A 72,089-nucleotide genomic window follows, 5' to 3' on the forward strand; every position below is an offset into this window, starting at 1 on the left:
AATTGATAAGTATGCACATTAAGACCTCAACAAAGAGATTGATACACATAATATTCATGTCAAAACATTAATTCCTTCCATATGTTATTCCTTCATATCTGACTTTGAAATGCGTAGAATGTTAAAATACCCTTAATGTGTGAATTGACTTTTGAACAAAAAATGTTGAGGTTTTAAACTTTTTTCACATTCAATTTTGGCCGATATTCAATTTATTTAAATATAATATTCAGCAATAAATATCTTTTAAACGCTGTATTAATAGTTTTGTTTAATATTTTGTTCAATAAACAAAACAAAACAAATTTATTAATATATATTTGTCTACATCCGTGATGTAGTGGTCAGCGCGCTTAGCTACCGTACTGGAGGTTCCGGGTTCGATCCACGGGGAGGGGGGTCAAATAAATATAAGTGATTTCTTTACTCTAATATTTATTCAGTATTACCCTGTACTGTTACCTGAAGCTAAGGGTTGATCACCTTCGAGATAACACTGCGTTTGTATGATGCAGTGCCCTATGCAACATCGGGTGCGGATAAGGATTTGAAAAAGAACATGCAGATAGTAATAAGGGCACACTGTTTAAAGTAGAATTAAAAATGAAACATATTTATAACCCAACTTTGTATTGTTTGAATCTTATTGGGAGGTATTACATAAACCCAAGAGGTTGGCGTGAATGACAACAGAGTGAACATATAAGTTGGCATACAAATATTCAACAGGCAAAATACATAAAACTAGAAGATAAGACAAAACGTGGTCTAGAGAGGCAAGGAATTGCCATCCATATATATTTTGATGTGGGTATAAAGGTGAAAATAAAATAGTTTCCTACAGCTGATAAAGTGTTGATGCAATGAGAACCATTGGCGCTGATTTGTTAAAGAAAGACATGCACATCTTATATTACTTAATATAGTTTTTGAAAGAAAAATCAATGGAGCTAAAACTGTAAATGAAGAGATTATTTGAATCGTTATGGGTAACTATTTTTAGAATTTCCATTCAACGGTTACAATTTGCAACATGGGTTTATTTCATAATATTAATATCCAATTTGTTGTGTTAGGGGACCATATGTAATATAGAGTGGATTTCTTTTAAACTTACTCAACTAACCATCATGCCGCTTTCAAGATACATTCCAATAATACAAAATCAACAATCTTTTTCAAAAACCATAATTTTGGATTTGACAACATTCGTTGGTGAAAAAACACTTACCTTGCACACGTTTGTCTTCTTTGCTATCAACAAGATGAACAGCATCGACAGCGTACAAAAGGCAACACACAGTCAAATTGTTCATTCTAGTTCCAACGTTTAAACCTTTCAGTTCTTCTATGCGATTATTTGTGCATATATCAAACAGCCGAGGCGGACATTACACACCTCGTGAGATGTTAAACCAGGATGAAAGCAGACATCATCGTTTAAACTTACTCAAGTTACTGATTTCATTTTGCCGATAGTAATTGGTATATAACTAGGCTTTACAATGGTTTCGTATGCATAGAATGAATCTGCAGGTTTTAGAAGATCTTTGGGTTATCCTCAATATGATTACCGTGTTTTATTTCAAATCGAGTGTGCTGCTATAAACTTATTTTGTAATATATGGGATTAATTATCAACGTATTGTTCTTGTGCTGTGCAATTTCAACGTAATGTTGATAGTTATATTAGTTTATTCCCATTATGTCGTCATATCGTCGCTCTCAAGTTCTTGCTGGTACATAGTCCTGACAGCGTAAGGATCTATAAAGAAAAACAATGTTTTATGAAGAAATATGTTACTTCCTGTACATTCAAATAGTATCGATCAAACTTTATGGAGCCTCGACTCGTATGTGTATTGTGCATACAAGTACTAGTACATAATGACAGGTAGAACAGTAAATTATTTACTAAATTAAGAGTAAACTTTATTATACCGATGAAAATGGTGACATTGTCATCGTTGGTGTAGTACGAACTTGAATCATATGAATAGCAAATAAGATACCCTATCTCTCTTCATCGGACTTGCCAAGATCGCAAAAGCTTGGCGGTTAAACTTCGCTTCTGTGTTAAGATATGACCCCTTACATTAATAAATTAATATGAAAAATCAGGTAGCATTCTTATTGAAATGTATTATGTAGAGAAATAAGGGATATATTATATGAAGGTTTAAACTTTAGATATTTTTATAAAACGAAAAACGTGCGTTCGCATACGTCATCAAATTTCCGTCATCTAACGTTTTATGACGTCATATGGTTTATAGAGCTGTAATAGTAGTAGTGTGGATTGTTTGTTTACCACTACACTACCATTTGTGTTATACAAATATGAAGGGAGGTTGGACCATAGACATCATCAAATAGAGCCGCCAATAATTTAGCAATACTAAAACAAGACCATCGTTCCTGTGACGTCATTCATTGCCAACTTACGAAAATAACGTTTTTCGAAGGCGGATTTTCGAAAAGAAAACGATGAATGAACAAATTGATTATATTGGCTGTTTTAAACACTTCACGAGTCTAATACAATCCTTTGTACAGAATGTGGCTGCGATCGCGGTATGTAAAAAAGAGAAAAGCAGGGAAAAGGAGAGGTAGAAATGTCGAGAAAAATACTACAGGAAGCAACAGAAAGAAAACCAAAAAGATACGAAGGAATAAACCTTCTGATGAGGGCATGTCTGATAATGACCCAACTCTAGTTTTTACTGACAAAGAAGATAGTGGACAGTGATCCAATTTTGTTTTTTTGAGAATCCAAATTACTTAATGTATACCAATGATAAACAAAAGTCCGAGTAGATACTGTTATTATGATTACTAGTAGTTACTGATAAAAATGCTATTACTGATTATTGTGATCTCAATATCGTCCCCGTATCATCCGACGTAATTAGGAGCCCAAAATATATTTTAACAATTGCTACTTTTTTGCCAAAACTGTTTTTGTAAAAATAGTAACTATTTAAATGAATAAAGGAATGTTCGACCTAAACTTTGACGTTTTATTTATTATTTTTTGTTTATATTTTACAAAATAGGGACGTCATTTGGCGACTTTACGTAGCAGCTGGCACGAGCCGAGAATAGCCAAACTGTTGCAGGTGCAGGCGACACAAGATTAGCCATCTCTTATTGCCTTCAGTACAGGCTTCTGGTTCCAGCAAAATGGCTTATATTTTTGACTTAAAGGTTTAAAAATGTAACTCTTACCATTAATTAGTAGTTTGGTACACATATGGCATTTTGTATGGAATTTAGCAGGCAGCTTTATTGACGTGAACTTGAGCTACATGAAAGCGCTACAATCGTCTTTACACAGATCTTTATGATTATTATCTCTTTACTCTTCCGTCAGACTGTCATCTCAGTTAGTCTGTGCTGTCATCGACGAGTTTTATGCATACTATATGAGTTATTATTGAAAAAATGAAGATTTGAATAAGTTTTCTTACGTATTCATACGTCATAATGAGTTCGGAAACGGCCGAATCAATTTATAATGGAAAGGTGAGCGCTTTAAATTTTATTTAAAAAAAAGACATGATACTATGTACTGCCGATTTAAAAATATCGCAAACTGTTAATTTACATAAAAGGAAGTTTAATCGGACAGTTTACAAAACGCGTTGGATTGCCGGTTGCTCTCATCTTGTTGGTATTGCGTGCTTTTTCTAACGATAAATATTATATTTGAACAAAAAAGAACTTTTCTAATGGTAAATATTATGTTTGAACAAAAAAAGAATCTAATTGACTTATTAACTGAGATAGCTGATAATCATCAGCAATGGGAAGGCGATACAAATTTGTCGGTGGAATCGTTTTATAATTGTTTGAAATATTTTAATTTAAATTTGTCTTAGAAAGTATTTTACGTAATATTTGAAAAAACCGTTAGCAAAAATCGCAAATCGACGTGGGTTACCGCAGCAATAAGATAAAAGAATTTCATAACTGGTCGAGTACTGATTTTCAATCGCAATTAGATAAAATATTATATCGTTGCATCGCAAAACAATTCTGCCCCTCGCTTGAGACGAAATGTTTAGTGGAAAAATCAACTTCATTTTTATGAATTGCTCAACAACAAGCTCTACGAAAGATATAAACTGAATTTTCCAAATGACCAATTTCAATCTTCGGAACAATCATTCAAAAATCAATCAACATGCCTGTACTCTTCTTGCGAATGGATGGATTTTAATGTATTTCAGCTTTGAGATTTTATTTTTTTATTTTTTTTTGCGTTAATATTTTTTTAAATCCCATCTTCTTTCCACAAAATTGATGCAAATAGCCGAACCCGTAAAAAATAGAGCTAAGATATTGATTACGTTTATTCCAACACATTTTCCAATTTTATGCTTTAAACGCAAAGCTACATGTATACTTTACACGAATGAAACTCTAATTTTGACGTAAACAAGTGAAGAAATTTTGGACTTTCTAGGTTCATAAGTATCTATTAATTGTTCCTAGAAGTGATAATACCGTGACTCAAACCTAGGTTTAATTATTTTGAGCTAAGTGCTGAATGGGAATTTTTGTACTTAATTAGTCATTCTATGCATGACATTATATTGGCGATGGCACTTATCGGTGGTGGTTGATATCTGAGAAACATTTGGTGGACATTTTCTTTATTTCAAGGTGATGGCTATACCTCAGAAAAGTTACATTTGTGCATATTTTTACAATACATTGTTTATCTGTATAATAGTTTCTGCGTGCTCACTGTACTCACTGTACTCACTGCACTGGGAATGGTATGAAGTGAAGAAATTATAGGTATAAGTACAGTGTATTCTTGTAATTATAGGTATATAATGTATCTGACAACGAGGAGGAGCAATGGAATCAACCAATCTCAACTGCTGCCACCGAGGACATCCTGCTCAAACGGAGAGAGATTGGGGAGCTCTCTATGTAGCAATGTGACACCCTTGCCCGTTGTTTCCGGCAGGTGTTGAAGAAGAGGAAGAAACAGACAAACTCGGAAAGGTTTGTCAAGAAGCCAGCAGCCAATTTGACCCTGCAAGCCTCGGTGGACTCGTCTAAATCAGAGTGCGACTAAGAAATAAATAAAAATTTAAGTTCATAAAGAACTTGCTCGTGGAACGAATTTTCGATGGAATTTTAGACAAATTCAAAAATTTTGCAATTACGATTATGGCGTTCTTCTCTATCTGCCCACGGCGTGTCGGTTAGTTTGTCATAGACGTTCAAATGAGGTTTAATCCGTCGGAACCTCATCCGAGTGCAATTCTACCGCGAACGACCAAGATGTCAAATCCAAACGGCTAGCGCGTTATCTTTCTTCTTCTTCTTAATGAGCCCTCTGACCTCCACTGCTGGATACAGGCTTCTTCCCCTTCTTTCCTCCGGTCGGTTGCTGCTTGCAGCCAGTTTTTACCCCCCACCATCTCTTTTGGGGTCTTGCGACACCTCATTTGTTCTCCCGAGGTCTCCATCGTAGAATTATTGGGAGGCGTGGATCTTTCCGCGGATCGCAGTGCGCACTTGAGCTTCTCCGCATTCGCTATAGTCTCTAGTGCATATGCATATGTGTTCACTGGCAGTATGCAGGATTCGTACACTTTTCTTTTTAGACAGGTCGGAATCTCCTTATTTTGCAGAATCTGTTTGAGTTTTTTCGTTTCAGTTTTTTTTTTTCAGTTTTATCTTTTGTCCAAGATATATGTACTCGTCTACTATTTGTAGGATTTCATTATTGACAGAGATGATCTGGTATTCGGGACTCGTGATTTTTGTTTTTGTGAAGTTCATATTTAGACTGATTTTACTAGAAGCCTCGTGCGATTCTTAATTTATCATTAGACTTAGTTGATCGATGCTTTCATTTATAGCTAATATATCATCAGCTGTCAAGCAGTCGAGGTGATTCAGATATGTGCCATCTATCTTCAGCCCCTCGCTATCCCAGTTGAGGGTTATAAATACATCTTCCAGGGCTAAAGTGAATAGCTTTGGTGAAATTGTGTCGCATGGTCGCACACCTTTTTGTATATTTATTTTTTTAAATTTTAGTGTTTTCATCAATTAAAACAGTCATAGTTACATTATCATACATACAATTTATTGATTGCATACATATCTAGAGTCTATTCTTGCATTTTGGAGTGCCTCGATGATTGCCCACTTTTCAACTGAATCAAACGCTCTTTGCTAACAAGAAAAGCTATTCACTTGTTGTTTTCTGTAATAGCATTTGTTTAATAATACTTTTATGGTTTCCCCCAGCTTAAGCATATCACTTGTTAAAAGATCTTCACTTGAAGCTTTGTTATGTTTCATTTGTTTTAGAGCATTTTTCTATTTCGTTTATTTCAACTTTTGGCAAATCTTTTGTTCTGTATGTATTTTTTGTTTTCCGACTTTCATATTTTTATTACTTCCCATCGTTCCTTTCATGAGCTCTCTATTATATCTTCTAATGCCTTTTCTTATCCCATTCCTGATAATTTAGTTCAAGAGTCTATACTGTTTTGAATCCCTATCGAGAGTTTTGCGTTCTTCGAGTAACTGGAGAGTGTCATTTGATATTAAAGTCACCGGTTATAATAACTAGCTTTGTTTTTTCAGATTTTTTAGCTTTGGCAATATCTTCGTAAAGTTGCTCCACTTCTTCATCTTCAGAGGCACTTGTAGGAGAATATGCTTGGATGATTTGTATAGTAAATATTCCATTTAGTTTAATTAAGACATATGCTATTCATTTTTTTTAGCGCGTTTAGCGAGTTATGCCAAGTCATAATTTTAATTCAGTGGTTGCCATAATCAGTAAGCGACCGGCTGCGCGAAGGGCCAGACGTGTCTCCGCACACACGAATTTTTTTTTTAGAATACATATTGGAGTTTGTTTTTTTGTGGATATTTATTGAAAAATGAGAACAATTTTTTAAGCCTCCACTCGTTTACCAGTGATTTTGGTTAAATGTTACGTGGATTTTAAGAAAATTAAGTTGCGGGCCGTCTTAATCGATTTCTCAGTAATGAATTTATACCCTTTTCTATTTTTTACTTTTAAAAAAATATTTAATATTTATTTTAATTTAATTTTTTTTTAATAAGACTTAATTTCTAATCACTTATCTATGGCAGGTCTCTCCAGTACGCCATTACTACGATAAATTTCCTACTGCACGGTTGACTATTTCAAAGTTGTTACAAACATGGACCCCAAGGATGTTCAAGTATTGTAAATGGTTTTTTTAAATATTTTATAGTCTTTCACTGGCTGAATTAAGTTTTTTTTATTAAGTAATGCTGTTTTGTTCGAAATATTCCATCTCAATGACATTGTCAAAAATGCATATTTTCTAAATCGATTATCGATGTTCGATCCTTGTAGATAGATGGATCATTCATTGTAAATGCTTTTTTATTCTCTTTCACTGTCTGAATTACTTTTTTTTTTAAATGCGTTTTTTTTCGAAATATTTCATATGAATGACATTTTGATGTTATTGTCACAACTTTATAGATTCTTTATGGATTCTTTTTAAAATGCACTTTATCTAACTTTATAATAGCCACAGATATGAAATACTATATTCTAATAAGAATAATAGTTTACTTTAACGAATTACGTTTTTTTTTTTAAATGCGTTTTTTTTCGAAATATTTCATATGAATGACATTTTGATGTTATTGTCACAACTTTATAGATTCTTTATGGATTCTTTTTAAAATGCACTTTATCTAACTTTATAATAGCCACAGATATGAAATACTATATTCTAATAAGAATAATAGTTTACTTTAACGAATTACGTTTTTTTTTTTAAATGCGTTTTTTTTCGAAATATTTCATATGAATGACATTTTGATGTTATTGTCACAACTTTATAGATTCTTCATGGATTCTTTTTCAAATGCACTTTATCTAACTTTATAATAGCCACAGATATGAAATACTATATTCTAATAAGTATTTCATATCTGTGGCTATTATTTGTCACATTTTCGTGTCATTTATAACCCTGAACATTTTGTTTTCCTAATGATGTCTTTACTTTGCTCATTCCTTTTTTGTCACTTATTCGTAACCACCGGTGCACAAACCGCACATCTGAATCGATGCAGTATCATCTTGGTCGTTATGGAATTACAATAAGTTTATGTAATCATGTTTTAACGATCAAGGTTCATAGTAAAAATAATTCTGACACTAAATTGATAATATTAATTTGAACAAAGCCACTGGTTTTTTTTACAAATTATTTTTAAAATGTTTACTCGATTTAATTGTACGCTTGCATATTTTGACATCTCTACGTAGATGAAGCTGGTATATGTGATGATATTGATTTGTAGATTTGATTTAATTTATGTATTGAATGTTAAATCAAACACTGATTTTTTGAGTCTACTAAGTTGTATTTTACTGTTAAAAGGTCAATTTTTGTGACAGTTGTTCCGCCTAGTTATGGCATATTCAAACGAATGTGAAGATTAAACGGACTGACGGTCCATATATAGCTATACACTTCTGGGTACTCGGGTAACAGTTTTAACATGTGCAGCAATCATTTACGGGAGGGAGACGACTATAGTTAACGGGGCATGTAGGTACGTATACTTGTATTCATTTTCAGGGAAAGGAACAATTCATAGACACGGTATTATGAGACCATTAATGTTTTTTTATAGCTTAAGACAAATGTTGATGATACTATAATACTATAGTGTCATTTGACTCCAATGCGTGACTCGAGTATTCAACGGGTAATGGGACATGCAGGTTCATATGTATAATTAATTCTATTTATTTCCTGGGAAGGGAAGAATCTATTGACGATGATGGCAATTGTGAGAGAATTAATGTTTTAAAGCTAAAGACTTTGTTGGTAATATTATAAAAGGTTATTTTTATTTGATTCCAATATGTGACTGAAGTATTATCAAGGATTTATAAAAACACAGATGTGTGTATTATTATTAACTATTTTTAAGAATTTGCATACGTAGATGTAAATGTGGTTAAAAATTCTTTGTTTCTCAATTATGCATCATGAAAGCTTTTACATAAAGAGAAATGATGTACAATGACAGTATATAACAGTGGTGAAGATATTAGGCTGATTGGTTCATTAATAATTTTAAAATTAGGATTATTTACATACTTATCGACAACCCACCAACCTTTTTGTACTTTTATTATTTCAGTTCTAGTGTGGTCATCAATTTAAGCAGGCATAGTTGCATTATCATGTATAAAATTGATCAATTGTACATATCCAGAGTCTATTCTTGCATTTCGGAGTGCCTCGATAATTCTCTACTGAATCAAACGCTGTTTGATAATCAATAAAAGCTATTCACTTGTTGTTTTCTCTATGAGCAGTCTTAATGTCTGGATGTGCTCGAGCCAGTTCGTTCTAGAGGTTGATGAGTATAACATTTTAGGGTTGAGTGATTTGTTATGATCTTTGTTGGCAACTTGTACAGATGAGAAAGCAAACCAACGGGTCGATAGTTTTCTAGATTGTCGCTGTCTCCTTTTTTAAATAAAACTTTTACCTCAGCCTTTTTGCCAGCCACTAGGTATCCTGCCTCGTTCCGGACATTTGTCCAATAGTACTTTTATGGCTTCTATTAACTCGTTACCTCGTCTTCACCTAGAGCTTTGTTATTTTTCATTTCTTTTAAAGCCGTTTTCTATTTCGTTTATTTCAACTTCTGGCAAATCTTCTGTTCTACTGTATTTTTTGTTTTTTGTTAATATGTGATGTGTAAAGTTTTGCATTAAGAATGTTTCCCTCTTCAGACAATTCCATTTCGATCTTTTATTTCAGTCATGTTGCAGTTTCCTCGAGATCATATTCGTTTCGAGACATTCATATTTTTATTACTTTCTATCGTTTCTTCTATGAGCTCTGTTTTATATCTTCTAATGTCTCTCCTTATCTCTTTTCTGATAGTTTTGTTCGAGAGTTTTTACTGGTTTGAATGGTAGTAAATATTCCATTTAGTTTAATTAAGACGAATATAACTCTATTATTTTTTTAGCGAGTTGCGCCAAGTCATAATTAGTGGAACGGTTAGTCGGATTGATTTAGGTAAATTATTAGTTGTATCTTTAATTCAGTGGTTACCATAATCAGTAAGCGGCCGGTTGCGCGAGGGGCCAGACGTGTCTCGGCCCAAAATATTTTTTTTATTTAGAATACATTTAATATTTTTTCGAATATTTATTGAAAAAAATTTATCAATATTTTGAAACTCCTAACCTTCATTTTATTAAGCCTCCACTCGTTTACCAGTGATTTTGGTTAAATGGTAAGTACCATTATAACCAAGGTATTTTTGACCAAGTGGTTTAAAAAGAAAATTAAATTGCGGGCTATCGAATGTCCCGCCTTTTTAAATTTCTCATTAATGAATTTATACCCTTTTCTGTTTTTTTTTTTTTTTTGATTAAAAATTCAATACGACTTAATTTCTAATCATTTATCTATGGTAGTCTCTCCAGTACGCCATTACTACGATAAATTTCCTACTGGACGGTCTACTTTTTTAAAGTTGCTACTAACATGGACCCCAAGGATGTTCAAGTATTGTAAATGTTTTTTTTTTATATTTTATAGTCTTTCACTGGCTGAATTAAGTTTTTTTTTATTAATTAATGCGGTTTTGTTCGAAATATTCCATCTCAATGACATTGTCAAAAATGCATATTTTCTAAATCGATTATCGATGTTCGATCCTTGTAGATAGATGGATCATTCATTGTGAATGCTTTTTTATTCTCTCTCACTGTCTGAATTACGTTTTTTTTTAATGCGTTTTTTTTCGAAATATTTCATATGAATGACATTTTGATGTTATTGTCACAACTTGATAGATTCTTTATGGATTCTTTTTAAAATGCACTTTATCTAACTTTATAATAGCCACAGATATGAAATACTATATTCTAATAAGAATAATAGAATATGTCTCGCGAAATGTCACATTTTCGTGTCATTTATAACCCTGAACATTTTGTTTTCCTAATGATGTCTTTACTTTGCTCATTCCTTTTTGTCACTTATTCGTAACCACCGGTGCATAAACCGCACATCTGAATCGATGCAGTATCATCTTGGTCGTTATGGAATTACAATAAGTTTATGTAATCATGTTTTAACGATCAAGGTTCATAGTAAAAATAATTCTGACACTAAATTGATAATATTAATTTGAACAAAGCCACTGGTTTTTTTTACAAATTATTTTTAAAATGTTTACTCGAGTTAATTGTACGCTTGCATATTTTGACATCTCTACGTAGATGAAGCTGGTATATGTGATGATATTGATTTGTAGATTTGATTTAATTTATGTGTTGAATGTTAAATCAAACACTGATTTTTTGAGTCTACTCAGTTGTATTTTACTGTTAAAAGTTCAATATTTGTGACAGTTGTTCCGCCTAGTTATGGCATATTCAAACGAATGTGAAGATTAAACGGACTGACGGTCCATATATAGCTATACACTTCTGGGTACTCGGGTAATAGTTTTAACATGTGCAGTAATCATTTACGGGAGGGAGACGACTATAGTTAACGGGGCATGTAGGTACGTATACTTGTATTCATTTTCAGGGAAAGGAACAATTCATAGACACGGTATTGAGACCATTAATGTTTTTTTATAGCTTAAGACAAATGTTGATGATACTATAATACTATAGTGTCATTTGACTCCAATGCGTGACTCGAGTGTTCAACTGGTAATGGGACATGCAGGTTCATATGTATAATTAATCCTATTTATTTCCTGGAAAAGGAAGAATCTATTGACGATGATGGCAATTGTGAGAGAATTAATGTTTTAAAGCTAAAGACTTAGTTGGTAATATTATAAAAGGTTATTTTTATTTGATTCCAATATGTGACTGAAGTATTATCAGGGATTTATATAAACACAGATGTGTGTATTATTATTAACTATTTTTAAGAATTTGCATATGTAGATGTAAATGTGGTTAAAAATTCTTTGTTTCTCAATTATGCATCATGAAAGCTTTTACATAAAGAGAAATGATGTACAATGACAGTATATAACAGTGGTGAAGATATTAGGCTGATTTGTTCATTAATAATTTTAAAATTAGGATTATTTACACACTTATCGACAACCCACCAACCTTTTTGTACTTTTATTATTTCAGTTCTAGTGTCGTCATCAATTTAAGCAGGCATAGTTGCATTATCATGTATAAAATTGATCAATTGTACATATCCAGAGTCTATTCTTGCATTTCGGAGTGCCTCGATAATTCTCTACTGAATCAAACGCTGTTTGATAATCAATAAAAGCTATTCACTTGTTGTTTTCTCTATGAGCAGTCTTAATGTCTGGATGTGCTCGAGCCAGCTCGTTCTACAGGTCGATGAGTATAACATTTTAGGGTTGAGCGTTTTGTTATGATCTTTGTTAGCAACTTGTACAGATGAGAAAGCAAACCAACGGGTCGACAATTTTCTAGATTGTCGCTGTATCCTTTTTTAAATAAAACTTTTACCTCAGCATTTTGCCAGCCACTAGGTATCCTGCCTCGTTCCGGACATTTGTCCGATAGTACTTTTATGGCTTCTATTAACTTCTTATTAGCTATTGGCTTCTATTTACCCCGTCTTCACCTAGAGCTTTGTTATTTTTCATTTAGTAAATATTGCATTTAGTTTAATTAAGACGAATATAACTCTATTAATTTTTTAGCGAGTTGCGCCAAGTCATAATTAGTGGAACGGTAAGTCGGATTGATTTAGGTAAATTATTAGTTGTAACTTTAATTCAGTGGTTACCATAGTCAGTAAGCGACCGGTTGCGCGAGGGGCCAGACGTGTTTCGGCCCAAAATTTTTTTTTTAGAATACCTTTGATATTTTTTTGGATATTTATTGAAAAAAAATTATCAATATTTTAAAACTCCTAACCTTCATTTTATTAAGCCTCCACTCGTTTACCAGTGATTTTGGTTAAATGGTACTTGGTTTTAAAGAAAATTAAGTTGCGGGCTATCGAATATCCCGCCTTTATAATTATCTCATTAATGAATTTATACCCTTTTTTATATTAAAAATTCAATGCGACTTCATTTCTAATCACTAATCTATGGTAGGTCTCTCCAGTACGCCATTATTACGAGAAATTTCCGACTGGACTGTCGACATATTGACATGGACATTTTTTCAAATATAGTCTTTCACTATCTGAATTAAGTTTTTTTTATAATGCGTTTTGTTTCGAAATATTTCATATGAATGACGTTTTGATGTTATTGTCAAAACTTCATAGATTCTTTTCAAAATGCACTTTTTCTAACTTTATAAATAGCCACAGATATGAAATACTATATTCTAATAAGAATAATAGATTTTGACTCGCGTTTTGTCACATTTTCGTGTCATTTATAACCCTGACCATTTTGTTTTCCTAATGATGTCTTTTCTTTGTTCATTCCTTTTATGTCACTTATTCGTAACCACCGGTGCATAAAACGCACATCTAAATTGATGCAGTATCATCTTGGTCGTTATGTAATTTCAATAAGTTTATGTAATCATGTTTTAACGATCAAGGTTCGTAGTAAAAATAATTCTGACACTAAATCGGTAATATTAATTTAAACAAAGTCACTGTTTTTTTATTACAAGTTATTTTAAAAATTTGATCTTGAGTTAAATTGTATGTTTGCATTTTTTGACATCTCTTGATAATACTCAAGTCGCGTATTGGAGTCAAATAACAAAAACCTCTTATAATATAACCTAATAATTTTCTTTAGCTTTAAAACATTAATTCTCTCACAATTGCCATGTCAATAGATTCTTCCTTTCCCAGGAAATAAATAGAATTAATTATACATATGTACCTACATGTCACATTACCCGTTGAACACTCGAGTCACGCATTGGAGTCAAATGACACTATAATATTATAGTATCATCGACATTTGTCTTAAGCTATAAAAACATTAATGGTCTCACAATACCTTGTCGATGAATTGTTCCTTTCCCTGAAAATGAATACAAGTATACGTACCTACGTGCCCCGTTAACTATTGTCTCCATCCCGTAAATGATTACTGCACGTGTTAAAACTATTAAACCTAGAAGCGTATAGCTATATAAAGTTCATTTAATCTTCACATTCGTTTGAAAATGCCATATCTAGGCGAAACAATTGATTTTTTCATGTGCCTTTTTTTTCTTAACAATAAAATACAACTTAGTAGACTCAAAACAACGAGTGTTTGATTTAACATTAAATACATAAATTATATTATGATATACTAACTAACCAGCCTATGAGAGGTCGCAAGCCCTGTAAATACCCAGACCTCCATATTCTTTCGTCAACTTTGTGCGAAATTTAAGAAATATTGGTATCTATCAAGTAAAACTTAAATTAAAAACGCCATATTCTTCTTCATCTATGTCGATATGTAAAAAAATGTAACAATAACTCCCGAGTGGAGAAAACTCAGATTTATACACCAATATTTGATTTTAAAATGATGCGGAATTTCAGAAACGGTAGTGCTTATCGAGTAAAAGTTAAATCGAAAGCTTTCTTAAAACTTAATTTAAATTCTTCTCCATCTATTGTATATTGAGATATCTATATGTCCTCAATAGGTGAGTTGTTTCCAGGAAGGTGTCGTCCCTTTGCCTGAGGGCTCTAGACTTCGACCCCGACAATGCGGCGCTGCACTGCGGGCTGGGCAACGCGTACTACGGGGAGGGGCTCACGGACCCGGCCATCGCCGCGTACCGGCGCGCCATCGAGCTGCAGCCCGACTTCCCGGACGCGCACTGCAACCTCGGCAACGCGCTCAGGCGGAAGGGGCAGTTCGGGGAGGCGGAGGACTGCTACAACGCGGCGCTGCGCCTGTGCCCCGCGCACCCCGGCTCGCTCCACATGCTCGCCACCACCAAGCGCGAGCAGGGCCTCCTCGGGCAGGCCGCGCGCCTCTACCTCGAGGCGCTGCGCGTGATGCCCGCGCCTTCCTCCGCCGTCGCGCACAACGGCCTGGCCCTCGTGCTGCAGCGGCAAGGTCGGTCAACCGAACTGAACTACTTTCCGACACCGATACACACTCCATACTCTACACTAATCTTTCCCGAACGTACCTACCCTAACGGGTCACCTTAGGCAAATTGCAAATTATTGTACATTTGCATATTGCATATTCGCAATATGGGTGTGATATCACCCGAGGGTGGCACGGAGGAGTGCTTCCGGACCGATCAGCGGTCAGGAGGCAGGGTGCTTCCTCTTTCGGCCTTCCTTATCCGAACGAGACCTCGCCTATACGAGGAGTAGATCAGTTTTTATCTCTCTCGTGTCAGTTCTCTCTTTGCTTTTTTATCCATCGGTGCTAATAAGGAATCACTTGTCCGCGAGAGAGTTTCACATAAAGCCACAACAAATCAAATAGGGGTCGCGGTATTAAAATGAATTTTCTCCCTCGTTTTCTTTGCGCAAGTGAGTGCCGTGAGTCCCGAGGGGATGCCGTATCCTCGGATAGTTACGTTCATCTTTCGACAGGTTCTTAGTTCGATTCGTAAACTAAATTAAAATTAAAATTTCTAACATATATATTACATTGTATTGACGTAGTGTTATTTTTAACAGTAAACTTGTTAAATATTAGACTTATTAATGTTGTTAAAATCCGATTTTTCATTTGTTTTTGAAATTCTGTTGATGCTGTTTTTGCAATTAGTCACTTTAACCTGAATCTGTTAAGTAAAATGTCGCCCATTTCACGGTGATACCTCAGATTCTGTAAATACAAAGGTTAAAAATGAATTTTGAGTGTATTTTGTTACAGAATCTGATTTATGTTTATTGTTTTATAAGTAATTTAAGAGAATTTTCACAGCGTGAAATATCTACAAAAACTCATACATCACACATTTTGCAAACAACCCGAACACTTTTTTATTGCGATATTTATTTCTCAACATTTTGTATTTCGTATATTTCTATCGATCGTTATTTTCTACCCGGATATAAAATGGAGTATTTTTTTGGGCGTTTAAAAAGTAATATGTATTTTTCCTCTTCTTCGTCCAAAGTCGTCGGTCCTCGACCATATTTATCCCGATCAATTTAAAAGCATTATGCGCAATAGAATCATAACCGAATATCTCCAAACTCAAAATTGTCAGAGTAAAAGTTCTTTAAAAGAAAACCCCTAAGATTTGATGTACTTCAATTTGGACTTAATTTTATACCGCTTTGTAAGAAGCAATCTGTACAATTACTCTCCACTTGCAGGGAAGTTGGCCGAAGCCCTGGCCCATTTGGTGGAAGCGACCAAAATTCAGCCGTTGTTCCCGGATGCCTTTGTCAATGCGGGCAATATTCTGAAGGAGATGGGAAACGCAACCCAAGCATTCGATTGCTACACGACCGCCATCTTAATGAAGCCGACGCTTGCGGACGCTCACTGCAACCTCGCCAGCGTCCACAAGGGCTGGGGGAATATGCCCGAAGCCATCCGATCCTACCGGACCGCTCTCGAGCTGAAGCCCGACTTCCCCGACGCCTATTGCGATCTCGCCTACTGCTTGCAATATGTCGGCGACTGGAGCGACTACGACGCCCGCATGGGGAAGGTCGTCAGCATCGTGACCGAGCAGCTGCAGATGGGCAGCCTGCCGTCCGTCCACCCCCACCCCTCCGTGGTGTATCCCCTGCCCGACGAGTTGAGGAAGCTGATTGCGGTTCGGCACGCCAGCCTGTGCGAGAGAAAGGTGCGCATGCTGAACAAGCCCCCGTACGAGTTCAGCCGCGAGCTCGAGGGCAGGATCCGCATCGGCTACGTCAGCGCCTGCTTCCGAGACTGCTCCACATCCCATCTCATGCAATCCATCCCCGGCATGCACGACCGATCCAAGTTTGAGATTTTCTGTTACGCTCTATTGCCCGACGATGGAACCAGTTTCAGGGCTAAAGTTGTCCGAGAGTGCGATAATTTCGTGGACCTCTCCGCGATCCCGTGCGACGGCAAGGCCGCCGATATGATCCACAACGACAAAATCCACATTTTGGTGAACCTGAACGGCCATACCGGAGGAGCGCGCAACGGCATCTTCGCGCTGCGTCCGGCACCGATCCAGGTGATGTGGCTGGGCTACCCGGGGACGAGCGGGGCCGACTATATGGACTACATCATCACGGACGCCGTAACCAGCCCCCTAGAGATGGCCGACCAGTACTCGGAGAAGCTGGCCTACATGCCGTACACCTTCTTCGTGGGCGACCACGAGCGCATGTTCCCGCACCTGCGCGAGAGGCTGCTCATAGCCGATAACGGTGACACCGTAGCCGTCATCAACGGGGCCGACCTCTCTCCTCTGGTGAAGAATAACGCTTCCGTGAAGGAAGTGCACCGAGAGTACCGAGCGGATAAGACTACGGTGCACATCTCCCACAAGGTGCTAACTCTCGATCCACCCACCATATCTGCCATGCTTCATATGGTCGCGCATAGGGAGACTCGGGTAATTACTTCTTATCTCGTTTCAACACACAATTACCGTTAAATCGACCTATTAAATAAAAAATAACCCATTTGTTTCGCAGACTTCGGTCAACGGAGTGCGGGTGCAGAATGGGCTGGCCATCAAGCAAATCGACAACAAGGCGGCCCGTGGCGAGCAGGTCCCGCAGCATATTCAGTTTACCGGCCGGAATCAGTACCATCTGCCAGGCTCCAGCGTCGTGTTCTGCAACTTCGGCCGGCTGTGCTTCATCGATCCGAACACGCTGGCCATGTGGGTGCACATCCTGCTCCGCGTGCCCCGTTCGGTGCTCTGGCTAATACGCTATTCGTCCTGCGGTGAAATCAACGTTCGGCGCTCCGCCCAGGAACTGGGTAACTTCCTATCGACGCTCGCATAATACTATAATAATAGGGAAACGCCGCTCGGTGTTAAAGTTCGCGTTTCCTTCTCAGGACTCCACCCCGATCGCATAATATTCTCGGATTGGGCATCCAAGGAGGAGCACGTGCGGCGCGGGCAGCTGGCCGACATCTGCCTCGAGACTCCGCTGTGCAACGGCCGCGTTTCCAGCATGGACCTGCTCTGGGCCGGCACCCCAGTCGTCGCCCTGGCCGGAGAGACCCACGCTTCCAGGTACCCACTGCCTACTACCTACCTGACACTCTCGTTACATAGTTATGTTTGCGACACGACTCACTGAGATGTTTGCGAATGTGTTATTAGGGTTGTCGCCTCGCAGCTGTATGCTCTCGGCTGCCCGGAACTGATCGCCACGGACCACTGGCACTATCGGAACATCGCTCTCAAGTTGGGAAACGATAAAGAATAGTGAGTGACAATTATTTACGTATGTGGACTCCAGCGGGTCCTCGCACTATTGGAACACTAAGTCGGTTTTTGATTTCAGCTTGAAGGCGGTTCGAGCCAAGGTCTGGACCCAGAGAGTGCCGAGTCCGCTGTTTGACTGCGAGAAGTACACGCAGGAACTGGAGGAGCTGTACTCCACCATGTGGGACCGGTACGCGAAGAAGAAGAAGCCCGACCACCTCACCAATACTGTCGGCTTTTATTCTTATGAAGCAAATTTTCGTATATTTCTTTACAAATATTGAGAGTTAATTTTTTTTTCATATGACAATATAAAATGTGCCCATATTTATATTGCCCATTGCCGGAATCCCATTGCCGTTGTTGTGGACGCTTCAGTCCCAAATTGTTTGGTAAAGGAATTCCTCATTGTGAACCCAAGTGCCAATGAAGCCGCGAGCATTTACAGCTTCTTCCATAATTCAGTGTAACGATTGTCCTATTTCTGTGTATAAACCGGTTTGAATTTATTTTAGATTGTCTTTATTTTTTATCTAATAAAAAAATGTGAAAATTTAATGTTGTTTTATTTCAAATTTTCCATTATAAACCCACCCTACGCATACATCTCGCCTCACTTTTAATATCATCACAATACTTGTTGAGGCATAATTATTTAGTTTTGTGCCGGAACATATCTCTCGTGTTGAGGGGGTCTTACTGTACATATATAATGAAAAATGCTCTTAATTTTTTTTCATTTAGGAGATAGTAACATCCAGATATTTCAACATTCATAGAAGAAGTTTATTGAGATGGGAATAAGTCTTATAACCTGTCATTAGTTATTACTTATACTTAAATGATTGAATAATTTCACATGCACGAAAAGGAAACTGTCCATGGCGAAAATTGTATTTACATTAATAAACTCAAAAGTCGTACATTTTTTGTTAATATTTAAAAGACGTATCTTATTGCATTCATCCGTGCCATGTTAATGATTTTCAATTATCACTGCCATGAAAAACGCTAAAATGACAGGAATAGATAATATTATCAAGATATTTGATTTGATTGATAATATCAAGGTCGGCAATAGTACATTTGGATATATTAAGGATTTCAAGATGAAGGCAAGGAATGAACCTTTTCCTTAGCTGGATTTACACTTTTAGATAAGAAATCTGCAAATAAGTTCAACACTATTACTAGGCTTATCATTCGAGTACATTAGAGAAGGAAAGTGTGGTTGCGAAAACAGGTTACCGATAGCAGGAGACAATTTTAAGAGCTCTCAATGTGCGAAATTCACTAGTGAATTTGATATCTTGTATTGTTTCTAATTTTTAATAATTTGAATTAATTCACTAGTACACCATTTTGGGTAACTGCTCAGTCTACGCACAGAAATAGGATACGCACATACATATTAATAGATTCTTGCAACACTAAATAAAAAATGTATATTGCTTGATTGATGTCATATTTTTCGATAACCCTCCGATCCCTCGAATACAGAAAGTTCCGAGTCATGGTAAAATCAGCTTTTTGAAAGTTTGGATATAAAGAGGAATCGTTGGAATTAGTGACTACTACTATGGTTACACTGAGTTACGCCCAGGAATAATGACGTGCCAATTATAATACGCTCGGCTTCATTAGGATTAGTTGCATCGAGATTGTCCCAATTTAAATTTGGAAGGTTGTAGTCACCCGCAAGTAGGAATGTGGCATTTGGTGACTTGTCGTAAATTGCTTTCACATCGTCGCAGTGTTGTTTGTGAACATCAGTATCAGAATTTGGTGGGATATATGTACTACCAATGATGACTGTATCAATGAAGTATTCCCATATTTATTTGGATGAATAATTCTTCAATGTTTTTGTGTTTAGTTTTTAATGATTGTACTTGGTATATTGTGTCGATACATATAAGTACTCCTCCGCCTCTGATCATTTTACTAGTAAATTTGTTCCTTACTCGGATGAACTTATGTCTGGTGTGAGCCAAGTTTCAGTTAGAATCGTCACACCATAATCGAGTGTAGGACAAGTAGATACTAGTGAATGTAGTTACCTGAAGCGGAGGGCTGATCACCTTTCCTTCGTGTGTTAACGATCAGGATTACACTGCGTTTATATAATGCAGCGCCCTATGCACCATTGGGGTGCGGATAACGGTTTGATGATTTCGATAACAAGTCATACTATTGACTTAATGGTAACTAAAATATAGTATAATAAGACCTATAGGTAAAGGAGAAAACGCGTTCCTGTCAACAGAACGCCCGGAAACACTTTCTTCGTCGGCAATTTGTCTATTAGATAGAGTTCCCAGATTTATAAACGCCGCAAAACTGCAGTCTTTTGCTTTTTTAAGATTATCTGTATATTGAGAAATATTAAACAATAGCAATTCCGAGAAGAAAATTTTGTAACATTGTTATTACCGCCGAAATAAGAATTACTAAGGGTGGGTCTAATTCGGTGAGTAGATACTGTATTTCGAGTGCAATAACTTGACTAGCTCCACAAATTTCAATGAAATGTATTCGCAGATAGGGGATGTAACAATATCTTTTGGAAAACCTCGTATTCAGAAACTTAGTCATCTCACTGTTACAATTTGACAAATAATAAAAATACTTGTATTATTTTATTATTCTATAAGCTTTGATATAACAAAGGAACGACATTTGGAGTTGTGAAGTTTCTCTCTAAACTAACGTTACTTCGCCATGCTGTTTTTTCAACTCATTTACCTTCTGACCCTAAAATGCACCCTGTGCAGTGGTGCATAAAGGAATATATTTTATTAAATTCTTACACATGATAACACATATTCGATCATGATAACACTGCGTTTATAAGACACAGTGCCCTATGCACCATTGGGGTGCGGATAAGGGTTTTATTATTATTTAAATTCTTACACACATCTAAAAAGGACACAAAAAATACACTATTTAATATGATTTATTATGTCATTCACTGGAATGAAATATCATTATTAAAAGTGTCAACACAACTAAAGATGTTACTAAACTCAAGTTGAGATAACTATAATACAGATATAGAATCAGCTAACGAACACTCGACATTTCAAATGCTATTGTATCAAACAACGGGTGAACTGGCAAACATGGTCTAGAAGCCACCTGGCGCAGAAGTGGACCTGCTCGGGCAGACACGAATCCAGGACTCTAGCAAATATGCTATGGTATGGTGACAAATTTTCAGTATTTAAGGTTTATTTTTCACACTTCTTAAGTGCATAAATTTGTAGCCTATATCTTAGGTCAAACCTCAGAATAAAATGAATAGTTTTCATTTTAGGTTTGTGTCTCCTCCGAAGTCCCCCTCGGGTGTCTTTATTAAGGGTCTCGGACTGTATTTTTTTTAGTTTTCACCAAATTATTAGAGTTAAAAGGAAACTGTCCATGGCAAAAATGATAACGATTCAATTATCTACATTGGATTTACATTAATAAACTCAAAAGTGAATCGCACATTTTTTGTTAATACTTAAAGACGTATCTTATTGCATTCATCCGTGCCATGTTAATGATTAGTTGTTATTCATTGATATTATTATCAATTCAATGCAATCCTCCATAGGCTTTTTCGTAGGTTCAAAGGGTGAGTATAGAGCGCGGGAGGTTGGCCAGTCGGTGCGGGTAGTTTCCTTATAGGGCCGGGGTCCCCAGTAGGGTTACTTACTTTCCTGCCGCTGTCACTCTGGCTATTAGAACATGCTGATGGATTGTACACGCTGATTTACATGTCCCCTAAAGGTGGGGTCGTAACGTAATACGTTATGATGTGAGCAGTGACCTAAGAATGTAGCAGGAGACTATAGCTATTATCGGTGGGACATTTTCCTATAAATTTTGGATAAAAGTCCTCGAAAGTTTGGATAAAAAAAGGAATCGTTGGAATTTGTGACTACTTCTAGAGGAGGATGATATGCATCGACGGGGACCGATGATTCTATACATTTATTTACCTTTAATGATGGTAAGCTAGAGAATAATAAGTCAAGAGTCCTGTTATTAACATTCAGTACATTGTTACACTGTTAACTTAATAATAACTAAAATATAGTATAAGACCTATAGGTAAAGGAGAATACCATTCATGCATAAATAATTTTAGATAAATATCATTATTATCATCAATCGATTTTTTTTTTGAGAAATATGTATCGATTCATCCAGACTTATGTATACAGTGAAACCTCTACCTATTGAAATAAACTATGAATGTGGGATTAAGAAGTCCATAAACAAGGAGATACCATATTTCCAATCTGTATAACATGTATGAACACGAGTTTTAGACGTAAATAAAGGTATTATTTTCTTTAAATACAATGCTTAACAAAATAAAAAATATATAAAGTTTACTGCACTGTAAATAATGCAATAAATTTTAACTTTAATCACCCTGAAGTTCTTTGAACGACCCACAATCAAAATAGCAAATAAATTTTGTTCGTTTTTAATGCATTTTTTTTTAAATTCTAAATATTTGGAAATTTTTACTGACAATCCACTCTACAGAATTTATAATAATTTCTAAAATGCGCCAAATAGGTAGGTACTGTTTTCATTTTGTCCATTTCTATATGGCAATCTATTTGTCTATGGTCCCCAATCTGATCGGTCGTTCTAGATAGATTATATAGTTTGTCTTTGGTCGTTCTAGTACTGACAGATCTCGCCGTCCGCACTGTAGCGCTGTTCTCGCCGTCTGCCTCGATTTCGAACTGGAAAATGGACTCGCTATTCAGTGGAGACTATAACTTCGGCTTCGAGGAGCCTCTATTTGAGGTCGGTATTTTCCCTACTCGATAACAGTTTATAAATTAGTTAGTCTGTGGATAACAGTATAGCGGTCCTTATGCCAATTATGCATCTCCGCCGTCGTGTCACATTCTCGTGTCGCAGTTCTTTCCGATTTGTAATCTCCGTACTAATGTACGAGTACGTGTATCTTAATGGAAACAAAATAGCCAGGCTCGACAGATTATTAGACATATCTATTAGAACTTTTCTAAAAAAAATCTAGTTAGGTTTTGTCAAAATGGGAACACGTCACCGCGAATGACGCGAGCGGCCACTTTACAGATCCGCATTTGGTGAATCGCAAATTACAGAAATTATTTCAGCTTCGAATGAAATTTTCGTATGCAATTTGTAGGTAATTTTATATAATTTACAATGCGCGTATAAAATTAGGTTAAACATTGACATACAAAGTGATCCAGCGAAGGAATTATTTTCTAGAAACACACATTTTATTGTTGGCATTTTGCTAAATTCTTACTTAAACCTCGACTCGACCATTAAATTATATTCGCATTAAATCGATGGCGACTTAATTTCCTCTCAAATTAAGTTGATTAATAGTTAAGAGAAAATCGAAAATCCTGTCAGATGCTTTTTGGACAGTAGTATGTTAGGAATTTCTTTTGATTGTGCAAGAATAATTTTCAATTCGTGTATTTTTGTTCTTATTTTCACTGATATTTAGAATTGAAATATCATCTATATTTTACAATTGTAATTGCAACAATGGTACTGCACAGTGTTTATAAATAATCAAAAACATTTTTCTTTTGAATTATTAATTTTGAAATTGCGGTATTTGTAGCATAGTTAAGCCAAAAGTCAAAGCCGAAGTATCGTGTGTCGGATATCGGATAGTGAATGAAAAGGAGATTTTATGATGCCCGCGGTATCTTCATTATTCCGTTACCTGTATCGTTTTGACTACGGTAATCTGTAAAAGTAATATGGGAACAGGGGGGTGGTATTATATCAGAAGGATAGTGGAAGTTCTAGTCCCGTAATATTGTCGACAAGTTGACCAGCGAGATGGAGAGATAGAGAATTAACTATGATTCCACTAACGGTATATACAATAAAATACTACAGTCTGTAATATTAAAATATAAAGTTCGATTTTATTATATTTTCCAGTTTCCATTTGCCCCGAACCCGTCGGGCAGACTTCCTTTGCACGAGTACATTTAGAGGTGGTAGAATATTTTAGACTAACACTTTCATTTCACAGGGGAGACTATCCTCATACTATCCCAAATATCTTTACATTTTTTTAAATATTCATTTTTTGAAGCAATGTTTTTTAGCAAGCGTGTGTTTACTAACAAAACTAACTAACTAACCGGCATAGGCAGAAGGAATAGAGCACCGCACCGATCTGTCTTTGAGAACAATTTTCGCCTCTTCCACACTCACGCATCTCCTCGTACATACCTGCCGATTATTCTGACTCGACCTGACTGCGCTCGACTATTCAAAACACTCTATTGTGCTAAGTTTCTTCGGCTTTCCTCCACTTCTACGTATATGCTTATAACATCAGTCTAGAACAGAAATACATACTGACAATGTTATGTTATTATCAACATTTATAGCATTCACTTTGCGGTCAGTCATTTTTACAAAATGTCAGTAATGTTAGTATATAATTTAGTTTTATATTCAATATAAAACCGCTCACCGAGATTTTAGTCGTTTTATTTCTGTAGTCTTATTACAAAATCTATAAAACGTTTCATTAAAACGAAAACAAAATACTTACCGCCTTATAGGTAATTCGATGGAGATAATTTTTATCTCCGACACACTGACCCTCACCACTCTCATATGCGTGTCGAGTGTGGCTCCGCATGGTATTTATTACTCGAATGTCGACTCTGGCTCGACTTTATGCGGTGCAAATTCTAAACTAATGTAAATAAACAAAATAACAATGTTCCGATAAAAAAACTAGAGCGAGACCCTTTCTAAATCTATCAATTACTATTATTACAAAATAGTTTACAAAATAAAAATAATAATAAAGAGTGCTGAGGTTTGAGGGAACACTTATGCCAAAATTCAGACCTATTTGAAAGAAAAATAGAGGTTTTACTGACTTTCCTGGACTGTGGACTGAATCCGAGTCTCTCTGTGAGCCACCGTGCGGTCCGACCACTGTCTGGAAAGTCGATATGGAGAGCTAGCCGAGACGGGGAGATGCCAGGTGCCCTGTCCTGTACTCGGAGAGGGCGCCGACGCTGGACGCCGTGACGGAGGTTAGTAGGCCAACGTGGAATTGAAACTTTTACAAAAATATTTATTTTTAACACGACTTTTCTTCTTTTTATAGATCCTGAGGATGTCTGCCGCCGCCTGGTGCTTTTGGAATTTTTTTTAATGTTCATTCCAGTATCGCCTTTGTTGTCGTCCCCACTTCACAATATATTTTCTCTTGCACATGCTCCGGATAACAGTGTTTCTTATGCGGTCTCGCAACGTGTTTCCGGTTATAGATATGTAGAAGAGTTTTCATCTCGGAGGTTCCCAGTGGAGATTTGGTTATAGAAGTAATTTTCTATTCTCGTGCATTTGTTCCTCCACGCTGATTTCTGAGGCATCCGGACATAGCTGCAGCCTTATTTGTTTTAGAGTCTCACCATAAAGATCACCGTCGCTACTAACGTCAACTCCGAGGCAATCCCATCACCCGTTCGATGGTTCTGTTATTCACGACAAGTTTGCATCTTACTGGACCCTTTGCTATGGTGATGCTTTTTGTTTTGTCGGTAGATATCATCATTTTGTACTTTTTCTTGAAAAGCGTTCTTTGGAGGATTATGACGGCATCATCGGCGTAGCGGACGTTGCTGATTCTTTTCCCGCCCAGTCGGTAGCCCGGGTTCGTGTCGGCAACCTCTTCGATCGATTCATCCGTGACCAAATTGAAAAGAAACGGCCCGAGCCTATCTTATACGATTCCGACTGCAGTCGAAACTGAACTTGCGAGTTCGCGATCCACTTTGATCCCAGTGTAGCTGTCGGTGTTCAGATCTTTAATTAGTTAAATTAGTTAATAACGATATTAGAATTAGAACAATATTTTAACGACGTCTTTCGATCTGACTGTCGAATGCTTTCGATCTACAAAGCAGAGGTGAGCTGTTTTATTTGACTCTATTGTTTTTTCAACTAACTTTATGTGTCTAACAACAAAGATGGCGTTTTAAGTTAATTAAAAAACTAACGCTTCCCCGCAGTGGTTGGCAGAGAGAATAGAACGCCACACCACTCTGTCTTTGCAAACATTCTTCGCCTCTTCCAATTTCATGCATCTCCTCATACATACCCGCCGATTGTTTCGACTCCTAACCTGACCACCCTCAAGTATTTGGCATACCTGATTGTGCCAAGTTTTTCTCGGTCTTCCTCTGCTCCTTTTTCCAATTACATTCGCCTCATAAATTTGTTTTGTCGTTCTTTCCTCACTCATTCGTTCTACATGTTCAAACCATCTCAATACACCTTTCTTGATTTTATCGATAATGCTTGTCTCAGCTTTGCATTCCTTCCTCATTTCACTGTTCGAACATCTATCATACATCGTTTTGTCGCACATTTTTCTGAGAGATCGCATTTGGATTGCATTCAGTCTACTTTCATCCTTCTTTTGCCAACTCCATGTTTCACTTCCACACATTAGGGTCGGAACCTGGACTCCGTTGTTTACTGCCAGTTTAGCTTTCGCTGATAGGTTTTTATTCGCTATAACTGATTACAAACTGCATTTTAAGTTGATCTGTTTTTTTCACCTTTTTGTAATACGGACAGTTATACTTGCTCGCCATTCTGTCGGTATACTTCATGTTTTAAATATCTTTCATTTAAGGCGGTATATTTGTGTACGAAGTTTACCTCTTCCATATTTTATCAGCATTTTCTATTCCTCAGTCCTCTGACTACCCATTTCATTTTGAATTTGATCTCTTCCGTACTGTTGTCACGTATGAAGTAATCCTGATGTTTTTCTGCCGTTCTGAAATAGTCTTCCCACTGTATAATAGCAACTTTTGTGGTTTGAGTGTAATCATTTATGGGTTTTTTACATTACCTCAACATCTTCCAGACCTCCTTTTGGGCTCCGTACAGGTCGAACTCCATTTCTTTTGTGAATCTCATCCGGTAGTCTCGCTCGATTATATTTATATCCGAGTTAATCTATGCGATTATCCTTAAGCGATACCAATGCCAATATTGATGGTCTCTTAATTCTAGTACAAGGCCAATACTGCCACAAAATGTTATAATCAGTAAATGTTATATCAATATTATGTTCATTACATAAATAAAATACTGGAAAACCTCTTTATTACGCACTAAGTGGGGGGAGGGTGTTTGTTAAAGCCGACGGTCCGTTATATAAAAACTGGTTGAATATAAATAAAAAACCATTTTTTAAAACATAATCACTGTGTTTAGATACCTACGAATAATCCACACAAAATGCAAAAAAATTATATCTATTGTCTTTGGATTCTCGTCGTAAAGTGACGTTGCTATTTGATATCGACGCTCTTGCTTTTGGCAATCAAGTTTGAGACATAATTTTTGATTATCATGAGCACTAAAAAATGTTTACATGCGGCGACACTTCAATTTAAGCACGTTTAATATTAATGAGACATTATTTTTTTTACATTTGACCGGATTTTCATCCATTATATTCGTCCGTTTTACAATACTTTATTATGTTTAAAAATTTGATCCGGCCCTTGACTCGGTTGATAAGTCTGTTTTCTCTCTCACGGACTCGACTCGAGATCGCAAGTAGGAAGTGCGCTATTCGGTGGAGGGTAAAACGTGATTACTAACATGTAGAGTCGGTCGCATGCCGCATGCTGGTGCATATGATCTGGGAATCTGGTAGGACTGATGGACGAGACGTTGTACTAGTGATATTAAAATGATCACGGTCGGTTAAGGGTGCTGCGTCATGGGGTGTTTTCTTTGTTCATACAGCTTTTACTATAATATGTATAATTTTGAAGGAGCTGTCGCCCGTTGTAGAAGAACCTCGGTCACCGCAGAACGGAGAAAACAACCCCGTTATTGACCCGAGTGGAAAACAATCATCGACATGTGAAGCCCGAGGGCAAACGCTGGAGGGCGAGAGCCTACCCCCGAACGCGAATGTTTACGAGGTCAGTATATTATATTTGTTGTTATTATACAATTTTGGTATTATAAAAATGTGTGCGATACGGACTGAACTGATGAATTCCTTTTCACACTCTAGATGAACGAGAAGTCTCTCTCGAAGGGGGTTTCATTCTGCCTCTGGTGCGGCGTGAGTGTCTCCGGGGGTGGAGTGGCGGCAATCGATCCCGACGACAGCGGATTCTGTTGTGGCAAGTGTGAAGGACGGACTGTGGCCCACCACACGGTGGGTACAAATTGAACGTCTCTAGTATTATCATCATGTCTCTAGGCCTGAGAGCTGTTCTCCTTCCGTACTTCCGTACGGTAGCGGTCTCTGGCGATCAGCGGGGAACAACTCCCGTGCCTTACCATTTACTGAATGATTCCTAGAGTACATACGAGTGAAGGTCTTTTCTAGGGCCACTAAACTTATTCATCCCTTTAGATTGACCTAACGACGTCTCTATCGCTAGTGCCTATGCACGATGTTGACGAAGAACTAAAAATCAAAAAACATGACCCTCTGAACATGCTGACGAGGTTCGAGCAGTGTTCGACAACTTGAAACAGTGCTCGAACACTTAAGTTTTTCATTTTAAAAAAATGACTAAAAAAAAAAGACATACTCAATCAGAAATTAAGACTCTTAAATACCCGGAACAGTGCAGGAGTGCATCTCCTAGCAAAGAGAGTAGTAATCGGACAGGCGCCGTGGCCTAGTTGGGTAGACGCTCGACTGCGAAATTGGCATCGCAAGTTGAATTCCCACTAATTGCAAAATGAATTCAAGAAAGATGTATTTTCAATTGGTCTGGGTGTTTGTGATGTATTTTTCACATTTAGCTTCCCTATCCTTTCGTTCCTACCTGCAGACATGACTCTAATAGAGGCTTTGCTAGTTATTTAAAAAAAAAAAAAAAAGTAGTTGATAACGGGGACCTGCTGTCACTGTGATGCGTACATGCTACTTTAATTTACCAGGAGATACCGCTTGCCAAAGGATCGCCTGCGGCTGGAGGATCAAGTGGAATGAAATCCTTGACAGGAGAGCTCCTCCCACCGATCCATCCGTCAGAATCGTTTGAGGTAATTTTTTTTCCTTTTGAATGTTTTTAAAAATATATATTGTCAATACTTTGTGGCACATTTAAACAAGTTTGTTTTTAACTACTTTTATTTTTGGTACTTTTTTCTGTACCCGAGTCGCAGATTGACTGCGACCCGACACGGCGGCTCCGGAGTTTATATTTCGCCCTTTGTATTTTTATTGCAGTCATTCGTCGTCGGGCGGGCTGAGTCGGTTACTATTACACATCACACTGTACTGACCGGACCCCTGACGAGGTCTCTTCCTTCGTCTCTTTCAAACACCGTGACTGTGGATTTGTCAACATTCATTTGCACATATTATGCACCTTTGACACCGGTTCGACACTGCCAGCATACAAGAAGCAACAGACAGTCAAATCGATCAATTTAACTCCTTATATAGATTATATACATACACACAGTAACATTACTCATCCCCGTTTTTCACATCTAGAGACGCTAAACCGAGATAAGACTGAAAATTAACCACTTACCGTTATAGATACTTTACTCAGATAATAGACCTTCTGTAGTTTCGTTCTATCGACTCGACTCGGTCGCGAACAACATAAACATATACACTGTAATACATATTGTAACAATACACACACATACACACACACCACACACACCACACAAACACACACAAACACACACACACACACACACACACACACACACACACACACACACATATATACACGCACACACAATTAAAACAGATGAATGTAACGATCTTCAAAGTCCCTCCGGAGAGCAGCTTGCCAGTTGAGAGCAGTTGCGGATGGCTACAGATGACTGCAGATGCAACTCCGACACCGCAGCGGCCGGGTGCTCTACACGGGCGCAGCCCTCCCGAGTTGCCCTTCCGTTTTCTGCTTTCGTCATCGGTAGGGCAGATGACTGATTCAGTATGAGCGCTGCTGCCGTTACTACCAATATAAGTATTACCAAATTATCGATTTATTAACCTATTCTATTTTATTCTTTTTTACTATTGACCGTTTCAAGTTAACGCCGATTAAAGTTCAGTAGCGGGTTTGGTCGGCCATTATTTTATTTTTTTATGCAATTTTACTGTAATATGTATAATTTTGAAGGAGCTGTCGCCCGTTGGAGAAGAACCTCGGTCACCGCAGAACGGAAAAAACAACCCTTTTACTGACCCGAGTGGAAAGCAATCATCGACACGTGAAGCCCAAGGGCAAACACTGGAGGGCGAGAGCGTCACCCCAATCGCGAATGTTTACGAGGTCAGTATATTACATTTTTTGTTATTTTAAATTTTCTCGCGAGATGTGTGCGACACAGACCGATCTGATGAATTCCTTTTTACACTCTAGATGAACCAGAAGTCTCCTTCAGGGGGGGTCTCGTTCTGCCTCTGGTGCGGCGTAAGTGTCTCTGAGGGGGGAGTGGCAGCAATCGATCCCGACGACAGCGGGATCCATTGTGGCGAGTGCGAAGGAGGGACTGTGGCCCACTACACGGTGGGTACAAATAGAACGTCTCTAGTGTTATCATCATGTCTCTCCGCCCGAGAGCTGTTCCCCTTCCGTACTTCCGTACTGCCTGCCCGTGAATACAGAAGGCGACGGTAGCGGTCTCTGGCGGTCAGCTGGGAACAACTCCCGTGCCTTATTATTTAATGAAACCGCAATACTTTCTCGAAATACCATTTCCGATTCCTAGAATACATCATTTCTCTAGAATACGTGCGAGGGAAGGTCCTTTCTAGGGTCACTAAACTTATTCACAAACATTCTCTTGATCTTGAAGCTCGTCAGCATGTTCATAGCCTCCGAACAGGTTCAACCAGGGTTTTATTTTGAAAATAAAAACATTTTCGACATTCAAATAACATTTCTGACATAGTTATGACTCCGACTCGGGGTGTATTGTAAGTTCAGTCAGAAATAAAACTGCCAAACATCCGGAACAGTGCTCATCTCCTAGCCATGAGAGTAGTAATCGAAATAGGTTATTAGGACCTGCTGTTACTGTGATATGTGACACGTCTGCTTTCATTTATCAGGAAATACCGCTTGCCAACTCTCAACCACCCTCGCCGGGATCACCAGAGGGAATGCAATCTGGATGGCAGAACTCGGGGGGACAGGAAAGCTCCCCTAACTGACGGATCCCTCGAAACGTTCGGAACCTTTCAAGGTTATTTTGCTTTAATTTTTTTTTGATACTTTTTTCCGACCGATTTCGACAAGCACCTTGTACTAAACTCAAAACTGAGAGTATCCGTAGTTAGGTGAATTAATTAATTGAGTGAGCTTTGATGTGACAGGGGGTTATTACTTCTAATATTCAATAGGGAAAACATTTCAAAAAGGAGTATCGCTTAAATTCAGTTATCAGTAATGTTTCAATTTTGTTTTAAGGCTTTTTTAAATTTTCATGAATTATGGTAACTGCAGTTTTTTTTTAAAATCTTTTTTATTAGAATGCTTTTTTTATAACAGTTTCAAAATTAACCCATTGCATCACTAATGAAGATGACATAATTTGTTCATACAACACACTATGTAGTTTTGACACATTTTTTTATTACAATAACATTAAGACTATATTATACACAAAATAAAAATGGTTAAAATACATAAAAGTGGTGAAAAACAAAGTTTGAGTTTCATTATTTTTATTCACTCCCTGGGAATTGAATTGAGCCCGGGACGTCAGGTCCCTACACTGTGGAAGCGGACATCGTGTAGAGTATATTTAAGCTGTCTGTATTCCCGACACGATTTGCTCATTATATCGCTGGGTACTTTGGTGTTTCAGGACCCGAACGAGTAACTCGGCAGAATGGCAGAACGACTAATGGCTCACCCTCGACTTCGCAATACATATGTTATCTCGTTACTTATTATTAATTTACACCTCAAATTGAATTGTGTCAATTGAACCATACCGTGTTCTATTATTTTCCTTTATTATTGTTATTAAAATAAATTGTTTATTGAAAATTCCCGTGTTTTTATTAGTTCTTTCCGTATCTTTTGACAACACGTTTGCGGAAGAAGGGTCAAAGTCAAACATGAGAGGAATGGATAATAAAATGCTGCTCATCGAATAAAGACACTGCGAGCAGTAATGCAGTAATTATAGTCTAATATTACTTTTAGTTTACAAACCACCTGCATGTAGTGTATATAGTATGGTATATACCTGCGGATGGACTTGCGCAGTGATATCTCCTAATTTCGTTATTGTACAGACTTCAAAGTGAAACGATAGAGGAGATGAGGATAGCGGAAAAAGAGTAATACATCTTTGTCTGTGTTGAGATGCCAATGGAGAATAGAGCATAAACCTTATTTCTTTTTGCTTTTGGCGGGAATCGAACCTGTGATTATTTTGCAGTCGAGCGTCTACCCGACTAAATGTGTACAATTACATAGAAAAAAGGTGGAAAAGAAAGGATAGAGAAGGAAGGTACGAGAAATAAAAGCCATAGTAATAGTCAGATTAATCGGAAATATAAATATAATTCTTTTAACATTATGACAGTAAAGCGATACAAAACCGCGCTACATGTACAGTATCTCCTCACCGAATTAGACCCACTTACTTTTTTACACATTTTCTCGAATAAATTAAAGGCAATAAATAGAAAACCAAAAAAAAACATTTACAGATTGTCCTATCTTCATAAATACTTTATTTAGACTCATTTAACGTTTGCAGGATTTTTTTACAACTAATATTTAGTATTTCCGCCTTTTGATAATATGACTGCCTCTATTCTAGCTGGCATACTGAAAATGCATTGCAGGAAATTTTTATTTTCACATCACTCATTTTACAACTTGTTTTAACACATTCCACACATTCTCAATAGGGTGAGGTCAGGAAAATTCCCAGACCAGGGGAGTAATCTTATGTTTTTATTGAATCGTGTTTTTTATGGACTGTGCCCGATGACAAGGTGCTTTTCATCCTACATGAAAGTGTATGGACCTTCTTTTGGTTCAAGTGATAGTAAAATGGAAAAAATACCACTTCCATTACGTTTTTATATGAATTTTGATGCATTTTTCTTTTTAAAAAAATAATGGTCCAGTCACTTTATTGGTAATGCATGACCATATCATTATTGCAGGTGAATATTTTACTACTTTTACAACGCAATCCACATCATATTTCTCTAATGGTCTTCTTCTAACAAATTGTCGGCTTCCGTGACAGCCTCCAGGCGACCCTCATCACTGAAAATCACCTATTCAATTTCAATTATCTGCGCTGACGTTTAACTTTTTTTTTTAAATGCAGTAAAAATAAGTATCCATGAACATTTTTTTTTTTTCAAGTAAAACGTCAGCGCAGATAATTGAAATAGAATTTTATTTCCTTAGGTGATTTTCAGCTATACTTTTAATTCATATTAAATTGGCCACACCTTCGTGTGGTCCCAGATATATAAATGCCCTCTTCATCCAAACTAATTTTTTTTAATTACTGGAGCACTACGACTTAGCTCTTTGGATCATTTTTCGATCCATTTTAGGCAATTTTATATATATACAGTGGTGCCTCGCATAACGAACGCCTCGCACAGCGAACGCTGCACACAACGAACTTCCTTTTCGTTCATTTCACGATTCATACAACGAACTTCGCTTCACACAACGAACTTCCAAACACTTCTGGCCCAACAACAGGACAATGCTCAAAGGGAAGCGTCATCTGATAACGAGGAGCAACAATCAAACAATCAACCAATTCCAACTGCTGACATCAAGAACATCCTGGTCAAATGGAAAGCAGTTCAGGAGTTTACCAATGCCCACTATCCGGATTCCGCTGAAGCAAACAGGATCAACGACATGTACTCCGATACTCTTGTCCGTTATTTCAGGCAGATGTTGAAGAAAAGAAAGAAACAAACGACTTTGGACAGGTTTTTCACTGCACCATCGGCCAAAAAGCGGAAAATGGATGAAGATGTGCAAGATTCGATTATTTCTTAAAATTAAAAAATGTGTGTTTTTTTCATTATGTTTTTAGATGTATCTAAATAAAAATAATAACAAAAAATTTATCTTTTTTTATGTCATCTTACCATATTTTATGCTACAGAACGAATTTTTTTTTTTTTAACATGTATTGTTATGGGAAAACGCGTTTCACATAACGAACTTTTCGCATAACGAACTTGCTCCTGGAACGAATTAAGTTCGTTGTGTGAGGCACCACTGTATATATAAAACAATATCTGATAACAATTTCCGTTTGAATCTCGAAGAAAATGCCAATTGTTTCGGCCAAAATCTGTGTAATTTTCAGAATAATTTATGTCTTAAAATAGTATTCATAAATGTACGCGAGAAGAACAAAGAGACATAGTTCATCGACTTTTAACTTATTAACTTGTAACTCCTTTAAAATAGTATATAAGGGGTGGCGGACAAATTTTTGTGTGCTTCATGTCTCTAGCGAGATAGCGAGTGTTTTTGCCTAGAATTTTTACTCATGAATTACATGAAATTATAGTAACTTTAAACATAAAGAGTAAATCCACTCACAAGTGGGCATAGGCTATGAAACTTATAAAGTTGAAGCCTGAGTAGGGACATGATAAACGGTGTTGCATAAGCCGTAGCTAGATTTCAGAGTCACTTGGACGATAGGTAATTCAAAAATTTTTGTGTGCTCAGATTAAATAATATTCAAAACGTGTATACGCCGCGCTCGCGCTGTTTTTATATTGGTGTCGCTTTGTTCTTCTCGCCCCTTGTGTTTTGTAATTTTCGATATATTGGTGTAATTTCGTTATTTTCACACTTATAACTTTGTAATTTTTAATTAATAAATAATTGTCTTCATTTGCGCTTTTCCGTCTTCCTAATCAAAAGTGTTCCAGTACCGTTAGCAGTAACACCAATATTGATTGATTCCAACTAGGAACGCAAGATTGTTTGCATCAGGAACGCAAAAAATGAAAGGAGAAAAGTTTCTGGTCTCGATTATAGATTTCAACCAGGAGCACAGAAATTAAAGGAGTGAAAGGTTTCTTGGACGTAATGACGTAATACTTGTAGTGAAATTTCCCGCCGTTCGTCTGAATCAGTGTTTGTCAAACTTTTTTAACTTCGTGACATACTCGCAAATGGGTTCCGGGCAACAACAAATAAAAATGTCTTTATAAAAAAACATTATTATTATAAAATAAATCAAAGGGTGTGCAAAAATTAATTTTTGGAAAGATATGGTCCTAGACGTACGGCAACTGTTCATCAAGGAAGTACTGATTCACTTCTGGAATAAAATGGAAAAGGTAAGAAAGAACGCAACAAATTATTGGAACCCGGGCAGCATTAAATAAAAACTATATTGGCCCACCCGTTAAAAAAAGTTTTGCGCAAAAACTTTTTCATTCCTTGCGCCAAAGATATTTAATTTGCTGCCCGAAACCATTAAGATTTCCAGGAGTGATCAGGTCTTTAAGAACAGTGTCCGTCGATGGTTGCTTCGCATTGGAAGGGACAAGTTAGAAAGTGATTTAGTCCAGGTGTAATTATTTTATTGTAAAACTTTTATGCTGTAAATTATTATTGTATCTCCCGTATGTAATGTATATAATGTAAAAATAAAAAAATAAAACAAATAATATTAAAAATAAATAGTAAAAAAATATATAATTTTTTTATTAACATGTTAGTATTCGGCTCAACACAGGCCATGCCTAAAGAGCAGTAATACGTATAGTAAATGTGTATATGAAATAAAAATGTATCTATGAATGTATCTATGTATTTATGAAATAAATCAAATAAATAAATAAAAATAAAAAAACAAACTGCTATTTACTCATACATGCCATCTCTAATTGCTCTTGTTTTTTTTTCATTTCCACGAGCGCTGTAAAGGGCAATAAAAGTTTAATTTGAATTGAAATTAATCGAAGATATTGACTCCAAAGCAATATACAAAATGCTGACAAGTCTATCTAAGAAAAGTAGGCTGTGGTCCACAGGGCCGTTTTTATAATAGATCTAATAAATTTCCTTCCGTTATTGTCAGATGTGTACCGTCGAATTTTGCAAATATATATTTTTAAATGTTTTATCACAGGTAAAAACGTTAATCATAGGTATATGAAAATCGTATGTGATCCAATGCAACTATGTTAAATTTTAAAGAAATCGCTAAATTGGTTTAGGACATTTAAGATTCTGAACAATGGAAATTCTTCTTTCATAAAGAAAATCTTGACATGAAATTTTCTACCAAAAGCACATGAATCGAAAGAGTAATTTACAACATTTTGAGTGCGTCCAAATACTTGTTCACAAAATCTGGATTATCTCCAATTACAGGAGTTATTTTCATATTATTTTTTGACATCTCATCAAAGATGAAGAAGAATATGGAAGTCTGGGCATTTACGGGGCTTACGACCGTCATAGGCTGGTTTAAGTGATCACTTTACACACGTGTAACATTCACCAATTCTACCCATCTTCATCTTTGATGAGATGTCAAAAAATAATATGAAAATAACTCCTGTAATTGGAGATAATCCAGATTTTGTGAACAAGTATTTGGACACACTCAAAATGTTGTAAATGAATTATCTGGTCAAATTATAAGCTTAATAATAAAAATGAAAATGGTATTTTCTGGCGTTTCTCATGTGTGTGATTATAATCCAGGATTCGGATCTCACATACTAACATAAGAGTTTCTGCTTAAAAAAAAAAAAAAAAAAAGCTTCTTTACATCTCACCAATAGATTCACCTCTAGTGAAGTTCTAGTGATTCATAAACAAGGTTTCTAAATTGGTTCATATATATAGAACTTCCAAAAATTTGAGTAGTGTGGTTGTCAATAATGGGTAGAATTGGTGAATGTTACACGTGTGTAAAGTGATCACTTAAACCAGCCTATGACGGTCGTAAGCCCCGTAAATGCCCAGACTTCCATATTCTTCTTCATCTTTGATGAGATGTCAAAAAATAATACGAAAGAGTTTCTTGGGCGTAACTTATTTTCCTGTGAGATTTTCTCCTGATCCCCATTGTCATATTGGAATCTTAAGTTGGTAACTAGTTTGTAGCTAGTTGTTAGCTAATTAGTAGCTAGTTGGTAGCTACTACACTATTTTAATAAAAATACAATAAGGTTCTGAAAAGCGGAAATAAATATTTAACGTGCCTGCTTAGCTCATTTCTAAGTGTCTCAAAATATAACAAACAAATTTCGTATTTCTTTTGCGTAGTTGAAAATCTTGATTTATAGGTTTTCTACCAGGAGTTCATAGTTTGAAGGAGTGATGTTTTTCAAAAGTCACATTTTATTTCCCGCGAGATTTGCTTGTCATGTAGATGCTAAACAGTATTGAATAATGTGAGAAGTACCTTCTTTAGAAAAACAGCTGAAAGTATGGTGTATTTTTTACCCTGATCCCCGTCTATCGTTTTACCAGGCTCACAGAAATCGACCGAGTAATTTTTCATACCCTAGCTCAGGGATGGCGACCCTTTTTGAGCCTGAGTCGAAAAAAAATCCAATAAAATAATATGTCGCATGCCACATGTCATGGATATATATATGGAAATTCATCAAATGTTTGCGTGACTTCAGATTTTTAATATAAAAAAGCATTACGAAATAAATAATTAAGTACTTGTTTATGGCATAATAAAAGAAATAATTCAAAAAGAAATAATACAAATTTACACTGTTTTTAATGCAGGAAAAAAATCTCCTCATGGAACTAGCACCGTGCGGGAAGTATTTAACAATGCTATCTATTTATCCATGAATTTCATCATATCTTTTGTTTCCGTCGTTTTTTGATGAACACATGATTTTTTAAATACTTTTTCCATATATTTTTTTAAGTTTTCGTAAATCACTTTTTATTTTTTCTCTTTAGTCGCGTGCCATGCAAAACCGTCTCGCGTTCCATAAAACGTCTCACGTGCAATAAATATATAAATAAATAAATATCTGCTCTATGGCAATTCTACCAGGCGCTCAAAAATAGGTAGAGTAAATTCATAAATTATTTAGTATAACTATGTAAATAATTAATATCCGTCTTGGTTATCTATGGCTGAATTTGACATTTCGCTTACTCCTTTCAAGAACGTCATAAATCAAAAAACTTGATTTTTCAGGAGAGCGTTTTTAAAGTTTAAAAATATAATACAATGCAATAAAAATAATTATCGAGCCATTTATTGAACTTTTTACTGTGCAAGAGATCTTTTTAGGTAAAACCTGATGGTTTTTTCTCCATTGGAAAAATATTTATTATATTCAAAAAAATAATTAAACCATACCTTTTCTTCAAAATGCAAAAACAACACTTTTTGCCATGTAGCGGGTAAATATTAAGTTAAAATTATGCCTCTTTTGCTGGGATATAGTAAATTTTCTGGGTATTCCGAAAACACGCACAACTGAAAATTGACGATTTTTGATTTATGACGTTCTTGAAAGGAGTGAGCGATTTGTATAATATCTAACCTAAAATCGCAGCAGATTTTTTTGAAAACTTTTTTGCTGTTTGAATCGTAAAAGACAAATCGTAACTGGATATTACAAATTGTTGAAAACGCGGATAAGAATTATATTTGTAAACTAACAAAAATCTTAATAACTAGTATTGCTTGTAATAATTTTTTTTATCGATTTTATGCATCGACCGCAAAAACATTTATGGAATTTTTACTCTAGGAAAAAAGCGTTTCTTCAGCTTCAATCAATCGATTACAAATGAAAATATCGATCTAATTAATAACAATTATCATGCATGGTTGGTTGGTTCCAAAATAAATTTTCGCACAGGCAAGTAACTATTCTGTGGATCTCCTCCCGGGAATACATAACTCAAAGGAGTGAACATTCAGAGACATTTAGTAACAAGATTATTTTACCGCCTTTCTTGGGTCTCTATAAATCGGGGATACCATTTTAAATGTATCGAATATTTATAGCGTATTTTTACGATTCTTGTGACGTTGCTATAAATATATTAAAATAATGTTCTCATTTATAATTTTCAGTTTAAAAAAAACGATGGGCCGATTTTACAACTTCCCGCGCTGTCATTGTAACATCATTCATCGTTCCTTACGAAGCGCGATTATCAAAAAAAAACCTTTACATAACTCCTTGAATTATGATTGATGTTGGTTTTACTCGAGAAAAATCAGATAATTTGCAAGGAGTTGATGGAATCTGAGAGCATTTTCACAAAATAACCCCAAAATTTTGAGTTCGGAATTTGGCAGAGTTGAACCATAAAGGTAAGATATTTTACAATAAGAGCATTTAGCGTTTTCATCAGTTAACTGCATATTTAAACCAAACGTAATGTGACAAAACACTGAGAAAAATTTCTTTTCGTATTTGAGCAATAAGTAGGGATGTCTATTGGTTATAATGTGGCTTGCCAGATTCCCGAAATGCTCAACCAGGACACCGGAATGCCCCCACCGTACACTACAGTGAAATAAATGACTTAGTAATTATCTGAAATAATCCTTCACAGTTAATTGTTTAAACATTTTTTTGTCTTCTATAATCAAATTGAATTTTTACTGGAACGTGAAGTAAACCGGCCAGGACATTGGGATTTTGTCTGAAAATCGTGACTGTCCCGTCAAACCGATACGTCTGGCAAGCATAGTTATAATTTATTACCAAATACCATCTAGCGTATGTATCAATTATGCTAGCAGTGTGGGATACATGTGAAATTATTACTTTAACATACCACACAATCTAATTTTCAACTATTGGTGAAAAATGTTTTGTTCACTTCTATTACAGGTGAGTTTTGGTATTTATTTTACAAATCATTATTTATCACTGAGTTTTGAATTTATAAAACGTCCAAAATTGTGTCTAAAATGACACATTTAACATTACACCCAATTTTTTATTGTTTGTTGGTATTTTGGTTTTCTAAATTGCAGATCAGCTGTAGAGAAGTGTGGAGATAATTCCATGGATCACGTGCAAGCGAAGTAGACTGGTGATATTTATATTTTGAAAACTCGAGTCACCGCGGGGCATAAAATTAGGAAGAGGGCTCACACAACAGTTTGCATTAGTAATGAAGCGCAGGAAAATATAGATTTCCGCAAATGTGAAGGTTGCCCAGCATCCCGAGGCCAGTTACATTGAAGAACATTAATATATTCTCTTGATGTTTACTTAACAATCTTAATTTTGAAAGCAGGCATTAAACTCATTTCCTCCAACGGTCACAAGCATTGGGTGCAGACCACATTACTGTGTTGTTTTGCAAACAAGAAGAATTGTTTATTGATTTGCCATTTAATTTGTACAACCCCATTCAAATTAATGTATTGATTGTTGAATCAAACACAGATTTTTTGAGTCTACTAAGTTGTATTTTATTGTTAGAAAACACATAAAAATTAATATTGTGACAATTGTTTCGCCTAGTTATGGCATTTTCAAATGAATGTGAGGATTGAATGGAAACAATTGTCACAATATTAATTTCTATGTGTTTTTGAACAGTAAAATACAACTTAGTAGACTAAAAATCTGTGTTTGATTTAACAATTCATTCCTAAATTAAAAAATGATTGTATTATTTTTTTAAATATATTAATATTTACGTAAGTATTTATTATGATTGATTGTTGAACCATTCTGCTCTCTATGTGGAGCATATGGAGTCCACAAACTGTCTCCAGGCTTTTCTGTTGGTCGCCAGCTCCCTTGCATCCTCCCAAGTCAGGTCCGCGTCCCGATGTTCAGACGAGAACTGTCGACGAATTGTCAGCATTAGTCGTCCTGGGCAGCGAGAACCTGATGCCTTGAATTAATTATCTTTAAGAAGTCATTGTCATCAAACTTTACATAATCTTAGGGAATTCCTACTGTGGCATTCCGCAGACAACAAACTGGTTGGCTGCATGAATATATTGTTTTGGTTTGGTTAAAATGTTTTTATTTATTGATTCGACACTCTCTTTGTAGTAATATCTATTCATTTTCAATTTAAGTTTTACTTGGTAAACACCACTATTTTTAAAAATCTATTTAGACAAGGCGCTCACTCCTTTCAAGAACGTCATAAATCAAAAATCGACAATTTTCAGTTGTGCATGTTTTCGGAATGCCCAGAAAATGTATTATATCCCAGCAAAAGCGGCATATTTTTAACTTAACATTTACCCGCTACAGGGCAGAAAGTGTTATTTTTGCATTTTGAAGAAAAAGTATTGTTTAATTATTTTTTTTAAATATACTAAATATTTTTCAAATGGAGAAAAAACCTTCAGGTTTTACCTAAAAAGATCTGTTGCACAGTAAAAAGTTCAATAAGTGGCTTGATATTTATTTTTAATACAATGTATTATATTATTAAACTTAAAAAACGTTCTCCTGAAAAATCAAGTTTTTTTAATTATGACATTCTTGAAAGGAGTGAGCGAAGTGTTTTGAAGCATTCCGTGTCATTTTCAAATACCGTATGTGAAGGTAAGTTTAAATTTTAATGTTTTCATTGGAACATTGAAGAATGAAGAGAGGGTAGAAGGTGTTTCTTGTTTTTTTTTTAAAATATAAGACAAAAGGCGTACGCTTGAATCATTGTCATATTTTTAACTGTGGGTTTATTATTATTTATATTTTTCAGGATTTTGATGTTATTATAACAAGGCTTAGCGTCACATTCAGTGTTTGAAAATGATTCTAAATGCATCAAAACATGTGTCACAATAGATTTTAAGAAATAGTGGTATTTACCAAGTAGAATTTAAATTAAAAATGAAATTGCGTAGCTCTAGTAAATTGCGCTTCTCGTAATTAGGTATTTTGTAAGGTATAAGAAACTATCACTTATCAATTTGTAAAATTAAAAAGTTTGTTATAAACAAGTTGCAGGCTGTAAAAACTAACAAAATTTTATTTTAAATTGGCAAGTTCTCGCTTAAAAATCAATAGGAAGAGTTTAAAATAATAATAAATAAAAAAATTACATTATAAATATTTTCAGACACCCAAATTTCATTTAGTACTCATACCCATAGAGATTAGATGTATGTCCAGCGCTGATGAAATTGGTAAATAAATGTTTTTCATTAACCATTTATCTTTTAATACATTAACCTATTTCATGCAACAACAAAAAATAGTTCAATTAAAATTTTTGGAACATCCATAAGCCAATGTTCTCAGTAAATATTTAACAAAATGTTCCTAATCGTATTTGATATATTTAATTTGTGTCTTAACTATGTCTTCCTTATTTCAGGAGGCTGTATGGGTGCCGAAAACTTATTTACCCCATCTATAAACTGTTACTGGATGGTGGAGATTGGAAGTCACGCTAAATTCATTACAGCAATAGACAAGGAAAAAACATCTGGAGTGGATTTTCCGGAAGATGTCGGAAACACTCGGTAAAAAGTAAAAAAATCAGTGGTGCAAATAGTTAGCTGGTAAAATATATTTTTATGACCTGAAGCATGTAGATAAATTATCCGTATACAATATAGTATGCATTTTTTACGACAATGTTGTATCATGCTGTAAAGACTTCCTTACTTTTACTGTATGAAATCTATGTTGACATCGACATGACAAAACTGTGGAACAACCAGACTGCTCCCTGTGGCATTATCTACGCCATGGTAAGATGACTGCTTACAGGATTACACCTCAGGAGTTACACTTGTATGGCTTGACTCTGGGCAATGTCTGTACATGACGGATTCCTCAGTTCTTTAGAAACGTTTCGCATGGCAGTGAGGATAGCCTGAAACGACTGGTTGTGATTGGTAGCCTGGAGAAGAAGAGAGAAAGAAGAAGATCCCCTATTCGATGGACCGATCGAGTTAAGACAGCAGCCTCAGTGGTTGGAGCGCTACGTGTAGCGCAGTCAAGGGATAACTGGAAAAGAGTAAGGCCAGGATTTCTTCCAGCCCAGTTCCCTAGCAGAAAAATGGGCGAAAGTTTGCGATGGCAATTATTTTGATAAATGTATTCTTTCCCTTTGATAAAATTCGAAAAAAAATGTTAAATTTAGCAACAACAAAAAACATCAGTTTCATATGCATACACCAAGTACCATCAATGATATACTGATTGTTTAAAAAGTTATAAATAAATAAACGAAAAATATACAAAAAAAGTTTTATTTTCTCTTCCTTTATACAGTTATTTATTGACTAACACATCTGGTAAGCAGTAACACAACTACTCTGTCGTTCACAATGTTTATGTACATAGGCATAGTAAAATACATAGAAAAGGTAGATAACAAAGCAAAAATATCAAAGAGATTGTCGAATTTATCTGTAATACGTAGGTTATGAGTAATATCTATGGTAAGAAAAAAGCTCAAAAAGAAAATCACAAGTTATATGAAAAATGTGCACTCTGTAGTCATTCTTGACCAGTGGTTGCTGAAAAGTAAGCGATTTTCATTTCCAATTTTTTATAGGTAAATGTTTATTGATCTATGTTTTCTCATTTATAACTCTACCATCACACCATTTCCTGAAAGAATAGAGAGGATGGAATGCCACACTCCTGTCCTGATACACTCCTAGCTTTCTTCGCATCCATACATCTAATCATACCTGCCCTCCCATTACGTAAGCTTTGATTTTAGGTTCTGATAGATCTGATTGTGCCAAGTCTTATCAGTGCTTTGGCCATCCTCGTTCTGTTCTCCCATTCACATTTGCGCATTATACTTTTTCAGTCATTCTCTCGTTATCCATTTGCTCCACATTTCTATACCACCTTATAGAACTTTTCCTAATCTTTTTAATTATTCCTAGTTCAGCCTTACATTCCTTTCACATTTATGAATTTTTAAAATGATTTAAAGTTAAATACAATGAAACCCCTATTTTAGGTTTTTTGTGGACTGAAAAAGAACATTTTTAATTATTTTAATTTTCTGTGAAATCATGTAGATAAGTTTTTTTTTCATATAAAAACCTAAATAGGAATATATAAATTGTGGATATTAAAAAAAACATTTGAAATTTATTCTTTTTTGGAAAAATAGTAATGACTTAACGAATAAAACAAACATAAAATGTAAAAACTGCATTTAAAATATAATCGCGAATAATGTCCAAAAAGAAAGAATCGTTACGATGACAGGATATTTTCAATGTAAACGACAGGATATTTTCAATGTAAACTGGGGGGAAAAAAAAAACATAATGTACGAAAATATACCAGAACTGAAATAATTACTTGCAAGTGGCGGGAAAATGTTAAATCTGGAAACATAAAATCCGGGTTTCACTGTATATTGAAATATTTCATTCATTCAGCGGCTATCGCCGCAGAGATCAGACATGTGATTAGCGCCAATTTTATCAGTCAATATGTTTAAATTTGGCAAATAAATATTTTCTTCAACCGCATCTTATAACAGCTCTTTTCTTTTCAAAAACATATACAGTCGAACTCGGTTATTACGAGAACGGTTATAGCGAGATCTCAGATATAACGAGGACATTTGTTGAAATTTTGGTTTTTGGTTTTGTCCATACATTAATTCAAGGTTGTAACAAGCAACTTCTCGGCTATAGCGAACAAAAAGAGATCGCTTTTTCTAAGTGTTGTAAATATTTTAATGTTTTAAAACATTTTCTACCTTAAGCAATAAAATTCAACTGGACAATTAGACTTTTGCCGCCGGGTTTGGATTACGTTTATGACTCAGTACTAAACTGGTGTTGTCACCGTCAATAAAAAAAAGGTTTCAAGCATATGGATTTAAATTGCATGTTGCAAATTGCAAGCTTTGTCATATATGTAAGGACCTACTTTATTACAAGAAATAACTTATTTTATAGTTTTTGATTGTCGTGCTTGTTTCGGGGATATTTACGATAGTTTCGATATTTTGTATGTTCTATGCTTATTATAGACATTGTATAATAAACATTATGTAGTGGGGAATGTCAGATCAATTCAAGAGCAAGTCAGTCAAAACAAACCCTTGACTTATCAACTAATAATAAAAAGTGTCTCAATTTGTGAAAAGGCGGAAATTATCGCACAACATGGCGCAAAAAATTTTAGGTGAATAAGAAGCGAAAGTATATAAAAAAAATTCATCACTCTCAGTGTCAATATTGTATTTTTATCTGCATTTAAAAAAAACATCACAGACTCGAAAATAAATAGAAACTGTGATTGTACGAATTTTGATGAAATTGCTACAATGGTTTTGTACTCAAGCAGCACAGGACTTTCCAATTTTTATAGGAAAATTGGATTGACAGAAAAATATGACGTGTGTAATGGGTGAATTGTATGAATTTTGTTTAAATTGCGACATATTGTGTTATGTGACCATTCCAGATAACATACTTCATGTGAAAGGTATGTTTTTTTTTTTAAATACCTATTCTCGGATATAACAAGGAACGGTTATAACAAGAAAATTCAGTCGGTCCCTTCATCCACGTTATAACCGAGTTCGACTGTATACTTATTAAAAATTAAAAGAAAACTTTTATTAATACATTAACAATGTTTTTTTTGTTCAAAATTTAGGAAAATCAACATTACTGCTTACTTCAGTTTGAAAAGCGACAAAAATGTATACATATATCTCAATATCTTAAACTTTTTTCACAGCGGTAAATTCTTCTTAAATAATATGTATATCACATTCCTACATTTACAATATAACACAAAAAACATTGAGAAAATGCTACATTTTACATATATTAATTACATATTTTTTGGAATAAGCGTATATATTTTAAGCATCTTTGATATTTTCACTGCCATATCTAATCCAGAATTTCGAGATGAAATTCATCGGATTCTGAATCAGAATCGGATGTTTCAGATGGAATCACTTTTTGTTCCGAACATATGTAACTATAAGTTGCAAACTTTATTGGCGACACAGCTAAGTTAATTACTTGCGGGAATGAGGTATAAGTCCCCTTTCCTCGGAGTTGATTCTCCCGCCGTACTTGTACAGCCTTGTCGACTTGCATTATTATTTCGGGGGTTTGTGTAGAGACGTCTATTTGGTTGCCTGTAGAACATTGCTCTAACTCCAGCTCCAAACTCGCTTCTGGCACAAACTCTTTCATCGCACTTGAAATACTTCCGTGGTATTGTATTACCGATGGCCGACTTTGTGCAGTCATACTTCTTCCTTGGCAATGAAACTTATGAGGTATGGCATCCTTTTTTAATCGCATTATACCACCCATTAATTTAACCCGCACATAGTTTTCAACATCTTCTTTGAGCTGAAATGTAAATGAAATAAACATTAATGAAATTGAATTAAAAAAATCATATGCTGAAATTGAACAATATTGAACAAAATAAAACTGTTAAGTTCGATGATGACTCATAAAATATCGAGTTTGTAAATGTATAAATGCAGATACTTACATCAAAGTGGTCTTCACAACAATGAAAGTGACTTTTAGGAGATATGTTTTGTTTTTCCGTGTCTCATTTCATAGCACAATACCATTTCAGTCTTCTTTTCTCGTCCATAGGGAAGGCCAAAAATAGCTTATTTGGTGTTTTTATTGTGGTGTTTTTACACATCGGCACTAAACAAAACTTGTATTTGTTTGAAAACATGTTTTTATTTTTAAAATATCACAAACCGGTAAATCTGTAAAAAAAAACAACAACAAAAAATGTTTACAGGCGTTTTGTCAAATGTCAAAATACAGAGAAGGCGGAAGTCAAGTAAAATTCCGAACGGTCAGAAAAAATATGTTTGTAGATTAATTTGAAATAACACCTTTACAAAATTCATTTTATATTTTAAAAAAGTACGCCATCATCATGGTTATATATATTTTTTACATTATTAAAAAAAAAAAGACCCTAGCTGCAACTCCGCTTATCGCACTTATAGAATACTGGGGTTGTTATACCAATATAGTAAGTCCTCTCTTTACGCGATTAATTCGTGTGAGTCGAAAAAAATATTTGTTATTTTTATATACATATGGTACGTAATTATAATGATAATATAGTACGTAACGTCTCCATTGGTATGGCATGTCTTCTTTTATTATCAATTCGAAGATCAAATTTACATTGGTTTGACATAGTTGGGTAGACGCTCGACTGTAAAACTGGCATCGCGGGTTCGATTCCCTCCAATTGCAAAGTAAATTCACGAAAGGTTTATTTTCAATTGGTATGGGTGTTCATGACGTATTTTTCACATTAACAATCCTAAATAACGTACCGGCCTTTACTGGCTTTGAGGGTTAATGCTTTAAATTTTTTTTTAAATAAAAATGTGGAAAGAATCTCGGGCGCAACACACACGTAACTAACAGAAGGAAAAACATGTAAATTAAGACTTAATCACGTCCTGTGGATGGTAAAGGCGGAGAGGAGGAGGTGCCCGTGCAGATTCTCTCATTCTTTCTATCACCATCCCAACAACACTATAGTTTATCTAAATAAAACTTTAGAAAGAAAATCGTGTAAGTACGAATTCACGTAAATCGAAATCGTATAAATAGAGGACTTACTGTACTAGGGTTTATAGAGTAGAATTTTTTTCCAATAATATGCAAAATATATATATTTTTTTTTTCTTCAAAAATAAGAATATGAAATATCAAACAAAGTATAAAAAATGTAATTTTGTCACATTCAAGAGCTAGATCGACTGCGTTCCGTTTATAAATCACACACAAAAAGGTGCATAAAATTCCTTTGTTACTTTATAATAAAACTTAAATTAAAACACATCTTTTGAAGCGCCTTTTACCTTCTTAATTTTCTCTTTCAATCCGAAAACACCTGTGGAATATCTTACCAGGAGCACATAACATACAGTAGTAAAATGCTTAATGCGCTCTCGTTATTGAATGTAAGAGATCAAGATGCACTATTCTATTACTACTAATAATACTAGAATGATCATTCTCATGATATTTTATTATTGGCTAATAAGTTAATATGAAAAATCACAAATCTATCGGTAACATTCTTATAGAAATATGTAAAGAAGTAAGGGAGATAAAAAAGTTTAAACTTTAGATATTTTAATAAAACGAACACCGATATACGTCATCGGATGTGTTATGGGGCGTAATCCTTTATGTATCTGCTTTATAGAGTTGTAATAGTAGCAGTGTGGATTCGTTTCTGTGACGTCATTCGTTGCCAACTTACGAAAACAACGTGTTTACGAAGGCGAATTTTGCAAAATAAAATGATTAATATTGTAATTGATTATATCGGCTGTTATAAACACAAAACGAGTCTTACATAATTCTTTATAGGTTGAGTATGTTAAATTAGATATTCCTCCCGAGTGGTAATACCCTATTACCAGCATGCCTTTCTCCAGGGATATGCAGACAGGATGGAACGCCACACTCGCAAAACTATCAACAAGTTGGCAATCCTGCGCGACGTGTTGCCATGTTCTGTGCACTGAGTGAAACGTGCACGATGTGTACTGAGTGAAAAACCAAGGTTCATACCGCCTCCCAAATATTAAAAAAAGTATTCTTTCCTTTATGGATTATTCCAAATTTTCCTCCGAGTGATCGATCGATCGCATTCGTTGCCATTTATAAACGTTATTTTTTTAATGTTTGTTTTCTTGGTTTGTGTGATTTTTTTCCTCCATCGTGGCGTTGCCTCACATTTTTCGTAAAATTCTACCAGGAACGCATACCTAGTACAGAGAATCAGCAACCGACGCATAGTGAGTGATCCACCCAGAACAAGCTAGGTGGACGTTTTTTCTTAAGGAAATTAATGTGTGAATAGACAGAGATTAATTTACTAGCATCTCGCCTTAGTTTTTTTTCTTGACCTATATGATAACATATAATAATAAAAAGGTATTCTTTATTTACATTATGTGTAAAACAAAACTGCATAACAAGGTCGATCAACTAACTATATGGCTTTCTGCACTTTGTATTTATTATCCATATTTATTTATTACATATGTATGTTATATAAAACTATCACAAATAACGGGTTCGTGAATTCATGTAACGACTAACCTCTTAAATCGTATTTTGTTTGTTTTGCATTATTTATTTATAACTGTTATCAATTGATACTTTTACCAGGCACACAGAAATCGAAGGAGTAATTTTTATATACTTATGCACATCGCGTTATTCGTTACCCCCGCAGGGTAGGCAGAAAGAATAGGACGCAACACCACTCTGTCTTTACAAACATTCCTCGCCTCTTCCACGTTCATGCATCTCATCATACGAAAAGAAAAAAATGAAAAAAGTCGTAATTGTATATTTGAAAATTGTTGAAATTTAAATGCCCCTCGCAAACATAACGAGAACAAACCTTGAACATTAAGAGTAACATGGAGCATGTTTTGAAATAAGCGGTGTTCCTCCATAAGACTTCTTAAGCGATTCCAAAACTTAAAAAACAAAAGCATGCAACCAACCAAACCAAATGAGTTTTTCGCACGGGCAAAGTAACTCTATTCTGTGGATTTCCTCCCAGGAGCACATAAATGAAAGGAGTAAATTTTCAGTGACAGAATTATTTTACCGCCTTTCCAAGTAATCTTCATAAATCTGGGATACAATTTTAAATGCAGTGAATATTTATAGCGTGTTTTTACGATTCTAATGATGTTACAATAAATATATTTGACTGATGTTTTCACTTATAATTTTCAGTTTAAAAAAAGAAACGGTCTAACAACATCATTCCTCGTGCCTCCCGCGCTGTCATTGTGACATTTGGACATTGCGAAGAGTCGAGGGCCCACCGAAGGCTAAGCGCAATTTTCAACAACAACAAAAACTTTACTCAACTCCTTTAATTATGACTAATGTTGGGTTTGCTCAAGGACAATCGGGAAATTTACCAGGAGTCGATGTAATCTTGATGAACATTTTCAAAGAACAACACAAATCCTTCGAGTTCGGAATTTGGCCGACTCAAACACGAAGGTAAGAAATAATAACTCAATTTGATGTATTATTTAATGAGTGTATTTAAATATATTTATTATTCATATCTGTATTTAAATATATTCATCATATCTGTATGTTTTTGACTATTCAATCTAAATGTTATTTGACAGGTCGGTGATCAAAACTTATTTTTTTATATATATTGTAAAAAAGTATCAATGTAACAAAGATGTTTAACAGTTATAAATGAATTTCAAACCAAATACCAATTAGTATATTGTTTAAGTTATTCTAGCAGTGTACGATAAATGTGAAATTATTACTCTTAGCATACTTAACATAACCTATTTTTTTTACTTTTGGTGATAAACGTTTTGTATAGTTGAATCACGATTATTTTTGGTATTTTATTTTAAACAAATGATTATTTATCATGGCGTTCTGATACTGTACAGTAAAATATCTGAAATTGTCACTAAAGTATATTATATATATATAAAGTATACATATATTTTCGGCCCAGATGCTAAATTACATTTTTTAACGGTGTACGAATGGCTTTTGGCATAATTAGCCAATTCGGTCTCTATTTGATAAGATAATTGTAATTTTAATCCATGTTTTTTTTTAATTTTTATGTCTTTATTATTTCAGCAAGCTCACGGTGATCGTTGTAAGAACATTAACCCTAGAAAGATAGTCTGCGTAAAATTTACGCATGTATCACTCAATTTTGGGTGCTTTGCCAATAAATAAATAAAAAAATTACGCATGCGTTTATGAAATAATGCTCTCTCTTTCTAAATAGCGCGAATCCATAGCTGTACGTTTAGGACATCTCATTCGTACATACGTGTCGATAAGGTAAGTGATTTTGAAATATAACTAACGCGTGAGTCAAAATTACGCATGATTATCTTTTATGTGACTGATGATTTTGACTTAAAATGATATTTTTATTATTTTATGTATCTTTAATTTTATTTTTTATAGATATTGAGGTAAAAATATAATTCAATGGGGAGTAGAAACTAGGACGAAGACCATATCCTGGACGCTCTTATGCAAAATTATGACGAGCTTCCCGGTGAGGATACCGACAGTGAAGTAGAGGACCGCAAAAGTGAAGATGACGTCCAGAGCGACACAGAAGAAGCTTTTATTGATCAGGTACAAGAAGAACAGCCAACGCCAAGTAGACACACCGGACCAAACGTGTTCTCTGATGTCCTGTAGTAAGAAGACGAATAGATGGCCAATGGCTTTATTGTATGGAATGATAAGCATTGCTTGTATAAACGCATTTATATTTACTGCCACAATGTTAACAACAAAGGAGACTTTATGAAAAATTAGCTTTTGTCTGTCTTCTTCTTTTATGCGTAGATGTTTAGATGCACCTACTTTAAAGAGATATTTGCGAAATAATATCTCTAATTTGTTGCCAAATGAAGTACCTGGTGCATTGAAAACCAATACCGATGCAAAAAACAAAAGCAAAAAACCTATATGCTGAATGTTACTTTTGTACTAAAAAAAAGGCTGATTATTGTAGTAAAAAATAAGATTTCATATGAAAGAGTAAGTGTTAAAGAACTTCGTTGATTTATACAAGAAGTTTAAAGTTTTTTTTTTAATAAATAAAGGAGGATAAGTAAATTATTTTTAATATTATCATTCTTATACAAGTGTAAATAAATAATCACATACAATTGATTGAAATAAATAAATAAACCTCTGTGTAAAACACATGAGTTTCTTTTCCGAACTACACAAAATGATTATCTTTCTAGGGTTGACTGAAAACTTGAAAACATTTCATGGTCATCTAAATGAACACAAACGTCATAAAAACACATTACGCTTTATCGAAACAGTATATTTAAAAAAATATATTTGCTGTCACATAGATTTGAGAATGTTGCAAAGTGCTTGCTAATTCCGTCTAATGGCAAAATCAATCAGTATCCTTAAAGACAGCGCGGTGTAAGTTTGCGTATCTGTACTTCAATATAAATCTTACGAAAAGTGTGGATATGGAAAACATTAACGATGGTATGATTTGTTTTATACATTTGCCAAATAAATATTTAAAAATATCTTTGTTACTTTTTGGTTGCCATTAAGTATACTGTTAAAATAATATTTTTGTCACTTAGTTTCACTAAAAGACAATTTTATTTCGAAATAACAATATTTATTCACTAAACACATCGCTCACTCTTTTCAAGAACGTCATAAATCAAAATACTTGATTTTTCAGGAGAACGTTTTTAAAGTTTATAAATATAATACAATGTATTAAAAATAAATATCAAACCACTTAATGAACTTTATACTGTGCAACAGATATTTTTAGGTAAAACCTGAAAGTTTTTTCCACATTTGAAAAATATTTAGTATATTTAAAAAAATAATTAAACAATACCTTTTCTTTAAAATGAAAAACCAACACTTTCTGCCCTATAGCGGGTAAATATTAAGTTAAAAATATGCCTCTTTTGCTGGGATATAGTACATTTTCTAGGCATTCCGAAAACATGCACGACTGAAAATTGACGATTTTTGATTTATGACGTTCTTGAAAGCAGTGAGCGACATATATAGTAACTTTTGCGGATAGATACAGATAGTAAAAACAATTTTTTTTTCAGAGAGCCGGCAAGTAATGAGAAATTTTTGAGTTATTAAAAATAACATCTATTCAACAGAAATATATATTTATTATTTTATATTTACAAACCCGATGAAAATGCAAAAACAAATTTAAATTTACAAATTAAAATGTTTTGTTTAAACATTGTTTGTAAATGGAAGTCATGTGATCGCAAATTAAATGTATGTATTTGAAAATATATATTCTACATAGCTTATTACACAACTACCTGTAGAAGATGACATAACGTCAAATAGAAAATGCTTTCCTGTCAGTCAGCTGTTTGTTAAGTAAAAGATTTCTCAAAGTGCAGTTCCAAGACGAAAAATAAAAGGGTCAGTACTTTAGTAGAATCTCAAAACTTACAGAATTAACTTTTGCAACAGAAATTGGTCATCGTTCTACAGGAAAACGAAACTTCGCTCAAATAATAGAGATTGAGTGCTATCCTGAACCATCTTCGATGCGTGTTACTGATGCACTGGCAAAAGTAAATCTTTAGAACTTTTTAGACCGTATAGTATCTTGTTTGGCTGTAGTACAGAAAGATGTTTGATGCTATTCAGAATGTACTGATATTGATTGATTTCACTTATTTTGTACAGTAAAAATACACTTAGCTCTTAATTATTATATCCATCAATATTTTTCATTCACTTATATTTGTAGCGAATTAGATAAAAAAAATTCAAGTGTGGTAAATCAAAAATATTCATAAAAATCACCACTGATATCAATATAACAAATAACTTATATTATCTGATAATTTTGTTTTTGTTAACCTTACAGTTTGTAAGGTTCGAAAATACAAAGTTCCAGTTAAAAAGTCAAAATTGATCACCTTGAGGCTGTAAAGATGCGATGAAGACTCTTCAACCACATCCACAAAATGTTACTGGGGATGTTCCAAGATGGCAGAGATTAAAACTCAGATTGAATTCATTAAATAATTGTTATAGCACCTTAAAGATTTCATATCAAATACTTTTTTTTACACAACCAAAAAAAAACACATTTTCTTCAGACCTTTTTTAGTTCACCCAGAAGAAAAAAAAATCCTTCTTTTGTTTTTGGTGGATATTTACCGCCGATTGAAGACTGCAGCGACTTTTGAAATGTGTGCCATTTAATCCAGTAGATCTTATTAATGAATAAATTCATATGTGTTCCAATCTTTGAACCTCATTATTTCTGTGTGGGATGAGTATTGTTTCTGCTCTGCATAGTGACAGTTATTTTACAATCAATCAATCAAGACCATGGTTGATGCGGGCCATGCAAAAAGTTGCAGCCACTGCTTGTGAAGTCTCAAAACGACGATTCAAAAGCTAGACATTTAAAATATATTAATTTTTAAAACAGATAACTATAAATGAAAATATAACTCTTTCACACTTTAATAACTTCATTTTAACCAAATGGCTCTGGTTGTAGTGTCTATGTAAATAAATAATAAGTGATTTTCTCTTTTTTCTTTATTATCTTGACTCATCAACAATATACTGACTGTACAAAAGGTTTTAAATAAATAAACAAATTATATACATGCAAATAATGTTTTATTTTCCCTTCCTTTATACAATTGATTATTAACTAATACATCTAGTACAAGTAGTAACACAACTACAGTAAAACCTGTTAGATTGAACACCTTTCTACATTATATAGATTGAACATCAAACATCTATTTTCTCACTAATTCACCTTTTCTGAATGAACACCTTTATACTTTGAACATTGAACATTAAAAATAGTATTTATCATTTAATTACACACTGTTAGAATGAACATTAAATAATTTTAGATAAGCTAAATATTGGTAAATTCTTTGTGTCGTAAAGTCTTTGTTAAAATGTAAAGGACTTTTTTATTCTTTCACCTTTGGTTATTGATAAAAAAGTATATTCACAAAAAATCTACCTGGTAACATAGTCTGCCTACTTGGTTTACTTGGTTTGATAGTGTAATTGTGTCCGTTTTTAGCGTTCCTGGTACCGTTGGATTACTCGTCACATTTCCTATTCACTGATATATGGAACGCTAACATTTGAGGTGTTTAAACCTGTTTCCGACATTTAATACATTTTTGGTTTTTTTAACAACATGTCATCAGTATCTAAGAAAAGAAAGTATAATGAAGTGATTTTGGCAGACAAAATTTCAGCTATAAATGGAATATAAACAATGGAATGTCTGTCAGAGATTGCGCAAAAAAATATTCTGTTTCTGTTAGCACTATTGTGAACTGGAAAAAGCAAGAAAAAATTACACCAGCAGCTTATGAAAACCAAGATCTTTAAAAAAAACGGCCATCAAGAGTTGCTGGTGACTCAAAAATACTTGACCAAAGAGTTTTTGACTGGTTTGCAGCTGCATGCGCCCGTCATATTCCTGTATCTGGACCAACATTACAAGGTAAAGCAGAACTTGTTGCTGCACATATTGGTTTAAAAAAATTTAAAGCATCAAATGGATAGCTAGAATGTACTCTTTTCACTACGAGTATATGTTTTTGTACATAGGTATAGCAAAATGTGAAAGTGAAACGTCTGTCTATTGTTTTGAAAGGGACCTATTGAACGATATACTGACTGTACAAAAGGTTTTAAATAAATATGCAAATAATGTTATATTTTCCATTCCTATATACAATAGATTATTAACTAATACATCTGGTAAGTAGTATGTAACACAACTACTCTGTTCACTACGAGTATATGTTTATGTACATAGGTATAGCAAAATATTGTTACGGCACAATAATTCTAACAACTTGAACTATGACCCCAAGCGACCGCTAGGGACAGGGCACGGGTGTACGAGGGGAATGTTTATGTTATAAGACCTAACCCATATAAGATTGATACAGAGGAGACTACACACACTTATTCTTGTACTGTCATAGTGACCTGTTGAATAAACCGATTGCATCATAATTACGAGTTATTATTACCGATATCCGACCCCTTAATAATATATATAAAAGATATACAGTGAAAAGTCTATCAATTGTTTTGAATCAGACCTATTGAAATAAACTATGAATGCGGGATTAAGAAATCAATATATAAGGAGATACGATCGAGTAAAGATACCGTCCTTCCAATCTGCATAACTATTGGTAGGTTAAAATTTTATGAAGAATACAAGTTTTGGATATAAACAAATGTACTTATGAAAAAAAAAAGCTGAACAGAACCCGAAAAAATTCAGACCTATGCTGCTGTATCCGTTAACCTTGGGTCACATAAGATAGTCCCACACGTTGGAATATTGTCATCGAATGTAACAAAATTGAGAAAAAGTTAAAAAAAGCAGACAAATATATGAAATATGTAGCGTAAATCAAATGATGAGTACGGTAAAATGGTAAATAGATGCGATCGATTTTTGTATGAAATGAATTCGGGGTAGAAAAAATAAATGACACACCTGGGAATTCGAGGAATGATAGACAGAGGTTTCACTGTATTAACAAAGAAGTAATATTAAGCTTGTTGGTAACACATAGGTGAGTAAAAATATATGGTAAGAAACCAAATTTCATTCAGTGCCCGCCCCGTAGAGATCAGACGTCCAGCGCTGTTGGAATTGGTTAAAAAAAATTTTTTCATTAACTTTTTATCTTTTAATACTTCTTTTCAAAACCATTTACATGTTTAAAAAAAATAGATAACCTTTTTCATGCAACAGCAAAAATAGTTCAAATTTTTTAAACATCCACTTAACTGCTTTCTTGAGTTTAACGAGTTACAAATTTTTTTACAAATAACTTAAGAATATCTCAAACCCTTTCACAGCGATAAATTTTTCTTAATTAAAACGTTTATCACGTCTGTACATTTCTACTATAGCAACACAAAAAATTATGTCAAAATAATGCAATAATATTTTCAATTTAAATTTCAGAACCAGTTTTATATACAGTATGAAAATATTTACATATCACTTTAAGATGCCTCATATAATTATATGATACAGGCGGACCTCATCTGTCGCACAATTAGCTATTACACACGTTAAAATAAAAATCTTTTTTTGGCAAAAATGTAAAAATATTTTGTATCCGTGCAGATTTTTCCCTTCACACTATGCGTATGAACCGGGTCCGTACTTTGAAAAGTGTTAAGTACGTACTGAATTATAACACATTGAATGCAAAATCAATATTGAAAAAGCACGGGTTCAAATAAGAGTCAATAATGAAAGGTTCATGGAAACAACTATGGCCACAAACGATGGGTGATTTCAAAATTCTGATGAAACGCCAGAAGCCATCACACTTGAAATAGTTCAACTAATGAACGAAGTAAACCTGGATGTTAACAGTGAAGATGTTAATGAGATGATTGAATCTCATTATGAACCGTTGACTAATGAATTTTTAATGGACCGACAAGAGAATGAAATTAATATACAAATTAAAAGTGAGGAAGAAGAACCTGAAGAAAGCAACAAGACTTTAACAATACAAAATATGAACGGAGCTTTTACGCATCTCGAGACATTTTTAAAAAATATGAAAGAATGTGATGACTACGGAAAACACATATCGCTCACTCCTTTCAAGAACGTCATAAATCAAAAAACTTGATTTTTCAGGAGAATGTTTTTAAAGTTTAAAAATATAATACAATGTATTAAAAATAAATATCAAGCCACTTATTAAACTTTTTACTGTGCAACAGATCTTTTTAGGTAAAACCTGAATGTTTTTTCTCCACATGAAAAATATTTAATATACTTAAAAAAATAATTAAACAATACCTTTTCTTTAAAATGCAAAAACAACACTTTCTGCCCTGTAGCGGGTAAATATTAAGTTAAAAATATGCCGCTTTTGCTGGGATGTAGTACATTTTCTGGGCATTCTAACAACATGCACAACTGAAAATTGACGATTTTTGATTTATGACGTTCTTGAAAGGAGTGAGCGATATCTCAAGTGCGTAGGGCGATCCATAATAGTTCTTCATGTTACAGAACTTTATAAAAAAAAGAAAAAATAGTAAAATACAAGTAACTCTTGACAAGTTTATTAAAAAAATATAATTTTTATTCAATATGTACTTAGTTATTTGGTTATGTTATTACAACGAGAATTAGCTTTTTTGATAAAGACAAATTTGAAAAAAATACAGTTTTTAGTGTTTTTTATTTTACATCTCTCTACTTTGGAACATTTAACTTTCGCACACATTTTCAGGAACCAATCACGCGCAAAAGTTGAGGTCCGTATACATTTGCTGGGAAATCTTAACAAATTCTGAACGTCTTTGATACTATTTTAATATTAGAGTTGATGAAAGTATGGCATAATTGGAATGGATTCCACCATTTCTAATTATATGTTTACTCCAGCGGTTCAGGATGAACACTATCAGATTCTGAATCAGAATCAGATGTTTCGGATGACGGTGGAATGATTTTGTGTTCCAAATATATGTAAAGTGAGTTGTGTAATTTTATGAGCGAGGGTGCGGCATTAATTACTTGTGTGGTTGAGCTACACGTTTCTGTTCTTCGGAGTGGATCCTTCCGCCGTACTTGTATGGCCTTGTCCACTTGCATCCTTACTTCGGGGGTTTGTGTAGAGACATCTGTTTGGTTGCCTGTAGAACATTGCTTTAACTGCAGCTCGGACCTCGTTTCAACCACTACACTTGCAATACATCCTTGGTGGTGTATTACTGATGCCCGGCTTGTTGGTGTATGCATACTTCTTCCTTGGCAATGAAACTTATGAGGGATGACATTTTTCTTTAAGCGCATTCTACCACCCATCAATTTAACCCTCATATAGTTTTCAACATTTTCTTCGAGCTGAAATATAAATTAAATAAATATTTGTTTCTTACAACAACAACAAAAAACAATGTTATATAGAAATAAAATAAAAACTTGTAGTAAAATATAACTTTGTTTTAAATTCACTATAAACATTTTACTATAACCAAGTTAGTCAGTAATTATAATGTCTACTGGTTTCGAAGCTAACCGCTTCTTTATCAAGACTGATTGACAAGGTGTCAAGTTATATTTAATTATAAAATGGAAAATCACAAAGTTATTGCTTCAAATATAAATAAAAAAATAAAAACTGTCAGGCCGGACAATGATATCTGAAATATCGAGTTTCTGAATATCTAAATCGAGTGAGAGAACTAAAAATATATTAAATATTTTGGTACTTACATCAAAGTGGTCCTCGCAACAATGTAACTGACTTTTAGGAGACATAGATTTTTTTTCTTCGTCTCATTTCATAGCACGATTCCATTCCCGTCTCCTTTTCTCGTCCATAGGGATTGCCAAAAAAAACTTATTTGGTGTTTTTGTCGTAGTATTTTTACACATAGGCACTAAGCAATACTTGTACTTGTTTGAAAACATGTTTTTTATAACAAATGTCAAAAACAAGAACGTTAATTAATTTAACCGTCAAAGGCAAACTTTCGTGTACCGGTACGGATCGAATGGCGTCTTTTCCTCGAAAAGTCAAAATAGAAAACATGAAAATATGGATAGGCGGAATTTAAAGTCGAGTAAAATTCCAAAGTGCGTAAAAAAATATAAAATGTAATTAATATGAATTAATAATATAAAATATGTAAAAGTTAATTTACAATTCTGCAAATTTTAATTCCCGATCGCATGCTCCTCCCGTTCTTCAGCAACACGGTATAATTTCTACCAGGAGCACATAATTCACGAAGGAAAAATTGTTTCATCGGCGGTACTGCGAGTACCTGCTTCTCGATAGCGAAATCCGGCAGGCAGGCACTCGCTCTTCGATAACGAGACATCTGTGGCGGCAATTCAAAATTAATATAATTTATTTTAAATCCTTGTTTCTTCTTATGGAAAATAAATGCTTCGCTATGACATTATTTATGTATGAAAAAAATGTAACGCGTCGCATGGAGTAGTAACAAAAAACATAAATTCTTCTTATCAACGTTACTTGCTAATAAATTCCAGGAACCATTTTCCAGGAGCACAGAAATGACACCAGTGAGAAGTTCATTTTGCGCCTTTGGCGCTTTTCTTGAACGCGTAGGTAAACATAATACAATTTACTTTACGTTAAATTAACTACTTTCCAGTTGTCAATAAGTGCATAATGTTGCGAATCAAATAGAATTTGTTTTCATATCGAGTACTAAGAATCGAATTTATTTCGAGATTCATTATTATTAAAGTAGAATTTACTATGAACACTACGAGCCAGTCTATTCGTGTATCACATAAAATAACGTCGTATTCATCAGGGCTTTTTTTTCATGTTCACGCTTACGTTATTAAAATCTATATTTATATAACACTCTCCTTACCAATGATAATATCTGTAATAAAAGTGGTTTTACACAAAGTGAATGATAAACGATAAGGATAATGTTAACAAAGTTAACAATGCTTTTAATATACAAAATATACATTTATATAATTAGTTAAAATGATAAAATATGGTATTGTAATGATTTTTTTTGTAAGAAGCTTGACATGAAGTAAGTTCCGGGACGTTTTTGTTTTAAAAAAAACCCTGGTATTCATGCTGCTCAAAATTTTGTTATGTAGTTAGTGTCAATGTGTTGTGACACGACGGAGATACACACACAACATAATAATATACTATGTATGAACGCGTATACCGATATTTTATAGTATGTAGTATGTATGTAACTACATACGTACATTTTGTAGGCGGAGCCAATATTCGCTGGCGAGTGGATTCGTGTCGTCACTACTCTCCTTGTCATTTCTGCACTCCTGGTAGGCAGTCTATAGATCTATTAAGCAGCAGTTTAATAAAAGCACTTCTTAATAGCAAACATGAACTTAATAGTTTAACTATGAATGATTTTTTTTACCTGAACTATATAAAATTAAAATAAATTTAAAGGATAATTTGATTAATAAATCATAATTGAAAATTTATCCTAGTACCTTCTTTTGTCCAGTAAACTTTGTATTGAATTATTTTATTAGTCTTGGTACATATTATTTTCATATTATACATATCTGACAAAATGACAATATCTATCGACCGGACACAATGTAATACGTTACTTGATTACACAATCGCCAAAATTTGCCATTTTGAAAGATAAATTGTAAATTAAATGTTCAATTGGTCCCCCTTAAAGCACGAGTCACGTAAAAAATTACTGACTAGTTTGGACAGTACAATATTGCTTTTGAAAATGTTACACACGTTATCAAATATTCTTGATTCTTTCTATAAAAAAAAACAGGAAAAGTAATGCTGACGTAAAATGAACAATGAATGCGGAATAGCTTTATTTGTTTATGATTATTGGTTAAAAAAATATGTGTAACGTTATATTCAATATCTCGATGTTTTAATTATACGATTTTTTAATATTTGTATATTTTTCACATTTTTTCAAGCCATCGAGTATTTTAATACCCACTTCTGATGCCTGCCATTTCCCGCATTTCAAATCCCTTTCCATCGGTCCAAATACGTTACTAGGCCTAGAGAATATTGTGGAACATTTTCTCTAGTAAATTACTACTTGCCTTCATGTGATCCTGGTAAAATATAAGGTACAATGTAGGATACCATTGCGTCATTTTCTAGTACTAGTTATAAAATGCGAAATTCAAACCGGTTTATTATGGTTCGACTAAAATGCACAACTTCATGATGCAGTTTGAATATGTTACTAAACAATTTCATTTGAATTTTACATACATTTCCACTGAAAGTGATAACATTTTTTTAAATTTGGATTTATGGATAATATGATTTTTTTTAATGTTCGGTTTCAGAGTACAAAATGAATCATGTTTGCGAGTAAATATTAAATATAAATTTACTTGACGTCCTTATTCATTTTCTATGCTCCTGGTAAAATTGTGCGGCAGAAATCGTAACCGGCTTGGTAACATTTAGCACACCGGCGCGGTAGATAAGTAATAAACCCTGTGTATCTGCCAAGCAGGTCCAACGGACCCGTTACGAATTTAATGTTGTGTTTATTGACACTGTTAATAATTTGAAAGGTTCGCCATTACTGGGCATTGTTTATTTTCCTAGTTTTAAGGTGTATTCCTAGTTTTCATTGAAAGTGTTTTTTTTCACATCTATTCATTTTTTAATACAAATTTTCTAACTCCAACTACCGTACGGGTTCACTGGGCCCATAGCACGTATCGTATTTAAAGGATTCTCGAACCGTAATAATAAATGAAATGGTCAACATAGATCTGAGTAGCGATTAATGAGAAAGTCCTCAAGTATTTATTAGCAGACAACTTGAACCTCTTAAAAAGAAGAACCGATGCAGTATTTGTCCATCCAAAATGGATAGAAAAACAAAAGGTTTATTTTTTCATGTAACGCGCGGAGCGGCATTCCGGCACCTTTATCCCTAATATTTTGTTTCTTAATTTTTAAAATCAATTAGACGAAACAATGTTTGTGCTTACGTAATTACAATATATTTTTATATAATTCGTCAAAATGATAAAATATGATATAGTTATGATTTTTTAAATATTTGAATATATTTTTTTTCGTAAAAAGTTTGACATTAAGTGAGTTCCGGGTCCTTTTTTGTTTAACCCTTTCCTTACGGTGCTAAAAACTTGCGCGTGCACCGGTGATATGTATTTTGTACACCACATGAAAATGTGGTTTAAAAACGGAAAACATGTGAATATGCCTAATGTTGCTTTTATTGACCATAGTTGAAGGTGAAATGTAACAATTTTGGAATGTTAGCTCTAGTAATGATCTAAAAAGGGGGAAAAGTAATCGCAAGTACCGCAATAACTGCCGTAGCGACACGACCGCCGTGAGATGATCTGCGCACTACTAACGCAGTCAACACGTTACAACATGCGCGTTTAGGTACAAAGCACTCAAAACGCTTGTGTATTGGTGATTTTATCAGAAATTATTTATTTCCGTTGCTGCAAATGAATAACTTTAAATAATAATACTTTCATGTTATACATGATTATTTTACGGAGGAATACAAAAATTCTGAGCCCGTATCTATTATGTATGTATATATATATATATATATATATATATATATATATATATATATATATATATATATATATATTTATTTTATATATATATATATATATATATATATATATATATATATATATATATATATATATATATATATATATATATATATATATATATATATGTATATATATATAGAGAACGTTCTGTAATTTTCTTATAATAATAAAAAAGACAGAGTGGTGTGGTGTTCTATTCTCTCTGACTACCCGGAGAAGCAGCGTGATGATTAGTTAGTTTAGTTATATGTGAATTCCATAAAGATAACAAACGTACACGAGTGTTACAAGTAAAGAAAGTATCATACTTTACATAAGGGTCCATTGGACCCCGAACAGTAGTTATCGATAGATTTTTGCGGCAGACCGAGGGTTAAACACACTCGAAACCTCTTTCGTTTCCAGTGCTCCTGGTAAAATTGACAGCGCCAATTTACGCAATCGAAACTGTGGCGGATCTTTTATGATTTATTTTCCGCAAATGATATGTTTTTCCTTTAAAAATTGCAATTACAATTACAAAATTGAATTCTTTGTTCCTGATTCGCGCAATTCACGTGTGCATATTTAATCATATTTTATTATAAATATTTTTTTAAATCCATGCATGAATTAAACATTTATATTTTAATAATTTACTTAATTCACTTTTATTTTTAAGTTTATATAAATATATTATCTTTTTATAAAAGACAATTTTTTTATCGAATAATGAAACGATAAAAAGGGGGAAATAAAACAAAATTTGGTTTGATTTGCATTTGTAAAATTTGTTTTTATATGCGCTTTTATCATTGTTTGTGTCCGCTAATTAAAGAACTACGTTCACTTGATGAATTCATTTATCGGAACATGTATTTTCATTAAAAAAATGCAAAGCCCATTGTTCTTTGTCCCTTACAACAAACAAACAGTTTGATCCTTTATATATCCTAATAAAACACGATAAAATATTTTATCCTGTTTTATTTTCAATCTTTGTTTAAAATCCATGAACGCTTATAAATGAATAATAAACAGTTTTATAAAAATTCCAAATTAAAAAAATCACCCAGTTTCGGTCGGTAATAAAAATAAATAAATAAATAACGCATATTTTCACTTCACTTAAGAAGTTTTGCTCTGTGGATTATATCAGGAGCACAGAACTCGATGGAGTAATTTTGGTGTTCGTACATTCTGCAGAGTTCAATGTCGGCGAGCGCCATCGAATAATCAATTATTATGCGGCAGAACTCGGAACCGTGTCGGTAAAAACGTAAACTGCGTTCATGGTAAAACGATTATTTAAAACGGTACTTCATCGGCCATCTTTTGGGCATTTCGAGAACTAATTTCAATGAAACATTTTACTCCTATACGCGTATGTTCTCCTGGTAGAAAACCTACAGGTTGACGGTAAAGACGCCGGATTGAAGGAGAAAGGCAAGGATCGTTAAAATAAAATACGGCTTCAAAAGACATTATCAATTCCTATGCATGCTGGATAAACTAAGATACGAATGTTATGTACCTTTTTTTGTGTGAGTTATAAACGGGACGCATTCGATCTAATAAGTAGTATAGACAAAATATTTTTTGCATTGAGATTTATTTACACCTTAACTTACAGATTTGCACACTTATTACACAGGACACCTAATACAATCCCTTAAACGAATGTGTGGTAAAGATCGACATATGCTATGACATAATAAAAGACAAGGCTGAGAAACGGGTAATTGAAAAGATCGATTCTTTGAGATGATTTAGACACTAGGAGCGAATTCAGGATTGATTAAATAAATATATGTAATTGCTACTACTACTACTACCATCACGCCGTTTCCCCGCAAGTGTAGGCAGAAAGGATGAAACGCCACAGTCTTCTGTCCTGACATACACTCCTCGCCTCCTTCACATCCATACATCTAGTCATACATGCCCTCCGATTACGCAGACTTTTGACACCGCCAGATTTTAGAGTCGTCCTCGTTCTGTTTTCCCTCTTACATTGGCCGCATATATTTTCTTAGTCATTCTTTCGTTATCCATTCGCTCAACATGTCCAAAAACTCTTCCTAATATTTTAAATTATTCCTTGTTCAGCCTTACATTCCTTTCTTATATCTTCGTTTTTAATTCTGTCATTCAATGATTTTCCACATATTTGTCTGAGGGAGCGCATTTCAACAGCGTTAATTCTGCTTTCATCCTTCCTTTGCCAGTTCCATGTTTCGTTTCCATACATTAGTGTCGGTACCAGCACGCCGTTGTGAACCGCTCTAGCTTGGCTTCCATGGACATATTTTTATTTACAATCACTCTGTTCAAAGCACCATTTATTTCATTCTTTGCATTCACTCTTCTCTTAATATCCTTATCCACTTTTCCATCCCTTGTGAACCAAAAATATGACATATGGAAATTACCATAGGGCTAAAAATATGACATATATTTCTGATGTCATGGCTGAACTGAATGGGCACCAACCAAGCAATGAGGCAGATGTGCCATGATGACATTAGGAATGTGGAAAAGAGCACTGGAAGAGAGTCGCGTCCAACAGAGAACTGTAGAAGTCCAAAAGGGAGGCCTTTGTGTGGAAGCTTAATATAAAAAAAATTATTAAAAAAATCAAATATATGATTGTCATTGAAATTAGTATGTATTTAGAAGGCATTAGTATGTATTTAGTAGGCCTTTATACATAGAATGCACATCTCTGCTTAGAGAAATATCATTGTCATATTATTTTATATTTTATTTTGTATTTTATATATTTTTTTGACATCTCATCAAAGATGAAGAACAGTATGGAAGTCTGGGCATTTACAGGGCTGACGACCGTCATATGCTGGTTTAAGTGATAACTTTACACACGTGTAACATTCACCAATTCTACCCATTATTGACAACCACTCTACTCAAATTCTTGGAAGTTCTACAATATATATATGAACCAATTTTGAAACATTGTTCCTGAATCACTAGAACTTCACTAGAGACATCTATTGGTGAGATGAAAATCAGGTAGTATAATCAGATAAATAATCCAGATTTTGTGAACAAGTATTTGGACACACTCAAAATGTTGTGAAATATCATTGACTCAAAAAACAAATCTACAAAATTTATAATTCTATGAGTTAACGTATTTTATCAACGACAGGCGCCGTACTTCGGTAGACGCTCGATTGCGAAACTGGCATCTCTGGTTCGAATCCCGCCAGTTGGAAAATGAATTCATGAATGATTTATTTTCAATTGATCTGGGTGTTTGTGATGTGTTTTTCACATTTACCTTACCCAGCCTTACTATCCTACCTGTAGACAAGCCTATAAAAGTAGAGACGTTGCAGGTTATTCTTTTAAAAAAACGACAACTGTTTCATATTATTTTTTGACATCTCATCAAAGATGAAGAAGAATATGGAAGTCTGGGTATTTACGGGGCTGACGACCGTCATAGGCTGGATTAAGTGATCACTTTACACACGTGTAACATTCACCAATTCTACCCATTATTGACAACCACACTACTCAAAATCTTGGAAGTTCTGTAAATATGAACCAATTTAGAAACCTTGTTCTTGAATCACTAGAACTTCACTAGAGACATCTATTGGTGAGATGTAAAGAACTTCCAAGAATTTGAGTAGTGTGGTTGTCAATAATGGGTAGAATTGGTGAATGTTACAAGTGTGTAAAGTGATCACTTAAACCAGCCTATGACGGTCGTCAGCCCCGTAAATGCCCAGACTTCCATATTCTTCTTCATCTTTGATGAGATGTCAAAAAATAATATGGAAATCCAGATTTTGTGAACAAGTATTTGGACACACTCAAAATATTGTAGACAACTGTTTCAGCATGTGAAGACAGTTTTAAACAGTTTCAAAATGGCCGAACAGATCATGAGGTATTTATTAAAAATATGTAAAAATTATAATGTGTATAGAGATAATTGAATGATGCAATAATTTCCCTTAATAAATAATAATTTAAAATAAATAATTAGCTTTTACCACGAGTAGAACAAGGTTCTCTACTTAGTTCTCTATTACTCTAAACAAGGTTCCAATATTTATCGTTCATCAAAATTTCTCAACGATGTGTATTGGAATTTTGATATCTTCTGCTCGACGTTATCAGCACTGCGATACATAGCAAGTCGGTATTTACATCATGGTGTGTCCCAATTTTAATATAATTTGTCTTAAGCTTTGATCTTTCCCTTTTCCTCTTTTCCTTACTCCCGCTCCTCTTCCAGGTATTTACATTTAATGACATGTGAAATTTCGTAAATGGATTGTTGCAAATACATTTTTTTGTCACTCATTATTGTAAATTTATGTAACTGTTTTATGTAAAATTTCCAAATTAAAAGAAAAAAAAGGGCAAAGAAAAGCAGTCGACTAGAAAACTAAAAACAATATATTAATAAAATACGTCAGATCCAAACAAATATTCCATACACACAACGAAATTATCAAACACAAAAGCAGAACTCGACTACGTGAAACATTACTCCACCGATAGCTGTGCGCCTGGTTTAAAATCCATAAAGCGAGTTTCATCAAAATTCCATACCAACAACAACGACTACTCCGTCGATGAAACATTACTCCGTTGATTTCTGTGCGCCTGGTATAATGAAATCCACAATGCAAAACTTCCTTAAACAAGATTCTCTTCTTTCTCGGTTACCATGTGATTGTGGAAATAAATAAATAAATATACAAAAAGTGTGTATATGTGTGTGTGTGCGTGTGTGTTTGCTTGGTGTTCATATTTCCTTTTGGGCAACATTAATTTTTTTGGCTATTTATGTTGCAAAAAACATTTTTTCCATAGTGGAGAACAAACAACTAAATAAAAATTTCTTCGTTGTTTTCTGTGCGCCTGGTGTAAAATCCACAAAGCAAAACTTCAAGCTTCAAATATTTCATAGAGCATGGAACTAACACTTATAAAAATATGTCATGAAAAATTACTCCGTCGATTTCTGTGTGCCTGGTATAATCCACAAGCTAAAAACAATGTATTCTCGGTATGACTTGGGTGATGTGAAAGGTATGAATTATTTTAAAAAAATATTTCCGAAAACCGGGCAAATTTTTTATATAATTACTACTCCTTGTAATGCTAGATTCGAAGTAAACGTAGGTTTATCCGGGTTAACTTTATCATTACCCAAATCCTGTTGAGTAGTATTTTATTTATTGTTTCGGCATTAACTTTGTGGTAAGACATATTACAATGATTAAAGAAAACTCTTGTTTTTGACCACTTGAGTTTTATTATAGACTACATATTTAGTTATTATACAGACCTGAATGATGGAAGTTTAACTTCTGAAACATGTAGTCTATAATAAAACTCAAGTGGTAAAAAACAAGTGTTTTCAAAAGTAAATTTGAATTTGCAGTTTTTCTATGTATATCTAGGTCTACCCGACACTGGCCGGGTAAAGTTAGATTAGTTTTTTTGTAAATTTACTATACAATATGTGGTACTTTTTTACGTTTTTTTTTTTAAAATATTAAAACATATGAATTTAAATATTTGGCTTAAATATTCCTTTGCCCCGACTCTACTTATATTGTCTACGTTTTTATATTAAACTCTCAGACTAAAAAAGAAACCTATTCATTACACTGTCGCTTTATTATTCATGTGCCTATGTTCAAATCAAAACTTCGAGTAAATGATGTTAAAAATAAATTCTAAAGTATTTATATTTTTCCACCATGGTCCATGAGATGCAGATGATACTGGAATGATCATGTAAACAGAATGTCAGATGACAGACTTCCACGTATCGCCCTTCAAGGAATCCCTGAAGGACGCAGACCCCCAGGCAGACCTCCAAAAGGTGGAAAGACAGCTGGGAGTCAACATCCCAAGAGCTACAAGTGAAGGCACAAATAGATCCTTAGGGTCTAAAAGAAGAAGAAGAAGAAGAGGTCCATGAGAGAATGGAAAGGTTATCTGGCGACAACTATATTTAAATTTCATTACGAATTTAATTATTTTGTCGTCTTTAAATTATTGAAATAAAACTTTATGCTGTCAGTAATTTGGTCTTGTTAACATTATCTAATCAGCATTAAGTAGTAGTCCTAGGTGTACAAGGGTAAAAATTGCGAATTCAATTATATTTTTGTCAGTTTTACGAAGTTTACCCAACAGAATTGGGTAATGCTAAGTTAATCCAGATAAACCGAGGTTTACTTCGTATTCTAGGATTAGCCGTAACATATTATTGTAATATTAAATTTTTAAACGTTTTCTAATTCATGGATTTAAAAAAAATCAAATTGCGCTCCTCTAGTGATCAAACTGTTGTTAGGGAAAAATTGCTTTGCATTTTTTTTTATAGGAAAAAAGGAACTCGAGTGAAAGTATTTCCTTTAATTAGCGGACAAAAATAATGATAAAAATGCATTTTTAAACAAGCTATTCAAATATATAAATCTAAAATATATATTTTAAAAAATATACATTTTTATCGTACAATTATTCGCTTAAAAATTCGTCGACTCAATTGATTAATTTTTTCTTACAAGATTTAAAAAAAATGAAAAACAAATAAAAATGTTGTTCTTAGTATTTTTTGTAACTATTAATAACTAAGCTTGGCTTCGATTTCTCAGATTATACAGTGTCAGTTCCCGATGGATCGTACGTCTGAGGTGCGGCGGATTTATTTTTTCGAGTATACAGTGGAACCTCTCATTACAAGCATAATTCGTTCCAAAATCTCGCTAAGCGAAACGCTCGTTAAGCCCCGGATCACAAGGGAATGTCGTGAAAAATGAACTTGCCCATTCTCTGTAACTCGTTACGCGAAATTTTCCTCGTTAAAGGAGTAACTTTTTCACATTTTTATGCTTGTTATGCGAAATACTTGTTATAAGAGGTTCCACTGTATGTTGGAATTTGGCAAATGAATGTATTTTTAAAATATTTTTTTAACCCATATATTTTAATAACTCTTTCAATTTCAAAACGGTATATTTATTTCTAAGAAAAACTTTTTTTTTTAAACAAAAACGGTGTTTTAATAAAAAATTGCATTTGAGTTAAAAATTTCGGACATCGCCATCGATGCGACTGCTTTCTGCAGATTGAAAGGTGACAATTTTACTATTTTTAATTAAAAACCTAAATCTCAGCGGTTCTCTGTAATTTGGCTGGATATATATTTGTACTGTTGTGACTGCGGACCTGTGAGTGAAGTTTTTTTTTTCAGTGAGCTTTTGAAAAGGAATCACATTTGCCATTTAATAGTACTTTTCAAATAAGTGTTTACCTTTGAGATTTGTGTTGTTTGTACTCTCTTAGTATTCATTTTTATTAATTAAAGCTTCATATATTCCATACAGTAATTTACTAGCAATTAATTTAGTTTAGTAAATCCACAAAGCAAAATATTAAGCCTTAATTCAAATTCCATACTAGTGAATCAAAAGCTAAATATGTCTTATTTATTGTTTCGGCATTCACTTTGTGGTGAGACATGATGAAATTGTAAAAGAAAAACACTTTTTAACTACTTGGGTTAACTCAAGTGCTAAATATGTATCGTAGTCGTACAGGAGAAAGTGACCAACTGACAAAACGTAAAATGTTCAGGAGGGCCATTTAAACGTTTTTACACTTTTGTTATCAATTAAAAACAAAGAAATAATGTATTCACGATTGTGATTATTTTTGTGTGAAAAGACATGTTTACCAATATTGAAATGAGTAAAAAATATTTTTGAAAATTTACATCCTAAAGTTTTTAAAATTACTTAAAGCAGTTGGTCACTTTTTCCTGGCAAAAATTTAGGAAAAAATGCAGATAAGTCACTTTTGATTCTTAGAATGAGAACGGAAACGTTAGTTACAGATACAAAAGTTTAATTCAAAGCATTTTATTTTATTAATTTAAATTAAGAAAGAAACTTTTTTTTGGAAAATAAACTAGCTGGTAACATAACATATATATTTTAAATAACATAACTTTTTTTTAATAAATATACAAAAAGTAAAGAAGTATTATTCTGACTCAGATTCAGAATCTAAGTTTGGTTCTGGTGCTCTGTCCTCCAGCCCGGGTTCGATTCCCAGGGGGGGTTGAAAATAAATATTAGTGATTTTACACTATAATATTTATTTCATATTACCCTGGACTGGTCCCTGAAGCGCAGGAGTGATCATCCTGCCTTCATGTAAGTAACGATCAAGATAACACTGCATCAATACGATGCAATGCCCTATGCACCATTAGTTGCGGATAAGGGTTAGAAGAAGATTTGAGATCTAACATATCGTCAAATCTTAATTCATGTACATTATATGGATCACTCTTTCTTGATTTTTACATATTTTCATCAATAATTTCCTCTACTGGCCATTTGACTTTGAATTTAGTCACTTTGTTTCTCTAGAAATATTTAAATGTCAAATGTTTCATACAGAACTATAAATAACTTCATGGCGTTGAAAATTGTTACAACAGGCAATAATGTCCAAGTGTCACTTGGTCACTTTTGCTTGTAAAGAAAATGAACATCAATGCAGTTAGTAATTTTTAACAAGTCAAAATATTATTCTTCCAAGTTAAAAATCGCTCTGGGATTTTTTTCAGGGCAGTATTAAGCTAGTAAGATGTCAAATAGTTAATAATCACGTTTTTGTAAAAACTGCAGTTGGTCACTTTCTCCTGTATGACTACGGTATGTATGTTGAAAAATTACTCCGTCGATTTCTGTGCGCCTGGTATAGTAAAATCCACAAAGCAATTTTTTTAAACACGGTGTAAAAATGCGAAAAATATGCTATTACCGAAAAACCGATTTCGAATTTAGAATTCAGAAAAAGGTCACTTTATCACGTGATCGCTTTACGTAAAAAATTACTCTTTATATGTATATATATATATATATATATATATATATATATATATATATATATATATATATATATATATATATATATATATATCCATATATATTT

General features: G+C 34.3%; 2 protein-coding genes and 2 long non-coding RNA genes across 10 annotated transcripts; all 4 read left to right on the top strand.

Moving 5' to 3' along the window:
- The first annotated feature begins 3,391 nt into the window (after positions 1-3,391).
- On the top strand, positions 3,392-18,937 carry LOC148309364 (UDP-N-acetylglucosamine--peptide N-acetylglucosaminyltransferase 110 kDa subunit-like). The gene is made up of 8 exons (XM_088260201.1): positions 3,392-3,525; positions 4,838-5,019; positions 14,687-15,090; positions 16,320-17,548; positions 17,631-17,922; positions 18,004-18,184; positions 18,275-18,379; positions 18,459-18,937. Exons 3-8 carry the CDS (start codon positions 14,955-14,957, stop codon positions 18,661-18,663), a joined length of 2,148 nt encoding a protein of 715 aa, XP_088116327.1. The 5' UTR covers positions 3,392-3,525; positions 4,838-5,019; positions 14,687-14,954; the 3' UTR covers positions 18,664-18,937.
- Positions 18,938-25,043: 6,106 nt separating this feature from the next.
- Positions 25,044-32,390, top strand: LOC148309365 (uncharacterized). 2 transcript variants are annotated; one of them, XM_088260198.1, is made up of 8 exons: positions 25,044-25,467; positions 28,237-28,389; positions 28,485-29,473; positions 29,661-30,420; positions 30,577-30,729; positions 30,820-30,966; positions 31,512-31,645; positions 32,270-32,390. In XM_088260198.1, the coding sequence occupies exons 6-7, from the start codon at positions 30,820-30,822 to the stop codon at positions 31,611-31,613; spliced, it is 249 nt and encodes an 82-aa protein (XP_088116324.1). In that variant the 5' UTR covers positions 25,044-25,467; positions 28,237-28,389; positions 28,485-29,473; positions 29,661-30,420; positions 30,577-30,729; the 3' UTR covers positions 31,614-31,645; positions 32,270-32,390. The 2 variants fall into 2 exon arrangements, with proteins under 2 accessions (XP_088116324.1, XP_088116323.1); XM_088260197.1 differs by lacking the exons at positions 30,577-30,729; positions 30,820-30,966; positions 31,512-31,645; positions 32,270-32,390 and having other exon boundaries at positions 28,485-28,631; positions 29,369-29,473; positions 29,661-30,461.
- A 6,952-nt stretch (positions 32,391-39,342) lies between these two features.
- On the top strand, positions 39,343-43,617 carry LOC148309366 (uncharacterized). 3 transcript variants are annotated; one of them, XR_015837545.1, is made up of 3 exons: positions 39,343-39,748; positions 40,421-42,547; positions 42,739-43,617. It is a non-coding gene; the product is annotated as an uncharacterized LOC148309366 (long non-coding RNA). The 3 variants fall into 3 exon arrangements; XR_015837544.1 differs by lacking the exon at positions 40,421-42,547 and having other exon boundaries at positions 39,352-39,419; positions 39,506-39,748; XR_015837543.1 differs by lacking the exon at positions 40,421-42,547.
- Positions 43,618-49,905: 6,288 nt separating this feature from the next.
- On the top strand, positions 49,906-54,585 carry LOC148309367 (uncharacterized). 4 transcript variants are annotated; one of them, XR_015837546.1, is made up of 6 exons: positions 50,228-50,413; positions 51,032-51,241; positions 51,371-51,547; positions 52,171-52,432; positions 53,032-53,215; positions 53,823-54,043. It is a non-coding gene; the product is annotated as an uncharacterized LOC148309367 (long non-coding RNA). The 4 variants fall into 4 exon arrangements; XR_015837548.1 differs by lacking the exon at positions 52,171-52,432 and having other exon boundaries at positions 50,136-50,413; positions 53,823-54,585; XR_015837547.1 differs by lacking the exons at positions 52,171-52,432; positions 53,032-53,215; positions 53,823-54,043 and adding an exon at positions 49,906-50,054 and having other exon boundaries at positions 50,138-50,413; positions 51,371-52,124.
- The last annotated feature ends 17,504 nt before the right edge of the window (positions 54,586-72,089 follow it).

Source organism: Brachycentrus maculatus, unplaced genomic scaffold (genome assembly GCF_059751285.1).
Source record: "Brachycentrus maculatus isolate JH-2025_06_01 unplaced genomic scaffold, ASM5975128v1 h1tg000126l, whole genome shotgun sequence".
In the NCBI taxonomy this organism is placed as follows: domain Eukaryota; kingdom Metazoa; phylum Arthropoda; class Insecta; order Trichoptera; family Brachycentridae; genus Brachycentrus; species Brachycentrus maculatus.

Bases quoted from the DNA above. Each gene is read 5' to 3' on its own strand.
- LOC148309364 (XM_088260201.1), top strand. From the start codon at position 14,955: ATGCTCGCCACCACCAAGCGCGAGCAGGGCCTCCTCGGGCAGGCCGCG. The intron at 15,091-16,319 runs GTCGGTCAACCG...CTCCACTTGCAG, and splicing joins CCTCGTGCTGCAGCGGCAAG to GGAAGTTGGCCGAAGCCCTG. The intron at 18,380-18,458 runs GTGAGTGACAAT...TTTTGATTTCAG, and splicing joins TTGGGAAACGATAAAGAATA to CTTGAAGGCGGTTCGAGCCA.
- LOC148309365 (XM_088260197.1), top strand. From the start codon at position 28,485: ATGAACGAGAAGTCTCTCTCGAAGGGGGTTTCATTCTGCCTCTGGTGC. The intron at 28,632-29,368 runs GTGGGTACAAAT...TTAATTTACCAG, and splicing joins GGACTGTGGCCCACCACACG to GAGATACCGCTTGCCAAAGG. The intron at 29,474-29,660 runs GTAATTTTTTTT...TTTTTATTGCAG, and splicing joins ATCCGTCAGAATCGTTTGAG to TCATTCGTCGTCGGGCGGGC.